The sequence below is a fragment of the Rhododendron vialii genome, chromosome 3a (genome assembly GCF_030253575.1).
Source record: "Rhododendron vialii isolate Sample 1 chromosome 3a, ASM3025357v1".
Taxonomy (NCBI): domain Eukaryota; kingdom Viridiplantae; phylum Streptophyta; class Magnoliopsida; order Ericales; family Ericaceae; genus Rhododendron; species Rhododendron vialii.
Genome location: NC_080559.1, coordinates 6,978,107 through 7,050,047, shown reverse-complemented (window position 1 = coordinate 7,050,047; position 71,941 = coordinate 6,978,107). Strand labels below are relative to the sequence as shown.

At 38.3% G+C, this 71,941-nt stretch overlaps 5 protein-coding genes across 6 annotated transcripts in view; all 5 read right to left on the bottom strand.

The window, feature by feature from the left end:
- The window catches only part of LOC131318508 (uncharacterized), a 7,889-nt gene extending 6,963 nt beyond the window's left edge, over positions 1–926 (bottom strand). The window contains exons 1-2 of the mRNA XM_058348332.1: positions 832–926; positions 1–138 (exon numbers count right to left, since the gene is read on the bottom strand). The exon at positions 1–138 is cut by the window's left edge and continues 115 nt beyond it. Coding sequence (XP_058204315.1) covers positions 1–111 — 111 coding nt within the window. The 5' untranslated portion in view covers positions 112–138; positions 832–926. The remainder of the gene's footprint in view (positions 139–831) is intronic.
- A 5,238-nt stretch (positions 927–6,164) lies between these two features.
- Positions 6,165–15,416, bottom strand: LOC131318503 (multiple C2 domain and transmembrane region protein 16). The gene is made up of 4 exons (XM_058348324.1): positions 14,601–15,416; positions 11,770–12,055; positions 7,706–9,463; positions 6,165–7,611 (listed from the first exon to the last, which is right to left on the bottom strand). Exons 2-4 carry the CDS (start codon positions 11,807–11,809, stop codon positions 6,248–6,250), a joined length of 3,162 nt encoding a protein of 1,053 aa, XP_058204307.1. The 5' UTR covers positions 11,810–12,055; positions 14,601–15,416; the 3' UTR covers positions 6,165–6,247.
- An 8,347-nt stretch (positions 15,417–23,763) lies between these two features.
- LOC131318502 (uncharacterized) lies at positions 23,764–33,543 on the bottom strand. The gene is made up of 11 exons (XM_058348323.1): positions 33,329–33,543; positions 31,280–31,963; positions 30,465–30,642; positions 29,975–30,203; positions 29,648–29,787; positions 29,068–29,357; positions 28,731–28,943; positions 28,142–28,633; positions 25,702–26,358; positions 24,750–25,283; positions 23,764–24,218 (listed from the first exon to the last, which is right to left on the bottom strand). Exons 2-11 carry the CDS (start codon positions 31,553–31,555, stop codon positions 23,991–23,993), a joined length of 3,237 nt encoding a protein of 1,078 aa, XP_058204306.1. The 5' UTR covers positions 31,556–31,963; positions 33,329–33,543; the 3' UTR covers positions 23,764–23,990.
- A 3,981-nt stretch (positions 33,544–37,524) lies between these two features.
- Positions 37,525–45,125, bottom strand: LOC131318505 (binding partner of ACD11 1). 2 transcript variants are annotated; one of them, XM_058348328.1, is made up of 8 exons: positions 44,922–45,125; positions 44,662–44,765; positions 44,113–44,188; positions 42,923–42,994; positions 42,786–42,848; positions 40,649–40,989; positions 38,361–38,484; positions 37,525–37,827 (listed from the first exon to the last, which is right to left on the bottom strand). In XM_058348328.1, the coding sequence occupies exons 1-8, from the start codon at positions 44,925–44,927 to the stop codon at positions 37,807–37,809; spliced, it is 807 nt and encodes a 268-aa protein (XP_058204311.1). In that variant the 5' UTR covers positions 44,928–45,125; the 3' UTR covers positions 37,525–37,806. The 2 variants fall into 2 exon arrangements, with proteins under 2 accessions (XP_058204311.1, XP_058204310.1); XM_058348327.1 differs by lacking the exon at positions 37,525–37,827 and having other exon boundaries at positions 38,236–38,484; positions 44,922–45,113.
- A 4,418-nt stretch (positions 45,126–49,543) lies between these two features.
- Positions 49,544–52,455, bottom strand: LOC131318504 (uncharacterized). Its single transcript, XM_058348326.1, has 3 exons — positions 52,294–52,455; positions 51,475–51,867; positions 49,544–50,456 (listed from the first exon to the last, which is right to left on the bottom strand). The coding sequence occupies exons 2-3, from the start codon at positions 51,815–51,817 to the stop codon at positions 49,693–49,695; spliced, it is 1,107 nt and encodes a 368-aa protein (XP_058204309.1). The 5' UTR covers positions 51,818–51,867; positions 52,294–52,455; the 3' UTR covers positions 49,544–49,692.
- Between the last annotated feature and the right edge of the window lie 19,486 nt (positions 52,456–71,941).

Here is a 71,941-nt window from a genome sequence, read left to right as displayed (position 1 = left end):
TATGGTCTGGTTCGGATCCTGGTATTTCGTGTACGCTGCTTCGGCAGCCATGGCTGCCCAGCACAAACATATGACCAGAATGCCCCGAAAAGGAGTCGAGATTCTCGCCATTTGGCCTTCCCAAATTGCCCTTCAAGTCTGAAAATCAGTTAATACCGTTGTTGAGTTAGAAATAGAATGTGGGTTATCTTGGAGAAATTCTTTTGCCATTGTAGGGAGAAGAACTATGGTACAGTTCATAGTACTATATTGCATTTAAGGCATGCATGCTATGTCAACTTGAAGCAGATGGCAGGTCAGGGAAAAGGATTCTAATAATCGGCTAGGAAATTGGGTACCACGTAGCGGTACTCTGCGCGCATTCGAACCGTCTAAACGTGTTTTGTACGTCCCAAACCCAAACACTCTCTCTCCTACTTAGATGAGCACTCTCTCTTCTCTTTCTCAGCCTCTAAATCCTGACCGTTTAAAATGTGTTTGGACGGTTCGGATGCGCGCTTATGTACCACGTGAATATACTCTATTTGCACCCAAAAATTTCTCCTACAAACGATTTCAAAAGAGCAAGCTTTGACTTAACTGTTTGATCATTTGACTTTTTTTGAATAACTTGTTTGTTTTAAGTGTAGTTTTGTATGGGGCTTTAGAGATATATATATTTTTAAACTTTCTAGATAGAGCTACGGTATTTGTATAAAAAAAAGTAATTAAAATGTGCATTACAATTTCATAAAAAAAAAAATAACTGCAAACGAAAAAACACGAATAACAGATCAATACAAAAATTTAGAGAAGTTTTTGGAAGAGAGACAATTCAGAGAAGAAAATTACCGGCCGAGAGGGGCTCAGAAAATGAGAAGCCTTTTGTAGACTGTACTTGTAGAGAGAGAAAGAGAGAGAGAGATGGCAATTGAGAGAGAGGGAGAGGGAGAGGGAGAGGGAGAGGGAGTGAGAGAGAAGCGGGGAGACTACTGCCTGTAATGGGTTTTGATGAAAGTGAATGCTCTGCTATTTATAGAACACATTGGTCTAGTAATACTATTTTAATACTAGTACTATTTTTCAAATATTCAATATTGATATATACACACGTATTCATATATATATATATATATCACGTTAGGATCGTCACACACACATGCACGATATATTAGTACAAACAGTAAAGAAATCAACACGGAGATATACGTGGTTTCCCAAAATCGGGTACGTCCACGAGAGCGAGAGCGGCTGCTGTTTTTTTATTATCACAATATGGAATAGGGTTTACAACAAAGAACATTTAAACCTACTCTATTCTAATCCTAACTAGATTTGGCCTGTATCCCAAAAATATCCTTGTATGATACCGTACCATAATTAACATATGAGGCACAGTTCTAACATATCAGCATGTGACGGGCTAGATGCCGTCGCTCCAGTCCACTTGTTGCGCTTCGCTCCACTCGTTTTGCTCCGCTCCAGCATCTAGCTTTCTTTTTAGAACTTCTTAGTATCTCTTCATACTTAACATATGAGCCACAGTTCTAACATGTCAGCATGTGATTGAAACTTGAAAGTACCCATACACTACGAGAATAACTTATTCACGGAGATCGTGCAATCACATCCGTCTGTTTCGGCAATCAATAGTTGAGATATGTTTTTAAACTTTGATCGGAAATAAATATTTTTGACCAGTAACAATTTGTTTTTAATCCAGACCATCTAAAATATTTTTAGACGCGGCTCCTCCGTGAATAACTTTTTTCTCATACATTACATGCCATTCTTCATTTTCCCGGCAATTTGTCTGGGCATAGCTCCCAGCTATTTTGTTTGTACGCCATAATATAATGTACCAAAAGAGCCGTTATCGTCTCCAGCCAGGCGCAGGAGTGATTATTCGGGGTTAGGCTCAACTGAACGGTATTGTTTTGAATCTTTTAGAAATATATATCTATGGATTCGGTTCTTGAAGGATGGACCTCAAGTCAAGCAGGACCATTAAAAAAATTGTGGACATACATAGTATGTTTGGATCTCCCTGGCCTTCTTGTCTTCTTTTAAGAAATATTGTTATATAGATATAGATTTTCTTTATGACCAGATGTTTGGGATCATCTTACGCACGTCTCGACTAAGTCTGAGGTGCTAAAGTTAATGACTAAGAAATCCGTCCAGTCACCCGAAGGTTTGAACAATTCAAACATGCGATCTCGTGGAGGATAATCACTTATTATTAGCTTTCTCATGTCCATGTATCCAAACACGTTGGTACACACACACATAGACATATGTATATATTCTCGATTTTTGAAGGATGGACCTTAATTAATTAGGCCCCGATTAGATGGTGGATGAAGGAGGGGATGAAGTAATGAGGGGGGATTAGGGGTTCATGTGACATTTTTGACTTGGTTTGGCAACAAAATTGACATTCCGAAACTTATCCCGCATCCAATCGAGCTCTTGGGCAATAGTCCGGACCATTAAAAAAGTGGTAGACAAATACAATGATTGGATCTCCCCTTCTTGTTTTCCATTTTTCCTGGAGGTTTTATTTGTTGATGTAACCCCTTGCATGGAGGGCATCATCGTCCGGTTTTCCGTCCATGAATTCATGCAAGCAACTGACCAAGGTCTCATCATGTCTTATTGCGTTACCAATAAAAATAAAAAATAAAATACCAACTTAGTTATTATGAACAAATAATATGAGTATTGTGTAGTGAATCTAATTTATTAAAGAAATCCCATTCAAATGTTCATTTAATTCATGAATCTCAGTGAAAAAATGTAGCTTTTGTTCATTTAATATATATATTGTTCAGGAAATCGACACCGATCAACTTTTTTTTTAAATCGTAGTTTTGTGAATTGTGTCAGCTAAAATATTAAATTACCAGTAATTCCATCGCAAGAATAAATTGTACTTTTGCTTTAGTGATCCTTTTCGGCTGATCCGTCCGTGTCGGATTCGTTATCCGCCCTGAACGGATCTGTCATTATTTTGCTCTAGGATTGAAGCTGTTGAGTACAGTTTGCAAAGATTATTTGCGTTTTGCATAATCATTTCCTAATTTGCCATTCTTTACGTTTTTTGTTTTTGGCATGCCAAGCAAGTACTAATTAAGTAATTAGAATAATCTATGTTGACCTTTCTTGAAATAAAGAACATAAAAATGTAGACATTTATTGGTCCCACATGCATGAACGGTAACCCTGGTACATCTTTGTCTTTCATCCCTTGGTTTTTTTCTAACATAAATAATAAATTCGATTTGCATTTCCCGCTATCTATTCATGTTCCCTATGTTTTGGACCTGTCGTTGAACGTTACAGTCAAATCAGATCCATTTGGAATAAGTTATTCGCGGAAACGCTCAATTTCGATCGTTCAAAAATATTTTAAACGATTCGGATTAAAAACAATATGTTACTGCTAATAAGATAAATTATTACCGTAATAGATTATATTTTTTAATTCAAATTGTCCAAAATGCTTTTGGACGACCTATATCGAGCTCGATAATAACTTATCCATGGAACTCAGTGAATAAGTTATTCTCATATTTGAAACGGGAGCCTCTTTTTTTTTGTTGTTTTCCTGAAAAGTGAATACTACCTCTCCCTTCATCCCAAAATATTTGTCTGGTGTGCCAAACCGAGAACGTAGAAATATACTCCCTCCGTCCCTTTTTAAGTGTCCTGCTTCGTAACTCCAACTTATTAAAAAGACATAATCATTACGCCTTTCACATCAATTTTTTCCTCCACTTTCCCTACTTACCCATTATTATTACACTTTTATTCACTAACTTTTCAAAATAAAATCTACTTTTAGGGACAAAATAGACAATACACCAACTTTTACCCCCCTAACTTTACAAAATGGACACTTATTAAGGGACAGCCCAAAATGGTATACTGGACACAAAAAAAGGGACGGAGGGAGTATATAACACGGGAAAAAATTTAAGAAAAATTCAACAATATTTTACTTGAGACCAATGATTTCTTTTAATTTATGAAAAAACTTTTAAAGTTTCTCTGGGAAGAATGTAGAGTATTATTTTAAGTCAATCATCTCGCGAACCACGTAAATATTTTGGAATTGAGGTAGTAGCTAGATACTCCATTATATACGGCTGAGTTTAAAGCAAGCTCTGGATGCATTCGCGTTTTCGTCTCTCGTAGACATAATAAACAAGACAAAGGATGCTTCGCTGCCAGTGGGGAAAAATTTAAAGAACATCTCGCACATAATTTCTTAATTATGCGAAATATTTTCATTTTTCAGGAACTTTCATAGTGTGCATTTTACAAGCCATCAATGGCCTCCCCTCGCATGGAGGTGGCATGGAATGGTATAGTAGGGTATTGGTAGCACTACGTGCTTCCATGCATGATAGTATGTACTTGTGTTTAATCCTGGCCTCGCTGACTATACTAATAATAAACACTTTTTGCCCTTTATGAAGAAAAAAAAAAGGCCTCTCTCATTCCATTTCTCATTGATAACACGGCTACAATATCAGCAACAGTGGAAACTAACGTCAATAGTAGACCGTATATTGATAGACACTATGTACTCGCATGCATGATACTTGGGATCAATGCATGGTTCAAATTAAAGGTATAGGGAACACTAACACCAATACTAGCTAGGGCATATGTTAGATTTTTTATGTACAAGGTTTTATTTTGCATATCTGCTCTGTCGTTTGTGTTTATTTATATGGTATACACTACGTGAAATATGCATGCAAGTTGACCCGAATTACTTTTTTCGAGTAGAGAGCAAGAGGATAATTTCACTTAACCTACTCAACTAGGTGCCCGAAACACCCTCCATTACCAAGGAAAAAAAACACTTTCTGTCGGGCCTGGTTAGTGGTTTATTACGGGAAAATGACGGCCAAGGACGTGTTTGATAATTAATACTCTCCAAGGACATTTTCAGCATTAACAAATGTTCTCAGCATATCCTTGGCGGATATTAATTATCAAAACACGTCCTGGGCCGTCATTTTCCCGTTTATTACAAGTGCCGAAGTTAGACTTGGCCCACTTGATTCACTTTAGAGCTAAGAGGGCCCCCATGTTTTTATGGGCTGGAAAACACGACCCAAATACCAACACCGCAAGGGATATAAAATTAATCGATAAGAATATGCGTTTAATTTCTTTTTCTTTTTCTTTTTGTAGTGTTTTAGTGGCTTATTACGAACTTTTTTCGTCACAGAAAATAAAAATAAAATGAAAGAAGAGAAAAATCCCACTTTCAAGGGAGGAAGACCTCCAGTTGGCTCAAATTAAAGAAAACCGGACCTCGATACTTCATGATAGAAGACTTTGATTAATATTCAACTTTCCTTTTAGTGTTACACCATGCTGTTTATACATATTCTAATCTAATATGTAAAGGGAGAACCCCGGCCAGTTTGGTCTCATCATTTATTGAAGCCGCATGGATTTTTCAGTGGACACAAAAGCCCTCCAACACTAATTGCATTTACAGAAAAGATTTAACTATTAACCTCAACCGTAAGGGCAAACTAAAAAAAACCCATCACTTAACGTTCGATAACTGCTCTCTTGGATCAGTTAACCCATTCTATCCATTTTCATTTATAATTGACCTAATTATCTCCTTCTTCCTCTGTAATGGAAAGAACCAGACAAAATTGCAACCCCATAATGCATATGTTTGCAATTTCTAGTTAGTAATCAATTCTACAATTCAAGTCCTTTACTGCAACTTTTATTTTAATTTTTTTTTTTGTCTTTCGTTTTTATGCGATTGAATTGTCCAATCATGAAAGACGGCTCAACCGCGGATTTTTTCCGCTCACTTGCACACGTATCGCATGCCCAAACGTTTATAGAAACATTAATGCAAATGCATAACATGTTAGATATCACAACCGAATTGTGAAAGGATCTCAATCAGGATCATAAAACTGGAATTTCCGGAACACCGTTAGATTTCTGCGAAAAAGGCAGCATACGTCCGAAAATTCGGAGAGGAAATTTCGAAAAACTGTTTCATGATTAATTGCTAGTAAAACTATGATCTCAAAAAAACTCGATAAGCTGACCATATGAGCAATTTTGTGAAAGTAGTCATACTCATGAAACTAGCTTGATTTAAAATAAAAAAAAAAAAAAAAAAACAGTGATGGAAGGAGGAGAAAAGCTGGAATTAAGTAATGTATGAATCTGCTTATCACTCATTTCATACTTCATTTTGCTGGAAACCAGATTACATAACTCGATCAGAGAGAGAAGGCAATCTTCGAAAGAAGTTCAAAGCGGGCGATGGCATCCGGTCTCTGAAGATCGGATGACGTAGATAGTAGAACCCGCACGCCATCGCGACCATTTTCGACGGTACCAGGTACAAAATCAAGGCCACGACGAAGCAAAGTGCCACGAATATGCCGGTCGCACGCGGGTCCTGCCAAGTAACTAGCGATTGCATACGCTCCCCTTGTGTGGCGAAATCGCCCAATACCTTCTGCGCACGTGCCCCAATCATTCTTAGCTTATCGTACCTTGCTCGCACCAATTCGTTTGGTCTACCAGTCGGCATAGTGTCGAACTCTTCGTCGAGCTCATCGCGATCGATCGACTCGGCCAACGAGATTTTCGGATCGAAATGGGGTATCGGTTTCTTCGATCGAAAACGATAGTTCCACGCCCCGGTGACAAACACGTAGAAAGCCAGCGTGGGAACGATCAGATCAGGGTACCACACCAGCATCACCAGCAATGCATGCACCAGTAACGTAGCGGTCGGGTTCTTCCACGCTCGCGTGTCGTTCACCCATTTGACCACGTCAAAAAGCCCGGCCACAACATTGATGATCCTGAACCAATTTGCGCGCACTTTCCGCATGCTGAATACGTGCGAATCAGCATCGAGCAAGTACGTCACCACCTCACGCCGGAGTGGCGGTTCGGATCGTGCCAAGTGCGCGGCCACGATCTTCACGGTAGCTGTCCTCAACATCTCCTGTTGCACCTCGCCGAGCGGCTTGATATGGTGCATCAACGGCAGCAAAGGTTGCGAGTACACGTGTAGGAAATCAAGGGTCGCGGTTTCACGGACGAATCGAACGGCCAATTCAATCTCACCCATCTTCTTCAACCCACCGGGAGTCATCAAGATCAACGGGTAAGAATTTCGGTACACTTTACTTGCCTGCAGCGTGGACACACGAATCCTTACCTTTCCCATACGAAAATCCGGTCTCACGGACTCTTTGCTGCCGTCCATTTCGAATACTTCCCAGCTATCAAACACCCCAATAGTCAACACGGTGGACGGTTCGTAGACCCTCCACGTGTACTGCTCATTCCATTTGGGGTCCAAACTATCTGAGATTGATCGAGTACGTATCCATTTGTTACCGTATTTCGCCACAGCATAGGCGTCTGTGGACCCTTTACCGTCGATTGTCTTCATGGGTAGCAAGTTTTTGCATCCCACGATCCCTAGCTCGATGGTCCCGACCGGGGGCTTCCATAGTTGCCTCGCCGTTGGACGGTAGTCGCTGCAAAGGTGGGCCGCCTCATCCATCACGTGATATCCACCATCGAAGCATACACGTAGATGGATCCTACCTTTTTTTTTTTATTAGCAAAAAAAATTTATTAATTTTAAATAAATAAACAAGTTACAAGTATTTAAAGGAACAAGGGTATAGACAGACCCTACCTTTGTAGATCCTCTTTTCCTCGTTCGGGTCTTCTAAATTGAACCACCTGGCTGCGATCTGGCGGTCATCAACCCGGCGCTCTATGGACGTTAGTGGCACGGAAGTAACGCCCAGCCTGACCGATTCCTTCGGTTGCCGGAGTTCCAGAAAAATTATTAGGGTGTTGTCCGTGAACGGCTCCGCGGCTACAAACATCAAGTCCTCGTTCCATGACGGAGTCCCGTTACGCGTGGCGGAGGTTTTGGTTTTCAAGACTTGAAAACCCAACTGAGCTTTGATTTGGAGAGAAGTTTCCTTCGACGGAAGTAACGGAAATATATCTTGGGCCTCCAACACCGTTAGTCTCAAGTACCATAGTTTAGGCGATTGATATATTTTTGACCTGGAACTGGGGTTACCGGCTGTATCGGTCTTCCACGCGTCGGAAAATGATTCGTCGGCCTGCGTGCCGACCCACGTGGCGATCATTAGATCGCCGACGTGGGCTCCACCTCCTTCCAATCTATACCACTGTGGGGCCAGAGGGCTATCGGGTGGGTCCCGGAGAGGAATTTCTGTTACATCGAATAGAATTCCACCCAAGAAATTGTGCCCTGCCTCGTCCCAGACCGAGATTTCCAGTATGGAGGAGGAATCGGGTGTATCGCGGCCGAAAGCGAACGTCTGGTCCCACTCGAAAAATTGGGTTTTCCGGGCGGGTCTGGACTGAACTTGACAGCCCGAGACAGCAATCTTGACGACTGGATTACGACTGGTGGGAAGGGATCGGGCTTTCACGGCCCGAACAAAGAGGTAGTGCATTTTGTTGACCAGATCAAACGTAGACCGTTCGATTTGGCTTGTTTCTGATAGATCCGATGCGAAACTACCCACTGAAGAAAGTCTAGGGATGGGTTTAGGACCTGGACCATTAAAACCAGAAATATTGACTCTAGGAATTGATCTTGTGGATGTAAACGCATTTACTTCCGCCGATGCATCTGGTTGCGGTGGTTCCAACTCCACTGGATTCCTACCTTGCTCTTCCAGTGTTGGGTCCGATGCTGGCGGTTTTTCCCCTCCCGGTGCATCATTTTCTTGCTGCACCGGAAGTGATTGTTCCTCATTTGCTTTCTCACCACCTTCGGACAATGGCGGTGGCGGCGACCCTGATACATTTCCACCTTCGGACAGTGGCAGCGGCGCCGGCTCTGATGCATTTCCCGGTGCTGCCTCCACTGGTGGGTCGGACTTCCCAGCATCAGCCACTGCTTCTTTCGAACAAGCAGAGGCTGGTGCTTGTTCTGGCACTTGTTCCACTGCTGGCGGTGGCGAGGGAGGAGGAGGAGGCGGCGGCGGCGGAACAACCTTGTTGACACAGTAAATCTTAAGCCCAAGCTCACCTTGGACCCAACTAAACAAGTGCTTTTTCCCCAACGGGTAATAAATCAAGGCCTCCTCCCCTTTCTCTACAAACAGCCTTGAACTCAGCCTGACCCGACCCAGAAAATTGCTGCGTCGCGTCGGGCCGAGCGTCTTGTCGTGGTAAACATTCATCTCGAGCACATCTTCGAACACATCGGACGATTTTTTCCCGACGTTGAACTCGAGCGCCTCGTTCCACGTCGGATTCAGATCGCGGGTAGCGGTCTGGGTCCGCTTCCGCTGCCCGTAGTAGTCGAGAATCACGTACGGGCTCGACTTCCCGTGCCCGTCTATCGGGAGGAGGTCACGTGCGTCCACCACTTCCACTATTAGTTTCCGAACAGTCGACATGGCTGCAATAAATTGGCAAAGATTAGAGAGAAATTACTAGCACTTGTGCCATGCCTATCATGCACATTGAGAGAGAGAGAGAGGGAGAGAGAGAGAAGGTGTATGCTGATAGATATAGGATATAGATATATATGGGGAATCTAAACGCGGAGAGAATGATGGAGTTCTTGGCTTGACGATAAAAAGAGATAAAAAGGTGGACAGAGGGGGGGTGGAGAAAAGGTGCTTAACTTCATGTGGAAGAAGACTTTAGACCATTATTTAGCTAAACCGACTTCTCTTTTTGCTGCTTTTCTTTTCCTTTGCTTCTTAGCTAGGAGTAATTTTCCCTTTTTGTAAGATTCTTTTTACTTTTTTTCCCTCGCTTTAGCCATACCAAAATCTTTTTGATAATCAAATGGAAGGGACGACTAGTGTAGCAACTCCCTGGGCATAACTATAAGAGTTAACGATCTGTCTAGTGGAATGTCAAATTCAAATCATAACTACTGCTCGTGAGAGCAAACCGTTACCACGGACACCACTTAGGTACTAGATGGAAAAGGGGCCTCCACATAGCCTACCAAAGTCTTGCAAGGCAAGGAACAAATCCTTGCAGGGGGACTAGGGGGACTCGAACCGCAGACACGAAGAGGGGAGCTTAAACCCACTCACCTTTGCCATCTAAGCTACCACAATCGGTGGTTAGCCATACCAATTGACATTTGGTTTTGATCAGCTGGACAAGGAATTATTCAATCGTTCATTACACATTTTTGTGTGATTCATATACTTAGTAGTTGACTCCACATTAATGTATGATTTTGAACGGACATAAATGTATGATGGATAGGAGCGTTGTGACACCACATGGCCCCATGGGTCCCAAGATCACCCAATATATTCAGATTCATACACAAATCTATTGATGCGCCGTTTAGAATCTCTAATGCTGCCTTGGATCATACTGTAAACAATTTGTAGGGGATCAGTTATGGTGTTTGCATATATAACAGATCCTGAATCTACATTTCATACAATCTTGACAAACGAGAGAGAGAGAGAGAGGAACATTTTACAAAGTTCGAGACGACAGGGGCAGTAAGATATGGGGAACTTTTGACAAAGAAAACGTATCTTTAGGTGTCGATTACAACCCAGTTTTCGTCAGCCGAATATACTTTTCTGTCATTTGCGCAAATTGGGAGATTAAAGTTTGGTAAAGTAGTCAATCAAAAATGACAACCACTCGCTCACTTTTTTATCCCGTTCCCATGAATCAACATATATCCACTTGGAGTTGGACCCAGCTCCCAAGCCCAACTCGTGGCAGGGCAAGGGTAAGATGGGCCTGATCATAGCTTTTAGGCTAAACTGTAAATCGTAAGCCCATCCCGTTTGGACTCTTCTGATCATGAAATCGGAGCCGCTCAGCATTTTTTTTGTTGTTGATCAAAATGAGAAATTATATTGATGTAAGCCTAATTAACGGAACTTACAATACGGAATTTGTTACAAATATATCGACAAAGCCTTGCATCGACTTCAAATATAAGGGATTTCTTTATACATAATAATAGAGATGGACAGCATGGGCTTAACATAACAATTGGGCCCAAGAACAACACAAAACAAACTAAGGCCCCGTTCTCGAAAGGGAAATTAGTACTTAAATTTTAAGAAGGCAATTTCAAACTCAAAAATATTATACTTATGCAAATAATTTTCTTATTAATGTAGATCTTATTTGATAGATCTCATTGAGATCTTTTATACGGTGCAAAAAAAAAAATTTCATTTACATTATTTTTGAGTTTGAAAATGTGAAATAAGTACTTATTTTTTAAGAAGGTGCTCTGGAACAGGGCATAAGTCCTATAATAATTATCCCAATTACAAAATAGAACAAGTTGGACTAACTAGTAACTTTAACAAACCATTCACCCCGAATAGCAAAAGGCCGAAGGGAATGTAGTTGCCCAAGAACTTGACCTCGTAGAGGAAAAGAGTGATTCAGCTAATTAAAATCCGCGGAGTTTGACTAGGAACTTTGGCCAAGGTATTCAAGTCTAATGACTTGGTCCTAAGGAGTAAGGAAGCTTAATTAGGAAGGTGGTGAACAACAAGAAGAACCCGATCGACATAAAGCATGGTTCAAGTTAGAAAGACTATCAAGACTTGTTCGTTTTGGGTTTTAAAAGAGGTTTGAGTGGAAAAAGATAGATGGAGAAAACGTATTGTGGATCGTGCACAGGAATTTTAATTTAAAGGCCCAAACGAACAAGCTCTTAATTATATGATGAGTAGGGCAGTAGGAAATGGGGCTTACCGACGGGAGAACGTGGATGGTAAGGCGATTGCATGGCCATGATTCCATGAAACGCGTCCAATCTTAGAAATATTTACCACATGATATTGGAAAGAGGCTGATTGATCCATGTTTTACTCTTGGTCTTGACCATGTAGAAAAGTGTTTGATCCTCATTGATAGTTGTCTCATGTCTGTGTGTTTTCTGGATAGTATGAGCCTTGAGTTGTTACTCTTTGCTCTTGGCTTTGTTTATCCTATATGGCTTAGTTTGAATTTCCTTGTTCTGGGGTATGCCCCTTTGCACCTGTAAGTGGGGTTGCTTCAGTATAATCGTAAATTATCCACACACAAAATATCAAGAGCAAGAATTAAGCTTTTACAAATCCCATGCATATTCAATGAAAGGAAAAAGTCCAAAATAAAATTTTCTTCATTAAAATTAAGAAAAATAGGAATCGATCCCGTAAAAAAGTTTCTTAGCTAAAATTTAGAAAAATAAAAATCCCGTAATGAAGAAGGCAGCTACACTTGTTCGATGGTAGTTGCTGGAGGATCAATCTGGCCCGATGGAGCTTGTTGGACTGGGAAGGCTAGAGGTTGGCAAAGAAAATTGAGGAGAATCTACTACGTACAACTTTGGTCAAAATTAACACATGAACTGATGAACCCATTAGTTCTAGTCGATATCGCTTCTTTCGCCGCCTTCATCTGATCCACTTGCCCCGGTGGACGCCTCGCCCTAGTAACCATCTTGCCGGGCTTTGTAAGCATTTGCTTGCTTCTAGACCTAACTCACGACCATCTTGCCGGGCTTTGTAAGCATTTGCTTAATTGCTTCTAGACCTAACTCATGATTAATTAGTCAAAGTAGCTATATATAATAGACTCATAATTAATCGCCCTAGTTTTTCAGTCCTCGTAGTCATAAGATTGCAAATAATAGACTCATATTGTAGCTGACTGGAAAATGCTTGTATGGCACACTAGTGTGAAAATGACTAAGAGTAGTAGAAAGTCAGAAAAGAAAAAGAATTGAAAAGGACATCGAGAAGATGTAAAGCCCTCCACTGCATTTATACATGTAATAAGAACAATGATTTGAATCTGAAAACTAATTGTTGCGTACAAGAACAAAACTGTGAAAAAATAAAATAAAATAAATAAATAAGAACAGTACTGTGCTAAATGCGAATATCTATGTGGTGAAGTGCGGTAGAATCATCGCTCAAATACGTAGCAAGCCAAGCAAAAGGTTGGGAGGGGAGACCACAGTTGCAACCCTCGGAAGAGAGGTTCCCAACAGTCATATATAGCATGTTTATCCAGTGAGACACTAAAGAGCCGGGCATCCTTTTGGTGTGTCCCCTACCTACCCTCCCAGTTAGGGCTGTAAGCGAACCGAATCGAGCCGAACCCTGTTAAGTTCGGCTCGGGTTCGTAAAGGTATGAGTTCGGCTCAGGTTCGGCTCGAGTTCGATTCGAGCCTGAACAATTTGGCTCGAGTTCGGCTCGTTAAAATTTTTCAAGGCTCGGGTTCGGCTCGATTGGGTTTGTTAAGATATTAATTTGGCTCGAGTTCGGCTTGGATTCGGCTCGGGTTCGATTCAAACTTGAACATCTTGGCTCGAGTTTGGCTCGTTAAACTCAAATGAATCGTCGAGCCGAGCCGAATCTAAGCTCGAATTGAACTCGTCAAAACTCAAGTTTGATTCGGCTCAGCTCATTAAATTCAAGCGAACCCAAACTTTCTCATTGATCGTATAGAATTTTGGAGAAAAAAAAGTATTGAAATATATATACAAGCTTAAAATTTTTTACATTTACAAATAGACCCCTATTGAATTATTAATTAAATTTAAGTATAGGTTCGCGAACCTAACCGAGCCGAATACCGTTAGGTTCAAGTTCGGCTCATTTACGGAACGAACCTAGAATTGAGGTTCAAGTTCAGTTTGTTTAGCAAACGAATCGAATTCGAACGAGCTCTTACCGAACCGAGCCTCGAACAGTTCGCGAATGGCTCAGTTCATTTACAGCTTTACTCCCAGTCACCACAACCCCCCCCCCCCCCCCCCCCCCCCCCCCAAAGGTGCACGCTGGACAGATGGTGTCAAAGACATAACATTTGGTTCATAAGGACTAGCTACCCACAAGCAAGATTCGAACTCACGACCATGTGCTTGGGGGAATTTCACCGTCACATTGTTGCTTGCCATCTTAGCAACCACCTCCGGTGGTAAGATTGTCCCGATCTAAAATGTTGTTTTTTCAATCTCATTCAACTGTGCAATTTCCCTAAAACATTTCTTTGGAAAGTTGTGTTACGTGATAACAATATAGAACAATGCTAGGTACCCATAAAAAGTATCCCGAAAATACCCAATATGGAGAAATCAACGGCACAGTGAATCTGAACCGTTGAGATATTTTCAGGGTATCTCATAGGTACACAGAATTATTGCATGAAATAATACTTACACAAATAAAGGATTGAAGAAATAGTAACACATTCTACACATAGACCGCAATAAGCAAGCAACAAGAAGACTAAATCGACTTGATAATTACGTAATAGTACAAGAACAAAAGTCGATGCTAGGGTTATCTTGGATACCCCCATATGAGAGAGAGAGAGAGAGAGAGAGAGAGAGAGAGATTCATTCTTGGAAGATTCACATGCATGTGCTAGCTAGGAGGGAGGAAAACCCTAGTTGGATAGACAGAATAGTTTATTAAGTAACTTGCATAATTGCAAACGATGCCGCTAGCTAATTCTTCAACCTGCAAAAGAAGAACAAAAACACAGTAACTGCAGCTGAGTTTCCTTCATCCCTAGATTGTTCTCTAACCTGTATTTTTGTTTGTCGTAGCTTTCGATTTCGAAGTGACTGAACTTGATTTACAAGGTGGGAACTCAGTACACTCGGTACTTACCTTGACTATGGGTACGTAGTTTTTTCAAGAAAAGGGTTGTGTGAGGAATGAAGCCTGGTCCGAGATCCATCCAAGAGTTCATCGATTACCGAACGAGAAGGCCGAAGGAATTTTTGAAACAAAATTATTATACATCTAAGTTTAAATTCACGTATAGCTATTAGATCGTTCTCGAGATCATTTTCGCATCTCGTGATCTAATAGCTAATAGTGTATTGAAACATGTGTACAAAGTAATAGGTAAGGAAGGTACTTGCTCAAAGGAGGACAGTAGATGAAGGGGGATAGAAACCATGGAACAAAATGGAAACAAGGATCTTGGATCAAACTTCATTCCAGACACCCCTTTTCTTTCTTCGACTCTCTCTCTCTCATGGAAACAAGGATCTTGGATCAAACTTCATTCCAGACACCCCTTTTCTCACTTTCTCTTTTTCTCTCTCTCTCTCATGGAAACAAGGATCTTGGATCAAACTTCATTCCAGACACCCCTTTTCTTTCTTCGACTCTCTCTCATGATTAAGCAATCAAAATACCCACAAGGCACAGAAATTGATTTCAAACAGAGAGAGGTAGGGGAGAAAGGATTAGGAACAAAGAAAAAATGTGGAACTGCACATGATAGACAGGTCATGATGGCCAAAAAGTAAGAAAAGCTGGTGGGTTTTGGAGTCAGTGTTTGTCTTGTTCCAAGGCTTTTAGGAGGAGGGAATTGAGAGTGCAGAAACTTTTACAGGAAAAGTTGAAAAAATTACTCCATTCGTCTCATAATATTTGTCCGATCCGTAAAACGGAGATGTAAAAATAATACTTTTTTTGTAAGAAAAGTTGAAAAAAAATTCAACAATTTACTAGATCTCGACGAGTTCTTTTAACTTATGAAAAAAATTAAATTTATTTCTCGAAAGAAATGTATTATTTTGTAGTCTTCGTTTCGCGGACCGGACAAATATTATGGGACGGAGGGAGTATCCAATATGCCCACAAGCCCCTCCACCACCATCACACGTCAGCGTGCGGTTTTCACACCGATGCATGATTGGGGATAGATCTGGAGCACCACGCGACTATGTCTCGGGACAGTGAATAATCTCTCGAAAAGTGGACCGGAAACAAATGGAATGGCCAATTAATGGAGCCCATGAGAGGGGACATGGGCCTGATTTGCCTGTTTAATGCAAGTATATTAGCTAAAGTTGGCTCAGTTCAAAATACATAGCTATGCCTATAAGCTAAAGTTGAATTATTAAGAAGAAAAATGCATGACAACGAGGAGGATATCGCTATCATGAAGGAAATGTATCACCGCCCACATCAAAGCATGATCTCACCGCCACTGCTCACCTCTCTTCCAATTGAACCAAGAGGGGTTTTTTATTATTATAATCGGATGTCAGTCAGTTTGTGAGCTCAACTCTTTCTACTGGCGTGGCACTACTAGATGCTTCTGATCAATAGGACTATGAGGGGAAAAAAAAGCTTATGATGAGCACGACTAGTTTGAAAGGCTTGAAGTTAAAGGCCGAACAAACCTTTTCGCAAGTCAATGTGTTTCACGCTTTATGTATGCATTGTCAATTTTGAGTGAGCTTTTAATAAGTTGAACATGAGTTGATGTTCGGATTTGATATCCCGCAAGAGAGAAAAGATTATTCATTGTTCGTAGAAGACATTCTTCATCTTCTCACCATAACATGTGGGACCTACACAATTAGAGACAGGGTCTACACCTTCTCGTAAGATGTGAAGCAATGCTCTTAAAGAGCTGAATATATGTTTTTTGGGAGACAGTTTTCAATTCCGTAGATGGTAAAAAAAAATGGTGATCAGAGGGAGAGACCCATTGGAGAACACACATTTACTTCTATACATAAATAATTACGGAGCTACGTTGCTTCATATATCGGTTAAAAACATTGTCATGCAAACAGTGATGCTTCATATATCAACTGCATTATGATGTAGGGAAGCGTATGACTACGAAACTATTTGCAATGAAAGAAACACAAACTAATATGAATTAGAAGTATTTTTTCTACGAGCACGCAATATGAAATAAATCTTGTTTTTCTTTATTCTATAGCAATCAAGTTCTGCTGAAGGCTTTACAACGATACTTATAGGGCCAAATTAAAGAAACCCTATACCAACTAGGAAACAACTAAACTTGCAAATGAAGCCGAAATTAAAAAAAAAACTACAAAATTACCAAAAATGAAAGTTCAAAAATAAATTGCAGAATCAAAATTAGACGAGTATAGAAAATTTCAAAACAGACGGCAACTAAAACGGAGTTTCCTACTAAAAGTTATAAGCAAAACGGTTATCTCCTAAAACGACAAATTAGGTGAAAAATGGAGACCCAAATGATGGAATTAGGCCGAAAACCACTGGGGGCCTTGTTTATTATGCCGTTTAACTTCAACCATGGGGCTTCTCGGCCTTTTTGCCAACATTGAGTTGCACACCTGCTAATGTCCGCTTGGACCGCAAGCGATCCAGACGATCAAGAAACGTGGACGCAATCCACTCGACATCACATTATCAACTCAGAATAATGAGTAATTCCGAAGAGTCGTTGATCATCAGACATTAGGTGTACCAAATGTATGACAACCCACAAAGGTTTGTTAAGGAGCATGCCGAAAACCACCCAATAATTAGACCTAAATTATTGGTGGCTCCACTAAAATCTCCTGCTCTTCATGGGCATTTCCCATCGAAGTCAAGTCTCATTATTTGGGTACATGAAATGCAAGTATGCATCCCATTATCTCCGTATGGGAGTATTATCTACGGGGTTCTATCGCACTTATGTTGACACTGAAGTTAAACGTTAGGATCGAATAGGCCGGAAGCCATGAAAACTCGAACCTGAACCTTGTCCAACTATGTTCTGAGTTTCCACCACTGAAGCAACTCGGGTAAAGTTTCACCTTTTACTTTTCTGAACCTTCTTGATTTTCTTCCTTACTTTCATCACTCTCCGACATGCATCAGAGTCCCCCCTTGGTTTAATGAGAGAGAGAGTGCGTTGGAAATTTACGGAATTTCGGATGAATGAAATCGGGGCTATCGGAGGGTCTCCCGAGGCAACCGTGCATGTCCCGGTTTCATTGTATCTGAACGCACCACAGTCAATAGACGTATTGATGTGTCGATCCTGTAACTCCCGTAACCTCTCCCCATAATGGAGTATTCAATCTTGTAACCTCTCTATTCATTGGCAGAATTCATTCACCTGTTAATGGCAGCATTCATCTCCAAGAGTTTCATAGGCCACCCTCACTCTATAAAAGGGGGCTCACGTTTTTGGAGAAGACACAAGCAAATTCACAACATTCCAGCATACTTTGATATTCGTTCTTGAAAGAGAAAGGCAGGCGGTGGTCAATTCGCCAATGCGGTCGACGGTGGTGTTCCGACGGCTTGCAGTTTAGCCGAGTCAACCCTGGGAGGAAGACGCCGAATAAGATCCTACAACACCCACGGTAGGCGGCGAATCTTTCTTAAGGAGAGTGTGGTATCACACATGACTCGGTTTGGTTTCAGAGATTTCTGTTTGTATTTCGTTGTCTCCTGTTTACGTTTATGTAATCTGTAACTTGTTTCAATTATGTATTGTATTGTTATCAATGAAGTTGTTCTCTGAAATTATGCGTTATTGCCGAATTTTCCCGAGAGAGAGATCATTATTTCACATGATCTTTGACCAACCTCTCGTGAGCCCAGAGAAGGCTTTTCTCTGGACAGGTCATGTTACAAGTTACAACTCTAAGAGCAATTCCTAAGGTTCAAGTTCAACGAACCGTCCGGTCGCGGTCCAGTTTTTAAAACGTTGGTTACAACTCTAAGAGCAATCCTAGGGTCCTAGAGGCACAACTTTAAAACAAAACTAGGTGTAAGCCGATCAAGTAAGACCAATACACTTGTCCGAAAAAAGTAAAGTAGGGCCAATACGAAATGAGCCGATTTTTTTGAGAATCATTATGATATTGGTAAGGTCTAGAGGCTTATTTCATATTGGCCCTAATTTTTTTATTTATTTATATCACTTTCGATTCCCTAATTCATTTATCACTTTTGTTGTCTCAGCTATTTGTCCATTTTTTTTCAAAATATCTAAGAAAAATAACAAAAAACCGATAAAAGTCATAATTTTGTACTTTTTCATTTCCTCTTGTCGAAACGAATCAATAATTCATAAAAGTGTGGCGTGCAACTAACAAGTGTGAATTTTTTTTGAATAAGAGTGGAGAACACAATGGCTAGCTAACACAAGTTCTTTTGTAACACTGGTCACTGGTGGCTCTACATGAGGGGGAGGGATGGTCACAGGACCACCTCAAATTTTTTTTCCTTCATAATATACATGAAAAAAAAAATTAATTATTGTCGGTTAGTTCATCATTTGAACACCCAATCCAAATACGAATGAACACCCAATCCAAATTAAATGAACAGCCACCCAAAACATTAGCACACAAATCAATCCATTTGAACACTCAGCTAACCTTATATTATGAACAGCTATCAATTCAAGTAATTCATAATCAAACACCTAATACATTAGTGGATTAGCCCAAACAAGGTACAAATTATTATGAAAAAAATTATAAATTATTAAATGAAAGTTGAGAGAAAAACACTGACCTATTGGCATAGATATCATGCTCTAGCTTTTTTTTTTGAATAACACTCCACTCTACATCTCTTAATCGTGAAAGATTTGTGCCAACTAATTTGCCTCAATTTTCCCTAAAAAAATATTAGTAGATTTATGCACCAATTCAATCTTGCTCGGCTCAAATAGGAAATTTCGTCAAGAAAAATTGTAAAATCTTATGTATATCTATATTTTCTAATTTCAATACTATACTTCCTCTATCTCAAAATAGTAGTCCCCTCTGAAAAGATGAACAATTTTTGGATAAGAAAATAAAATACTTTTGTACTATGAGTTTCAAATTTCTTTGCATCCTATTGAAAATTTCGATTAGTTCTTCAATTTGATGCCGAAAAATTTGAGAAATTATGAATGCAACTATTTATTTTTTATTCAAAAATTTCAAGTTCTTTCGTTGGGGACAATGATTTTGGAACATAGGGAGTACAAAATTTTGTGTCTATTTTACTTCTTATAGATAAAATAGAGTTAAAGTAATTCTTGAACATCCTCTTAAAAAATCTTGAAGCTACCACTAACACCACTCTTTTGCTCTTTTAGAAATTGATAAATCGATGGCCCATATCATTAATTGGGACCAGAAAATGAAGCCCAATAACTGAGGCCCAATGGTTCTTAACCAAACCATATCAGAAACGATAAACCGACTCGCCACTATGCCCTTCTGCTGAAACGAACCGGTCGGACCGGGTCCAATAACCTTCCCAAACCTATAAATAAGACCTTCCACCTAAAATTTAGTACTCCCTCTGTCCCAATTTATTTTTGTTCAATTATTGAAATTCGTGTCTTTCAAAAAAATATATTTATATATTACATTTTATAATGTTTTTTATGATTGTGAAGATTTTGTATAATAAAACTACTTAAGATCTATCAAACAATGTCCATATTGCATATTAAAAACATTACGAATTGAAAATTATAGACAAATCTTTGAGAGGTCTAACACTCTCAAAAAGTCAAAAAGGCAGAGGGAGTAACAGAATTCACTGCCACACAGGCCTCCTCATAGAGATGCCTGAAGAGAGAATGGAAAACCCTAATCCGTGGTCGCGGAAACGCCCTGGATATCAGGGTAAGTGAAGAGATTGGTTCCGTAGATTTTTGGGCCGTAGCGTTGCTTTCGTTGTTCGGTTTCAGTTATGTTCTTTGTTTGCACATTCAACCGTTGTTGGATTCCCATTCCTCTTCCCTCGACTTGATGTACCCATTGTCAAGTTTTTTAATAACCTTATTGCTTTTTCAAAAAAAAGGGTATCAATTTTGCATACATTGAATTTTTAATAAATGGAGATGGATCTCCTTTTCATGGAGGAGTCTCCATATATGGAGAATAAAAAGAGTGTTTCCATTTTGGAGATCCAAAATGGAGATGGGTTGGTGTGGCTTGATTCTCCAAAATGGAGATATGGAGATGGGTTGGAGATGCTCTTATGCATTTATTTAAGAGCCTTGTTGCGACCCCCCATATCTAAGAGCTTTTTTTGTCAGTAGTAGTATATTTATTTGGGAAGCCGGAAGTTGTTCCCCTTCTCTCGATCAATTTCTTGATTGGGTTGATCTTTTTTGATAGTGTATACTAGGGCCATGTTGTTTTTTAAAGTTGTTCTTTGTCACTTGTCAGTTTCAAAGATATTTATACTGTGTAGTGGACGAATTTTCTGGGTAGCATTCATTGATCTTGAGTTGCCTAAATGAAGGCAGTTTGGCCAAGGCTCCAGACAATTCAAAACGCTTCCACTTCAATGCCTCGAAAACTTATTCCTGACCCTCATGAGTGGAGAAATTTCTCAATTTACACATTCGCTTTGTAGACATGTATTGGGGATAGGGACGGACAATTTTGTCCTTGCGTCAGTATAATAAGGGCAGTTTTGGTATGTCATATTGCAAAGATGCTGCAGCATATTTGTTAGAACATTCAACACGTAGGCTACGGAGGGGAGGTATGTGTATATTGTCGAAAGTAAGGAAGTTAGAGCAATTTAATAGACAACAATGAAAGTATTTGTCAATGTCAGAGACCTTAGCGAAGGTCAGTTTAATTTAGCCCTGTGTGTGTGTGCCTGTGTGTTTGTGCTTGCACATGACTTGAAACTCTGGCAGCTAAAATGGACTGGGTGCGATTCCAACTGAGGTAGGAAGGAGTACTCCTAGAGAAAGAACGAGTCAGAGATCGAACTTGTGTGGGACCCGGCGTGGGCTCCACATGCACTCATCTACACACTATCGGCACGCTATGGGTCATAGATTGATTGCATTTTCCCGTTCCCTTTCTGCTTATTTGTGTGTTTTTTTTTAACTTTTTGTGTTTTGTGATCACGTTTTGTATTTATTCAGTTCATCTCGGTGAGAGAAACTGGATATTGCAAATGTTCTTACCCAGGATGTTTGCACTTTCCCATGGGGAAGGGCTTCACCGTATGTTGGTTTTACGTACCCTGGACGTTTGCGATGACTATGAATGAAAACAATACTATTTTTTATTACAGTTGAAGATTCTATTATAAGATAATAAAGTTTGGATTCCAACAGAAGATGAAAAAACTTATTTTCTCATAGTGTGAGATTTGATTGAAGTTAAGCTTTAAATTTAAGTTTAACTAAAGCTACTAGTATTTGCTGCAGAAGATTAAAACGCACCATGTTTGCCTAGCTATTGGGCTCTCCCATCATCACTAAGAATTGAAATAGCTATGCTAATTAAACCGAGGTTTAGAGGCCCGATGAACAGGGTGCATAATTATTTGTCAAAAAAATTTCATTATCGTAAGGAGACATATGAAATTACTACAATAGTGAAAATAAAAATAAAAATTTACATTGAAATGGGCATTTCCCATCGAAGTAAGTTTCTTTATTTGGGTACATGAAATGCAAGTGCGCATCTCATCATCTCCGTTAGAAAGTATTGTCCCAGCTTATCACATTATTATAAGTGGGAGTCTTATCGCACCTATGTTGGAACGAAAGTTACGTGTTACGAATAAGGAGCTATGGAAACTCGAACCTGAGTCTTGTCCAACTACGTCCTCAGTTTCCACCACTAAAGCAACTCCTCACCGGTAAAGTTTCACCTTTTACTTTTCTGGACCTTCTTGATTTTCTTATTTTCATCACTCTCCCACATGTCCCAGAGGTCCCCCTTGGTTTAATGAGAGAGAGAGAGAGAGAGAGAGAGAGAGAGAGAGAGAGAGAAAAGAGAGAAGAGAAGCAGATCATTGTTCACATGATCTTTGACCAACCTCACGTGAGCCCAGAGAAGGCTTTTCTGGACAGGTCATGTTACAACTATAAGAGCAATACTAGTGTCCTAGGGACACAATTTTAAAACAAAACTAAGCCCAAAGTCGTTCGATGTATGTTGTCCCACCTATATCAGACGGTTCCAATCAAACGTGTGTCCGGAGTTGCATCCGTCCAGAAATTGTGTCCCTAGATTTTTGCATCTTTAAATGGTTGCTCCGCTCATAAAATCATTATCCATTTCTTTTTACTAGAAATACTTACTAGACTTTGTAAAATTAAAAAATAAGGAGGATATAGCCAGTGCAGCTAACCCAATTAGCCAATTACTTAATAATCAAAAAAAGGAAAAAAAGAAAGAAAGTTCAAAGAACATCTAGTTTAAGGGATGTTAATTGTTAATCGGTTTTGCTATTGTCAGCCCAGTAGTCAGCCCACTGGACTGACAATAAGCATGCTAGAAAACAAGCAAAACATGTATTTTTGTGTACTTTTTACACCCTTTAATATACATTCACACACTTACTATTATCAGCCTATTGGGCTGATTTTAGAATTTTCCATTGTTAATAGGACGAGTTTGGGGCGGATTTCACTCACTTTGTTTCTGATCTCCAACCATGTAATCACTCTCCATTACCGTTCCATTCAGCGACAGCGGCACTGCGCTTTCTAGGGTTTCAAGCGAAACCCATGGGTTCAAACAAAAGGCTCCGTCGCCCATACCCCGTCTCACCATTCTAACTGTCTGATACTTAATTTTCGCTTTTCAGATAGCAAAAAGAAATGAAAAACTGATGCAACTTACAACTAAGAGAAATAATCGATCGATGTCGAAATCCAATTGTATTTCCTCTAATTTAACGCTACCGTATTTGATCAGCAATAACCTACAACAATTCCCAAACGTACATAAATGAGAAGTGAATAAAACTGGATCCAACTCTGGTGACCTCGCATGTATAGATCGCCGAAGTTGCGAACAGATTACACAAGGACTAAATGCAGGCAAACCAGAAAAAGAAAACCAAATAAAGCCCTAAACGCACTCAAACATTCAGATATTCGTTTCTGAACGACGCCCACGCACTTTTGCATGGCAAGATGGGCAGAAAAACTATGTTTCGGGAGACAGGGAAAAATGACCCATTCAAAAAAATTCCTCATTCAGAGATTAAAGCGCACCTACTCGGTAATCTCTCCTTTACAAAAAAAACAAAAAAATATCTACTTCATATAAACTAAAGAGGTGAATGTACATGAATCTACGGTCAATGTACAGAAAGACCCAGAAGGGGGAAAAAAATAGAAGTAAAGAAGGAAAAACCAAGTGCGTTAATTGGAACCAGACAGCAGCCCCATGGTTTTCTTAGGACTGGTTTTTCACAATCTTAACGCTGCTGTAAAAGCGCTTAAGATCCTTCATAGCCCTTTCCTCAATCTGAATCGAACGGATTGAAGAGGGTGTATCAACCTCCGGTTTAAACCAGCGGTTCAAACTAGCAGAATCCGAAGGTGAGCCCTGACCAGTAGTGATGGAGAATCCAGTTGTTCTTGCTTTGGGACTACTGGAGAGGCTCTGAAGTTGTTTTCCATGCTGATACGAAACAAAGACAAGAAACCGTGCGATTAAATAAGATCAGTACATAAATGACAAGTAAACACAAAATAAACGCTTGAAACTGCAAGATTGAAAAAAAGGCTGCTCCAATCTCCAGGAGAAAACGAGTTCTTTCTCGGATAACAAGAGCAAAAACTGGTCAAAACTGGATAGCATGTAATAAACAAGACAGATGTAATGAAATAAACGACGGACATGTAAAAGTGCTGTGGTGAGGGCAATGAAATGGGCCTGTTTGTTTGCCTGGATTTGAGCACCGGAGTGGACTATGAATCTACAGTGATCACATATCCCACGTTTGGTTGGAACTTTTGAAATTAAAATTAAATATCTGTTGGATACGAAATCCATATAATACCTCAGGGATCTGGTATTATTCCTGCAATTACTAGTAGTCTAATGTTACATATCATGTGGGACCAATATCCCATCCTTATTAGTTTAGTCAGGCAAATATGCCCTATGTGCATAAGGAAAAGGACAGAAAGGAAATGGCAGTTCATGCACCTGTTGCATTTGGATGTCCCTGAGAGATGGCCGAGAAACAAGAGGTGGGGTCCCCGAAGCAGCCCAAGGAGGGGTGCTTCTATCTCCATCCGACACCTGTGACGTATGAGCCGAGACGACGGGAATTGGATTGGAAGGCAAAAATGAACTCAAGTGAATTTTCCCAACACTTTTACGATCGGAAACATCTTCCACCTGGCCTTTGCTCTTAGTGGGTCGAATCTCCTTGGTTTTGTTCTGCTCATCTTGGATCTCACGGAGAGAGGTGGATCCTTTGGCAATTTTAGCGCCACCCCAAGCAGGGCCCTCGCTTTTAGGCACTGGTGATGGTGGTGGAGCATAATCTTTATTGGGAATGTCGTCTAGAGCCCCACTCAGGAACATAGAAAGCCCACCTTTCTTGTTCTTCTTCTTGGATTCTTTCGGTAATGAACTCCTATTCTTTGGAGTGTCTTCAACCCCTTTTTTAATGCAAAAGGAAGACTCTTTGGAAACTTGGTCGGCAACCATTCCTTTAACCTCTGCCTCTTCATCCTGTCAAATGGCACAATTCAGTAAACAGGAAATAGAATTTTTATAACGAATTTCAGCAATGTAACTAGATTGGATCTAGTACGCAAATGAATTCACAAAGACTGCAACTGGCCTTGTCCCGCCAATTGGGTGAACTTGACAAGTAGGGCCAACACGAAGTGGCCATGTTATGTCAGATTGTATAAATAAAAACAATGTACTCAACTCTCACTATCCAGTAACTCAAGAAATATGCTATATTGTTTCCCTGACCATGGGTTAAGGGGTCAAATGCCAAATCATTCAATTAGAACATGGCAAGTATCATGTATACAGGTTGGAACTAGAAAGGTGTCCCACACTAACTACAAACCACGGCCTCAAACGAATAATATGTTGAAATAAGAACTTGGTAAGACTTCAACTTTAGGAATCTAACCTTATCCTCGACTTGGGACATTTGCACATCTAAGAAGTCCTTCAAGCGATTCCGTTCTAGATCCACACCAGAACTAACAGATTCTGCTTCGACTTGTGCTCCCTTCTGTTTGCTCTTTCTCCTCTGTTTTTTGGATGCCTCAAACTTTCTACTCCCTTTTCCATCCAAAAGTACTGAAGAAGATACTTTCTCCTGAATTGCCTCAGTGGGAACACCAAGCTCAACAAGTGAACTCTCCAAAGCCGACTTTGTATTGAGCTTTGCAAGTTGCTGGTCGTCAAGAGTATGCCCCTTAGACTTCTTCTCTTCAAGCATCTCAATCTGCTGCAACTTTTTCATCAGAGCACGCACTTGTTTGTTCACATCGTTGTCTTGGGGTTGTAGAAAGCAATCCAACCTGTGGTTCCTCTCTTTTTTCAAAGTTAGTTTTTTCGTATGGTTGTCACGAGTCTGAAGTTCACTTTCACTATCCTCTCCCTCGCTGTTAATAATGACCGGAAAAGTAGCAGTTGGGGTTGGGAGCCGGCGGTAACTCCAGGGTTCCGATGACCGTGAATCCAGCAATTTCTCAAGATGGGCTAACACATCCACTGAAGCGCCGGCAATGGCGTGACCTGAAACTGTTAGGATATAATCGAGATTGCGAAGAGCAATATCCTGCAGCAAATTTTTTAAGACAGTCCATTAGTAAGGTACAGTCGGTCAGCTTAAAAAAAAAAAACAGTTTTTGCAAAAAATGGAACAAACTTGGGAAAGGATTAATTCCGATGACCTAACCAGGACCATTAGTAACACATCGCACCGACTCTACCCAGAGAGGGCATTGGACAAAAAGAAAAGATGTTGACCCAAAAGGTAGTACAAGTTCATATATTAGTGCAACTGTACAAACACAACTCTTGATATAATGTTAATAACTTGTAATGGATACTCTCTGTTGATGAGTCCGGATGCACCTCATGTAATCATTTAAGGGTACTTAGTAAGCAGCAATGGCAGCTTCAAGAGGTATCCAATCGAGTGCTGAGAACCTCACCCTCCGTATCTCAACCTCTTTTCATTCTTTCTTTTCCCTGACATCTAACAGTCACCACATCATGCATGTGAGCTGGAGAAATCACGCTTTCAAATCAAAATCTACAGGATTTTCTGCATTGTCTCATCCCACGCACCTAATATACTGGGCGATTACAATTCACATCACATGCATTTGAATAGTTACTGTACAATCAACACATTGCACAATCGAAACCATCTAATTCAAGTGTGCACAATAATGTATTGTAAAGATCTAGAGCACAGTAGTCGTACATTCTGTCTAAACATCACCTGAGCCTCATATCTGTCATTCCAAGACTTAAATGAGCCCTCATCAATTCCAAAACTTGGTCTTTCCCTCACTAATTCAACTGTTTGGTTAAATATTCACAGAAAAGCACAAGCAATAGTTTCACACTTACACACTACCTACATTGTACTTTGTGGACCAAAAACATGCACGCGTGTATTCACCATATAAGCTCATCCTAACGCTAAGTGTATAGTTAAAAGATTACCCTGTTGGTTTTCATGTCATGTGTCTTATTTTAATTTGTTTCTCACCGTTCCTATCCTCCAAAGGGGGAGTGGTGATTTCTGGTTTCATATATTTTTTGCATGTGCAGCATGGAAGCAAATCCGTGCAACGTACTTTGACAAAGTAACTGGCGGATGAAATAGACCCTCTCCCGTTGCCCTCAGAACCAAAATGTTGGAAGGAATAAGTGTACACCATCCTGAGTGGTTCAACTACAAACTACAGTTCTTTTTTAATTAAATTTTATTGAAAGGGCATCAAGGGGATGCCACCCATGTACAAAAGAAAGAGGAACAAAAACAAAAGGACAAATTATAAAAGGACCTATACACTCCTCTAAACTCCAAAAATATGTAACACGTCAAAGAATTGATTCAATGTAGGGCCTCCAATTACAAAGTCAAATATCTACAAACTACACAGTAAGGCCTCCATTCAACCAGCTTAGCCTGTTCTGACAACCATGTTCACATCTATAGCCACCTTTCCTTGCAGAGCTCAAAGAACATGTAAGTTACATTAATATATGATTATACAAATTTTTTTACTTTTGTTTACATTCCTATTTGTATAGTGGATAGGGGTAGTAATATGTAAGAAAGCAATTGCAAAGACTCAAACAGAGCATATACACATAAAACAAGAAGAATCAACCAGCTAAGCAAGTGGTAGTCAATTGCAAGGATATTTACTAGCAAAACGGAAAAAAAGCAAGGGAATACGAGATAATACAAAGCAAAATTAAGAATGCAGAAAGTTCATACATAACCAGGACATTGAGTAGTTATATCACAACTGAGTTGTACATGCACAAGTACAATGTTCCAAAACTTTTTACAGAAAGTAGACAGTTTGGGGAAATACCTCACAGTGCTTCCTTAAATCTTCTGCTCCCAGTGAATCTGCAATTTCAAGAAGCTGCATAGCATTTCGTGGCTCCACTAAAAAATCTGCTGCTACTTTCTCACACAGGCTTTTTAAGGTCGGGATGGACCCGCACCTAACATCATCCTTTTGCACAGTAGATAGTATTCTATCGGAATCCACGTCGTTAAACATAAAATCTTCCTCTAATTCATCCAATTCGCACGTAACTTTTTCGTTGAGCTTCTGAGGACTATGCACGACACTAGGAGGATAGACGGGATGGTAGAGAGAACCAATAATCAAAAGATGTGTTTCTCCAACTGCAACCCAAGTAGCCCTCTTGAAGCCATGTAAGCGAGCTGCAATTGGTGGCTCATCCTTTCCTTTCTTCCCATCCCACATATAAACGCTGCCTGTTGCTGTAACTGCAGCAGTCCAGTGCTTCCCAGAAGAAACGCTTACTATCGCGCTTCCACATAGCGAATATAGCTAGAAAACAAGAAGAAAAAATTATGAATACTCCGTAACATATTTCAAGTGGGTAGGCAAGACCTCAAGAAACCCTCCAAGTTAAGTAAAATGAAACCTGTCGGCATCGAAGGTCAGGATCTGATGACACCCAGTAAAACAAAGCCCCATCATCGGTCAGAGCCAAGCTATGTACCATTCCAGCAGCTATAGAAATCACATGAAGCCGTTTCTTACGATGAAACTTTAACTGAGTGTTCCCTATTTTTTTGATATTTCTAGCAATGACAACACGTCTTGGAGTAACAAGTCGATGACCCCATGTGAATACCTGTCAGTCAAGTCAACTTGTATAACGTTCTTGTTTCAATTTTTCGTTGTTATCAACTTAGTCGCAATAGCAATAGCACTACTAGTCCTAGTAGCGATACTCAAACTGTAATTCAGATACATACCTCTCCATCTGCTCCCAAGACAATTGTGTGATATTTTGCAGCAGCAACTCCAACGAAAACCTTGCCTTTCAAGTACTCAATCAGCCTTGGAGTGTAATTTGAAGCAGAATTAGATGTACCATAACCAAGCTGACCCTCTTTATTGCATCCCCATGTGAAAACCTCACCAGAATCGGACACAACAGCAGTGTGTTTGTTTGCTGCAGCAACAGCTACTATTTTTGACCTCAGCGAACTCACCCTTCGAGGTGTGGGTTGGGTATCCACAGACGTGTAGCCTAGTTGACCCTCTGTGCCATATCAAAGGAACAAGTAATGTTTCCTCCTCTCTAGCACTCATATATTCAAGAAATTAGTCGCGGCTTCTGGAATTATACATTCAGGAATAATAATGAGCTGCAGAAAAAGTTGTCATTCCCCTCTTCATTATATTCTTTACATTATACTAGAATGCAAAACTGTGTTTTTACCTTTCAATCAAGAAAATAAGAGTGACTTTAGAGTGTGCTTATGCAGCACAAAATAACATTGACAAAGTTAATATGCAAAGGAATCCAATGGCCAAATTAGAAAAAGTTACCCCTATTGGAACCCCAAGTGAAAACTTCCCCACCCTCCGTTGCAACAATAGTGTGATGTTTAGCTGCTGCAATTGCCTTAACCTTTCGAGCCCCTAAACCAGAAGTCACCGGTCGGGGAGTAATAACAGCAGCTTGACCGCTGCAGCAAAATGAGATGAAGAGCATTTGATTTATGATATGCAAGTTCACCCCGACCATGTTCATGACAAAACAATTTAAGACTGCTCAAATATTGCAAGCAAATGGATAGTAAATCTAGAACCACAATCGAGTTCAAATTTAAAAGTCAAACTTAAACTTCATAAGGTTTATGGAAAACCCCTCACCTGTGAATATCGAAGTCAGGGTGCCCAAGGCGGCCACCCCTTCCAAATCCCCAAGTGTAGACTTCTCCTTTACCAGTGACAGCTACGCTATGGAACTTTGCAGCAGAAATCATTTTGATAAATGAACCATGAAGGGCATCAACTTTACATGGTAGCTTCTGAATGTGAGCATTGCCAGTTCCAAGTTGATAGTTCACCCCACTTCCCCAGCTGAAAACTTCCGTTGCCACTAAAGAGACACCCAAAACAAATGCCACCAAGGTTAAGCTAAATACAATGTACTTTAGGGCCCTGTCTGCTTGGCCAGAGTACTAGTGAATGAATATAACATCACAGAGGATAACTAATTCCATCAGACAAAAGGTTAGGGAATTAACAATACAACCTCCCCATAGTATTTTATGTCCCATGTTTACAGTCCAATCCGATACTTCCATTCAGACAAAGAAACGGGGCCTAGAAGTTAATAAGTTAAGAAACTGCAGTATACCTGAATTATCTCCATTCCCCAAAGCTTGCGAGACAGGCCCTGAGAGTAGATCAACAGGAGTTCGGTATTTAGAATCTTCCACGGTGGTAGAAGCACCAGACTGAATTAGAATACTTGCCACCGCGAGATGACCAAAATGCAGAGCTCTGTGAAGGCTAGTCCATCCCGATTCTCCATCCTGAGATGGTCATTCAAAAAGAAATTTAAACCCATTTCAGCAATAGATAACGACTGTGACAGTCAAATGTCTGGAATGTAACTCAAATAATCAAGTGAAATGTAAGCCCTAAAGCTCACAGCAGGAAGTAACAACTAGAAATTTTTAACGGTAAACTGCATTGAAAGGAGCTCAGAATTCCAACAGCTGTCAGGTTTGCCAACACTGCCACAGGACTAATTTCCATTTCCAGCTCACCATGGATCCTATATAGTAGGAACATTTTCTTGCTGTATTTCTACTAAAACAAACGAAAACAAGTGTGTAAGTTTCATTCAGGAGTTTGGTAACAGAATAGAAGTCGTATGAGTCTTGGCAAACCATCAAATCCACTGTATAATCAACAAGAATCTATCAATCTTAATCAAATGCAAACACTCAACGGCTAATGCAAACTTCACAAAAATTGTGGTGCCAAGAACCATTTAAAAAAAAAGAAAGAAAAAACTGATAAAGGAAGGGGCAAAGGAACACTACAATAAAATACTTAATCAATACACAAAATAGACGATGTAAGTCGATGAAAAGCGACTTCAACAGCATGCATACATGTAAAAAAGACATTCAGAGGATCCAAAGGACCAAATACTTAACATACCCTGGCATTAGGGTCTGCACCAGCTGCGAGTAGCCTTTTCACAATAGGTATATGATTTCTCCATATAGCAACATGAAGAGGAGTGAGACCAAACATGTTCCTGGCATTGATATTCCCCCCACCCTTCTTCAGCAATGCCAAAGCCAAATCCACATTGGCCACAGAACCCTCTCGTACAACAAGCCACAGATCTTTCTTGGTCCCACAAAATGAATTCCTATGAACAGCTGGTTGCAAGTTCTGCTTTTGGCTGTGACTCGAAACAACTTCCTCCATAACAATAGTATTCCTCCCACTATGGAATTATAGAATCTCTACAACTTGAGACCCTACTAAAATTACTCCCAATGTTAACAATATTTACAATGTCAGTAGATGTCAAGAGTCAGATTCCTTAAGATCTTTTTGACAAGTCGATCTCAAGTAAAAATGCTAGTAGTCTGGCCCTTGAAAGGCTCAATTTAGTCTATTCCATGTTAGTAGACCTTCTCATTCAGGCATCAAAACATTACGAGAGATCCATCTGAAAGAAAACTCTTAGAGAAGTTCTAAGAACTCCTATTCCACCATCATCATCACCATCTTTATCACGAAGAGAAACCAGATGAAGTAGCCACTCACAAACCCCCCACCAAATATCATGAGCCGTGGAGAGATCCAATCATCACAGAAAAGTATCACACACTGCATTTGCAAGCCTTACATAGTGAGCTATATCTTTAAGAAGTAAAATTGAAAATATCAAGAAAAGAAAAGAAAAACATGAACAAATCGGATATTTCCTATCAAAACAGTGACATAGCAACATATGAAGAGTTTGTGAAACTTCAATCTAGTATGCAGTTGTTACGTTTTACGTTCCATTTTAACAGTTCTAAGTAATGAATTCAAGTAACACTTTCCCCATCGAGCATCCTGTAATGCAAATATGGGACATAGTAACTCTTTGCCACAGTTTACGCATACAAAGGCTATGGTTTAGTATCTCAACACTTGAAAGTGTCAGTGTAGTAGAGATTTTGGAATTAAATATCTAATTCCTGCCTACAATTTCCATAACTATTAACATTGTATGGAAGTTCAAATCACAACATTGTGGATGATATAAGAGAAAATGAAAAGGAACTTTCAATTGATTATATTGCAGAGTTTCCAGCCTCATGTCTCAACGTAAACGCGTGAATATTTAAACTTACAAGTACAGAGGAGGGGGAGGACCTACGGCCAGTTTCTTCTTGAACCGAAACGCAATCACTACACTATAGTTGAATCCAAGAGGATGTGGCAATGATTGCTTACTCTATATTGCTACCAAAAACTATGAATGTAACAACCCAATCATTAACCCGGTCTAATCAGGGATCTACTTTGACAATTAATACATTACCTAAAACTCATGCATTTGGCTCCACATCCACCCGCCCAATATGTCTCTAGTCTGTACACTTCAATAAATAAAGTAAGGAAAATGCTAACCACAGGCCTTAGGGCGGTGGACAATGAGTAAAAAGTTTATCGATATATGAGAAAATTGTTTTGATATCCGTGAGATTTGTATTGATGCAAGACTTGTAAAATAAAAGGGATGGAAACATTTCCCCATTTTCACCCAACAGGAAGCCTAAGTATTTAAGAACAATCGAGACTATTATCACCATATAAAATGAGGGTTATCACTATTTAATAAGATAGTTCAATCAACACATCTCAAAACCCAGATCCAAAAACCATAATGAATATTGTCACATCACATCAAATGGATCACACTACCATCCAAAACCATAAGTTTCACCTAAATCACATCCCGTTCAATTCACGAGTGTAGTTGTGTATATGCATGAGGGCAACAAGACACCTAATAACCACCTACCAGCAGCACTAGGAAAAACAAACACCAGCAAACTGAAAATCAAATTGTAACAGGCAAAAATCAACTGGAAACAGATAAAAATACATAAAAATCATAACTTTTGGTTAGCAAAGATCAAATGCAGAAGATTGAAGAAGACCCATTTAACTAATGCGAAGGAATTTTGCAAAATAAATTACCTGGGATTTTTTTGGGTTGCAAAGAAGTGAATAAATTAGACACTGTAGTTTTGTGGGTCTCTCTCTCTATCTCTATCTTTCTCTCTCTATGTGAGTAAATATTACGTGGTGAAGATCACTGTGTTGGTGAGAGAATCGAACCGAGGAATATACCGCCCAACCGCATCGGAAAGGCATAAACCAGAGGGGGGGAGAGAGATTTGGAAGACCCAAACCGAAATCCTCATGTTACAAGGGTAGAATTGGGAATGTGAATGTGAATGTTTATGTACGGAAATGCCCTTGGACTGTATGGAACCTGACGTATTCGGCCACGGTTTCTGTGGTATCTCTCTGACTCGAAAAATTATTCAATGCCCCTATCACACAGCCATATGGTGTTTCAGGCCTATTCTCAACCCTTGTCATTGAAAATTTATGGGGTGTTTGGGAACCTACTTTTTGGCTTTTCATTTTCAGCTTTTTGATTTTTTGGTTTTTTGGATTATGGCCAGAATGTATTTTTAATATGGTAGGAGTGTTTAGGAGATCTGTGCAAAATGTATTTTGAAATGTAGTAGTGTTTGGTAGATGATTGTTGAAAATGAATTATGGATTGGATTTTTACCATATTGCCCTTTGTCTTTATTACTTTGTCGAAAATGAAGGGAGGAAAGTGGGTATTTTGGTAATTGACCACAGAATCCGTAAATGCAAAAATGTGAAAAACACCTCTAGACCTACTTTTGGGTTTTTGCCTCTAAACCCAAAAACTGAAAATCCATTCTCCACAATCCATTCTCAAAATGGGATGCCAAACACCCAAAATGGGAAAATGAGAATCCGAAAATGCAAAAATTAAGTTTCCAAACACCCCCTATTCAATACTATTGAGGCATTGCTACGTGGTACCTTAAACTCTTTCTCCGATAACACTCCAAGTTCTGATAACAACCCAATTCATGTATGATATTTGAAATATATTTTTTCTAAATTTAAAAAGTGCATATAAAAGGAATTTTTATGGAGTATTAATTTTCACTCCATTTTAAACGTTTACTTATATCTGTATTTTATAAATCTCATTTTTTTCCTTCAAATAATCTGAATTTTATGGTCAAGATTTTATAAAAATATACACAATATTGATCTCATTTCAAAGATCTCGCATGAATATCTTCTTATTTTTACCGATTTAATAATTACTATATCTTAAAATGTGAAAGTTATTGTTGGTATAGTGAAAGACAAAATAAAAAGTGCAAGAAAGACTTATTTCTTTTCTAGAGTGATCAATATCTCTAAAACACATAGATCTTAAATTAAGTTTTCTATTTTAGGGATTTATTTTAGAGGTTGATTGGATTGTATTATCACCCTAGAAAACTATCTACACTGCAAAATGACATTAATTTTGTGGAAAAACATTGAGAGTGTCGAGTCGGATGAGTTAGTTGACTTTTTTTACAATTTTCAAGTGAAACGTGCATGTAACCAATCATAGCTGTTTCATAACTCTTTTTCAAGTTTACAATACATTACTTTGCGGTTCATACATGATAAACGACTTATATTACTACAATGAACACACGATAAAGATCATAATATGTGGCGAAAATCTTGGATTTTCAACTTGAGATGGAAAGAATTTAATATCACTTCTCTTTTTATTCAAATGTATTTTTTTTATCTTTATCAATAAAAAACATAAAAGTAGAACTGAACTGAACTGAATTAAATAAAAGCCGTGGGGTTGGGGGGTTGGCATGGTTGTTCATTGGCAGTTGGAACTGCCAAACCTCGAACGAATCGGACAATAACAACTAATGAATTTTGAAATTACTGGCATACCCCTACGGAATTTTTTTTTCTTGCCAATATTGTATACATCAGTGAGGAGTTTAGCAAGTTAGTCTACAATAGATTTCAAAGGCCATTTATAGTTTTGAATCTCAAACGCCTACGACGGAACTCAAACCTGTCCTTTCCCATGACGAGCACCCGGAGATTTGGTCAACGGGGATTTTGTAGGGACGAGGATAAACTTGTCTTTCCAAATTCAAACGGCGTATGTTAGCGGTGCAAACGCACACGTGTGGGATTCCCAATCAAGTGATCTTTTAGCAGAACACGTAAGCCAATATTCTGACGTGTTTACGTTTCATATCTAAAGGTACGTGTTTGGGCCAGTGGGAGCAGTACACGTAAGCAATAAAAAGGACAAAACGATTATATTTTGGGGATTGTTGTTCTGTTGTTTTAAGCTCCTCCTAAATGCACTTCTTCTTTTGTTTGTTTTCATCTAAAATTAGGGGCAGAAATGATTCGTGCACAGCAGCTGTGCACAGCGGCCTTTTTCTTCCGCCTCGAGTCGCGCAAAGATGATCGGAGCCGCTCATTTTGTTCAAAATATGTCGTTTAGGTCTTTGTAAAAAATGAGTTTAGTTCGATATCGTTAGAGACGTTAACAAAACACCCAAAATCACTTCAGAATTTAGGCAAAATGAGCGGCTCCGATCATCTTTGCGCGACCCGAGGCGGAAGAAAAAGGCCGCTGTGCACAGCTTGCTGTGCACGTAGCACAGCTCAATTAGGAGTGTGCACGGCTAAATTCTGAAGTGATTTTGGGTGTTTTGTTAACGTCTCTAACGATATCGAACGAAGCTCATTTTATACAAAGACCTTAAACGACATATTTTGAACAAAATCAGCGGCTCCGATCATCTTTGCGCGACCCGAGGCGGAAGAAAAAGGCCGCTGTGCACAGCTTGCTGTGCACGTAGCACAACTCAATTAGGGGTGTGCACGGGTCGGACGCGGTCAGGGTCAGCTCCGAACCCAACCCGACATGTCGGGTATCAATTTTTTTTTCCCCGAATCCGAACCGAACAAGTGGGAATAACCGTTCGCATGCCTGATTTTTTTGGTCGGGTTGGGTCCAACCAAAACCGAAATAAATCTATATGAATTGGTCGGTTTTGGTCGGGTAAGAAAAACAACATCCCAAGCCCCGAACCGAAAACTGATTTTTTACAAAAAAAAATGAACCCGTACCCGAGCCCGAACTACATGTTGTGCCTTCTTATTTTAATCTCTTGTTAGCTAGTGAGCTTTCATTCTCTCTTCTCCTCTAAGCGGGCATCATCTCTTAAGTTTGAAAATGTGATTCAAACTGTCCACTTTATAGATATTGACGCATAAAGCAAATGCCTAAAAAGTCAAATTAATCAGACATCTTAACCTAGTTTGCGAATCGCATTGTCTTTAATAATAATGGCACCTAGTAAGATTTTAAAGATATACAATACCAAGGTAATTTGGTTAGGTTAACTTGGTTTTCAACTGGTGTTTTAGGCTTTGAGGTCAACGAAGTGAGCAGTTCAAATCACATTAATGAACTCGGAATGATGCTTTATCTAGAGGGTATAGCAAGCCCGCCGATTCCTGTCTGTTCCCTACCCTCAACACCACCTTTTGTAGTTTACCTCCCTCTCAAGCAACTTGACATGTTCAATCATTTCTCTCTTCATGTCAACCTCCTTTATATTTTCGTAATCCCTTCAACAACCCACCTTAGGTTGCGCACCGCGGAACTACCTTGTATAACTATTTTTCGTTCCATAAATTTCCACTTGTGCACACAGTGGCCTGAAAAAAATGTTATTTAAGTAACTCCCCTAACCCCGCTCATGTATGCCGTTTGACAACCAAAAGGAAAAAAAAAAACCTCAAAAGCCATTCTAAGCAACCTAAAGAAAATTCAAATTGGCTTTCGGCCGAACAAAAGGAAAAGTCTATTCAAAGGTGAGAATGCTTCAAAGAGAGTCTGGTGTGGAAACTGTTCTTTAGAAATTAGAAATAATTTGACTTGGCGTGCAATAGATCCTGCTGGAGCTTTTTTAAATGAGGCAAGAAATTCTATTTAAGTTAGCGGTTTTGAAAAGACGAATGCTTGACCTAGACGAAAACTTCGCCAAACTACCAACCAACTAGGTTAGCTTGCAAGTTCATTACCTGCTGGAGAAACGACTGAAAGAACTCAACGGACACGGTCTGTAGCTTTCCCAAATTTCTTCAACCGGAAATTGAGTTCGAACAAACCCTTTCTGAAGCCTTCTTGTCTTAAACCAAACACGACATAGCCAACAGCGCTCTTTTTAAATGGGCGAGTAACCCAGGTTCCTTTCAAAACTAATACAGTAGTAGTAGGAGTACCATTTTTCATAGCATTTCATTTGATTACAATAAGAAAGCCAATGTTACACGAATATTGCAGAAAGAATGAAATGAACTGACAAATAAATTACATAGCTAACCACAAAAAGGAAAGAAAGAAAGAAAGAAAGATAAATTTCGACTTTCGAGGCAAAAGGGCACTCAGGTTTGCAGAATTTGTCCACTCGGACAGGAATGTTACAGCTTCAGATTACAAATATCATAGTTTCAATCGAAGAAACAAGGTACACAATTATGTCGGTAGGAGAAAATTGCTCAATCTTTTATACAGCTATTGGAGGATCCTGCATCCATGAGAACAATAGTGTAAGCAACAAACACTGAGAGAGAGAGAGAGAGAGAGAGAGAGAGAGAGAGAGAGAGCAACAATAGCATTTACCAAGTAACGAGGCAAAGGACATTTGTCTCGCAAGCAAACACGATAACAGTTTTAATTTGTGTTACAGTACCCTTTTGGGTACTTGTTGGCAGAAATGCTACATGTAAAAAAATTGCCGCAGAGAACATATCAGCAGGATGTGGTGTAGAGGAGGCTTAATCAATTTCACGTTGGACGATCGAGGCACTGGGTATGATCAATGCCCAGGATTTTGAGCCACTAAAGAACACAAATGCAATTGCAGTTTACACAATTTGCCATATACATACCGAATTGGCCTCAACGTTATTTCTTCTTTATCATTTTCTTCCTGTTTCAGTATCCTTAGTATCCGTAAATTCCTAGCCTTCAGACTTTAGACACTAATAAGAGAAAAGCCTAAAACATATTCCGTATGGAAATGACATAAGAAACAAAAGAGAGTAGAGGGGAGATCACCTTTGCAGTCAAATTTGATTTGGCTAAATTCCATTTCTCTCTTGTTTTTGTGCCAGCAACCTGCCCAGCCCTGGCCACTTTACCAAAAGCACCATTCAACCAAGTTGTTCCTGCGGTCACATACCTGCCCAGCCCCAAGAATAGTTAACAATGTTAGTTTCTTGGATACAATTCATCAGAATGTCCTACGTAATTGCACATACAAGTACTATACGCAACAAAGCCGAGCTATGCTGTTATCAAAGTGGGGCATAAAAGTGGGACCCACAGTTGCAAACTGAAGTAAAAATCAAGGAACAAACCATAGAATTTGAGAGCTGAAGATGGAGGATGAGCTGCAACTCAATTAGGAATGCCATGGATTTTTACATTTGGTGCACTGCTTAAAAGAAAGATAAAGCAGTGAGGAACAGCTTTGCTGTTTCAAGGAGAGAATGCGGAGCCAAGGGGGAGCAGAATGGTCATACCGGCTCTTTTGTGTAGTCGCTTACATTGCGCTATGTAGTGTACTACTATTGTTATCCGCTGAACAACCAGACATCAATGTAACAGTTTTAGTGGGGTCCAGAGGGGATTGTTTTAATCTTGCATGAACCAAAAAGTAGAAATGCTGAAATCTAAGAACTTGATTCTCCTCCACTAGAAGATGATGTACAATGTTATCAAGGCCTAAAGGTCAATGCCAAATGACAGTAACTTATCAGGGTGCAGATAGAACATCTGCAGGGAGTTATTTTCATTAAAACTGCAGAAGCACTTAACAAAGTCCTTGGATCCTTCCCAAAGTCAATCGAATCCTATATATTGAGGAGAGGTGCAGAAGCTCTTCCTTTGACCAACCAATGTGGGAGCGTTTCCTCGTCGTGAAAGAAGTAATGAGAGGCAAACCCTGCGTCAAACCGTGTTGGTTGTTGCCTGTATAAATGTTCCACCTTTTTCTTTTGAAGGACAATGTCCCACAAAACACCATCCCAAAAAAAGACCACTAATAACATACAACCAAAATAAGTTCTCTGGAGGCTACGCCAATCTGATGAGGTTCCTCCTTACGAAGAACAAGGTTCCACAAACACAATCCAAGGTGTGGGACCAAAAGAGTCCCTAGATTCAGAGCCATATCATCATCAGATGTAATGAGAAATCAAACATCAATTGACCTTCTAAAACCAAGTTGGCCTCCTTGGACAAAACAAGTCATGCGACACTCAAAAATACCCATCTGACAATATTTTGATTTGACATTGAAACTCTTCGGACAAAGATAATACCTCAGTCTCATTGCTCACTAGACAGTTTCAATATATACTTCAGTCCAAATGGATAGTTTAAGTATTTCATACAGTAGTACATAAATTCTGCATCACATCATTACAAGGCATGTTGTCAAATGCAACAGAATGGTATAACCATTGATCTTTGGATAAGTCCTTCTTCAAACAATTTTATTCGGTGAAGATCCAAAAAAAGTTGGATCACGTCATGAATATAGCTAGAAGATACAGGATCTATATTCTACTATTCTCAGACAAACTAACTTTCTTTAACAATTTTATTTTCTGTTTAGGACGTTCATTATATGATTAACCATTTGCCTCAGAGAGAAGAATACACATCTACACCTAAGTCACAAGTTTGCCAAGCAGGTGCAAGTGTGGGACTGGGAGAGGAAGAGTGTTATTTTGAAAGGCTCAGATATGAGCGTAAATATTTAATACTACCATGTTATCTAGGATTACTAACTACTAAGTATATAAGAGTTTTACCAGGTTTGTTCAGTATTTTGTCACTATGTGTTCAGATTACATTCAGGTAAAAATAACAGTGTTAGCAATGCATAAAATGTACGAGTTGAGTTGGAGAAGTTGCTTGAGTCCTAATTTTTATACACTTTGTTGCAGGTTCAACCTCAGTCATCATTTGGAACTTAATCTTTGACTGCGTGCATTGTGTGCAGAGTGGTACTGATGTTGCACAGTTGCACTGGCAGTAATACAGCCGGTTCACCTGTTATTTTTCTATAGTCAGTGAGTCTTGGCTAGATTTAGCCCGTATAGCACAGTTGATGCATATACTTGAAATCTGTGGTCTACGGAAAATGAATTTGCACCCTAGCAAAACTGGATTCATGAATTTCACACAAATATTCCAGAAAAAGCTTGGCAGTTTGGGGTTCGAGTGCGCGTGTGATACCCCCTATAACCAGGAATAACGTGCCTAAGATGTAGAAATTACACAGTATACGGGTGCATACAGCAAACAAAGAGTCTTATATGGAAGATTTGTCGTACTTGCTCGATTTGACAGCTGATCCTGTGTTATTTAGTTTCCTCTCTGCCGCCATCAATGCTGCAATTGTTTTATCTGACACCTGAAGCTTTTGGTCCACAGTCTTCATTTTCTCATTCACAACTGAAATTCCAACTGTTAGTTTCTCCGTAAGCCCAACTCTCCTGTCGAGGGAAATGACTTTGGCAGATGCATTGGCTCTGAACTGGTGCTTCTCGTCAAATGCTTTAGCCTTGTTCACAGCATCTTGTTTGATAGCTGAACCTTTTGCCAGCATACTGGAAACAACAACTTGAGCTTTGTTTACATACACGCTTCCATTTCTGGGAGAACTAGCTTTTGCCTGCACAGATAGATCACCGTAAGGTCACAAGATTTCAGTGGCGAGTCTGGAAATTCTTTTCAGGGTAGTCATTATGAAAACTTGTCAATAAACCTCGGTGAGACAATCTTTATTCCATTAAAGCATTATACGCAATTCTCGCCTCACGTAAATTGGGAACTCTAACCTCCCATATGGTGGCCTTTATAACCTATCATGTTTAATGAACCTACAATTTGCAGCGACAGTATTTGGTAGCATTGCTTCTCAAGTTTATTTGACAAAAAAAAGGTTAGATTATCTTCAAAATAATAAAATCTAGTTTGAATTCTGTTTTCCTGTTATTTGGAGATATTCAATTTAGTGTAAAGTGTAGACAGAAGAGCCCATGCTCTTCTTTCTCAATAACTGGAACGCCGGCTAGACAAAATAAATGCTTTGAAAATTTATTGAACTAAACGAGTTTAACTTCATATATAACTAAAAGTTGCATGTAAATTTACAACCTGTTTGAATTCTTTTAAGCAAACAATCGACATTGTTAAATTCCTAAAGGTTGAGTTCAAAATCATACTGACCAAACTAGCTGTTAAACTAATCTTAGCTGTTAAACTAATCGTCATTGGTCAGTAAGCTTGCTAGTTGAAACTTACATGACAGCATTGAGTTGATAAGCCTTAATCTAGCAGAAAAATAATAAAAGTCGTGGATAAGCTCTCGTAGAAATTGAGAATGAGATGCCATTCAAAAAAAAGAAATTGAGAATGAAGGCAAAAGCTAGTATTTGGTGTTTAGCATGAAGGCTAAAGGTGTTCAAAGACAACACCATCCTAGAGAATATCAAATATCCAGTAACAATTTTATCAAGTTTAGGGTATTCCTGCGACCACCCAAATGACCATGTAGCGCTGCCTCAACAAGATTTTCTTATATTTAAGGTGGCAAACTGGCAATTGAAGTACCCATATTTAAGTAATGCTCCGTATGTTTCAAAACAAGTTTTTTTCCTTAGAAAATATTTGATGCAAGATTTTTATGACAAGAACTTTGTTACTCCTCTCATCTTTTGGTGTTTGGCGAAAACCTCACAAAAATTCTCAATCAAAACAAACAAACAGAAAAGCTCTTGGATAATTGAAACGACAAAAAGAGAACAACAAATAACTTTAAAGCCTTCCCCCCCCCCCCCCCCCCCCCCCCCCCCACCTCTTTCACCGTGTCAGAATGTTGGTGGATCTCTTCTTGTCCAAATGTTTGGTGAAAAAGAGAGTTGAAATGTCGCAGCTGTAAGTTGTTATATACCTATTTGATGTAAACCATACCTACTGTAAAATGTTCTTCTAACTGTGGAGTGTGGGAAATCCAAAGATTCCAAACACTGGGAAATATTTGACTGAAGTATTAAAAGTCGAAGCAAGCGGAGCCTAATTCACGGAAATTTTCAGCGCCGACACAGGTCATAGTCCAGGCTTGACTTCATGAATGGCAATGCCCCATATATCAGTAAAGGTCTCTTCTACATGAACAAACAATCACAATCTGCTCTTTTAGATCATTTAGACCCTTTCTACGGTATTTTGAGATTATTCCTATGATCCATTAATTTTTCTCAGAAAAGGAATGCGTTTCAAGATGTGGAATCCAAGAAATTGCACCCACAATTCCTTTCATGATTCCATCATTTAGGTTAGATGCTTTTTCTTACAAGATAATCCCTGAAGACTACCTAACTATAATCAGAGTACACAATATGCCTAAAAATAGATTGTACGACGTGCTAGCAAACATCGGGAATATGTGATGATGCATCCAATTACCTCAGTATTTGGTGAACTATTCTCAGAACCCAAGTTCGCGACATTGTCCACTATCATTACTTCCTGCATTAATTGAACAGAACATAAATAACTTAAAGAACTGCGATAAGGATTGAAGATATTGGGAATGAATTTACCCTAGTCTCGGCCTTCGGTACATAGTTCTCTGCAGCACTTACACCAACAATTTGGTCCACAATAGTTGCTCCCTGCAGAATGCCAAGATAATATATTTTAACCACAATCAGAAGGTTCCTTTTGTCTTCTGGAAGTGTATAAATGATTCTCAATAGCTTGTAAAATAGTTCCTCCTCAACAGTACCATGATAGAAACCAACATCAGAACGTCAAACTGATTTACTTTTCCTTTGGAAAAAATCCAAAGAATTTGACATTGGTAAAGGGTATTTTTCTATTATGCTGGTGTCCTAATGTATTGAGCGGAAAGAACCCTTTCTCCATAGATCAATAACAAGAATGCATTAGTTTAGAAAAGAAGTAAGGAGTTGTTTCTCCATACGCCAATAAGAAGCATGAATTGGTTTAGAAATGAAGAAGCATGCATTGGTTTAGAAACGAAGAAGGAAACCACCATAGGATTGGATTCTGGATGTGTACTTGGTTGGACTGTCTTGCAATGACCATGATTAGCCATAAGGAAGAAAAATTCCATAGCGTGCCTCACCAAAACTTCTACTTCCAGAACCTCTTTCATTTTCCTTTGTATTTCCGTATAACATGTTATTGAAGAAAATCATGAAATGCAATTAACGCATCCTAGGGTTTAAGCGGAAGAGTGGAATCAAGAATAGCACTTCATCCCTACAGCACTTAGGTACTCCACTGCCTCTCTCTCTTGTGGTTTGACGCCTTCCCTTTCTTAACCAGCGTACTTACATATCCTTCAATGACATATGCGTGTACCCCTCTAAGATGAACCCCCAAACACTAGGTTGACACCAGGTTAGAGCACATCAAATTTCTTGTGTAATTCAAATTACACTTTCATAGGGCAAAACCACTCCAACAAATGCTAAACGAAGGTTAATTTTCCAACTATTCATATCTATTTCATCCTAGTTTCTATCAGAGTCAATGGTTTGTTGCTATTCATGCCGTGCCCATCACGTGGCTATGCTACTGGTCCAATAAAATACAGATATACACACTCCAGTTAGGAGGATGAATTCTTTGTGTGAAACAATGTAGTATCTGAAAAACAAATAATGAAAACCCATTTGACAAAGTAACAAACCCATTTAACAAAGTAACAGCTGGGAAAGCAAGAAATGCATAAACAAGAAAAGGAGACAAATCAAGGTGATACCGATAACAACAATGCAATTTCAAGGGCTTTTGGATCTTTGAAAGTAACGAACGCAGTCCTCGGTTGCCCTGAATCACTGCAACCAAAATTTTGGCACAATATGTCAATTCACTCCTGAGACTTAACAAAGCCAAAACAGAACAAAATAAACAAAAACTAAAACATGAATAAACAAAAACCACAAATCAACATCAATCTACCAATGTGAGTTCATATAGGTCTACATACCACCTGGGGTGGTGCCCTGGTGGTCCACTGGTTATCGGAGGGATCAGAGGTCACGGGTTCAAGGCGTGCTATCGACGCCCCCTAGAACCCTGGGGCAGTGGCCTCACGACTCCGGTCTTTGGACCCCTCCGACTCCTCCTGCGGATCGCTCTGGCTCCAGGTGGGGCAGTTCTCACCTTTGGGTTTCGGTCTCCTCCGGGGACCAGCCACGGGTTTGGAGGCTCAGGTCGCCACCTCCATTCCCTTTTGAGTAGCAAAAAAGAGAACATACAGGGCTGTATGGATGGTACTTATGTGAATGAAAAGCAAAGAAAAACTAACCCACGGATCTCAATGTGTTCTATATCGCCAGAAAACGAGAAGAACTCGTGAATCTCTCTTTCACTGGCTAGATCTGAAAGGTTGCGAACTTGCACAGTTCTAATCTGGGCAAGAAACATAAAGAAAAGTTCAAATAATTTGATATTTCTTTTCACAAAAAAGAGTCTTTGAATAAGAAGAGCTGCAATGGCACATAGATCTCAGAAAAATAAAAAATAAAAAATTCAAGAAACCGGATGAATCATTGGATTGGAACTGACCTGCATTGTGAAACCCAGAACTAGCTGGTGCTTGAAATTCTCTCTCTATGTTTATGTGTTTGTTTTGTTTTTTTTTTGTGTGTGGAAAATTTGATTATATGGTATTACTATGTGATTTTTTTTTACTTTATGGAGGAATTGTTACAGGGGGTGGGGTGGGGAAGACATAGAAATGGGGAGGCAACTTGGATACAGAGTACTGTTGAATGTAACAAGAGATGTCCTTCCCATGTAATGTAGTATAATTTGACAAGAATTTCGAAAGTACCCCTGATTTTTCCTCGAGTTTCAGTTTTGACATTGTTCTTATTTTTAGTACTATAGCCTTTCCAAATGCAAACATTTGTTTTCCTCATTTTTAATAGGATTGTGATTTTGACACTCAAAAAATTAATAAAGAAATTTTAAAACTGAACTATTTTGATATACAAAATGATATTGTTTTATAGTCCCTCTATCAATTTTTGAAATGTTAAAATCAATTTCTTTTTTAATACTAAATACAGACTACAGAGGAGCATCTTTTTCCACAACACTGCTCCCATGCCCTATGACTAGTTCTTCTGTATTTGTGTGGAAGGGCAGCAGTCAGCTTTGACCAATCCCTCATAGGGCCGCCGGCCTCATGGTGGGCGGGTAGCCATTCCCAACTTTGACCCATTTTCTGTTTTTATCTTCAAGTAGTTCTTTGCACTGTTGAAGCCTGAAGGAACTTGCAATATACTGTAGTATATAAGATATAAGAGATTTGACAGTACATGATAATGGTCCATGAAATTCGACTGTCCAAATTCATTTAAAGAATCGTCCAATTTTCTTTTATGTACTATATAAGCTTGATGACCGTTTGACAAATGGAGGAAGGAAAGGGTGAGTGAGAAACCGGGATAATCTAATCCAGACCCACCCCACCTCCTGCGATAAGCTTATTCGAGGGTTAAAGAGAGTTTTAATGAAACTACCTTTCTTATGAGAGCAACTGAAACTATTTTTCTTATGAGATTAACTCCAACCAAGCTCTATAATGCTTCAAATCTCTGTATCGATGAGAAATTTTGTAATTTATCTATTTTTTCTTTAACTATTTATACTTTATATGAGAATCTTGGATGTACCCATCGTATTTTTTAGAGATTTTGATTACCAAATTTACTTTTGGGTCTCTATTTTTTGAAGAACCCACCTCCATTTTGGAGACCATATATCTAAAAAAAACTGAGTTCCTCCAAGATTCCCTATAAAATACAAAAAGTTGAAGATAATCTACCTCTTATCCACCTTATATAAGATAGTATCCATCTTTTATTGACCTTTCTCATTTATCTTTCAAAGCCTTATCCGTCCATTAATGAGCCGTAAGACTCAGAGTTTTTCTCCTTACTATCTTCTTCTAGTATTAATTATCATTTTTCCGTTTATACTTGGCATTTTATTTCAGTTATCTTATCATGGTTTACTTATGGAGTTAGTTTCTCTTTTTTTATATCTTATCAAGGTTCATATAGGGAGCCAAATCAGACCATATCAGATTCAGACTTAAAAAGAAAAAAAAGAAAAGAAAAAAAAAAGAGGCAAATCGAAGAATAACTCGATCTTGAATTATTAGTCGAAAGGAGCCACGACAATTTTTATAAATAATTTAGACTTAAAAACACTAAAACTGGATGGACCAATCTGAAAGAAAGTGATAAGAAAAAAAAAAACTACTGAAAGAGAGCAAAGGAGGAAAAGAGAGTTCATATTCTCTTTGAAAAAGTTTAGTCGATCCCATAAATCATGGAATGGGTTAAATAATCGATTTTTTTTTTGAAATATTCTTAAACCTTCGCGGATTAATTATGCGAAAGACCAAGGCTTAGAGTCATTATAATAAGAACACATGTATCTTATGCGTCAAATGTGATAGGTTCAATTACATCATATGTATGACTTTAAACTCCCGTCGCTACTTGTCGATTGTCGCTCTCAAAGTCTTTTGTGTAAAAGTCGCTCTCCCATATTATATAGTATCAAAATCAAACTTCACAAAACGGCAAAATCAAGGATTTATTCTAGTTTAAGTTCATTGGTTAAAAGGCGTAGCCTTAACAATTTAAGATTTGATTATGTATTTAAATAACTTATTCTTGGTTAAACTAGAGCTGGAGTACTAACCTCTACCGGAAGAGAGCAAAGAAGGGAAAGAGAGTTCACAGTACCTATCAAAAATAGATAGAGAATCGTTTGAAGTAGGAATTTTCAAAGGGAAGCACTTCAGTGTCTCCTTCCGTTTTTGAAACACCGTAAAAAATGGCATGACAAAACTAGTTGAAGCATAATAAAAATCATTAAATATATAACCATTAAAGTTTTTGGCCCACCCCTTTAACCACGGTTAACATTTTTATCCACTACATCTCATATCTACATCTCTTCCGTATTTGGAGGACCTTCTACGATGGGTTCAGTTTATGGAAAAAAATTTAAATAACGGTAATACCATATCATTCTGCTGATGTGGTGCAACAAATCAATCATTTTCGACCATGTATGAATTGGGGTCTGCGCAGCAGTGATGTGGTGGTCAGTGAGATCCATGTAACTACCCACCACATGTGCATAGTGGGGTCAGCGTGAACACGTGGTGTTCTGTCATCGGGTTGTGATACTTAATTGGATAATCGGACGTACAATATTGAATCTATGTTCCGATGAATAGACTTTCAAAATCTGTTAGACCCAAAAATTTATAAAAATTATAAGAACATCAAGACAACAAAATTAACGGTATCGATCGTTGTGATAGTGATGCGGTCGTGTGGCTATTATACATTAGACTACAGCACAAAACCTTAGTTCATAATCAAATAAGTTCAATGTATAGATTTTAAAGGCTGTAGGCAACTAATTTTTTCGAATGCTTGATCTCAACCAATGGGATTTAACATCTTGGTGATTTAATCATTGTCACCAAACTTGTGATAATCGGATGTCGGCAACCACATAATCGGAACACATTTGGTGCTTACAAAAGCGTTAAAGTCACATACTACCCCACTCTTGAGCCGCCTCGGCTATTTTTTTCCGAATTGGAACTGTCTATGTTATACATAACAAAGATTAGAATACTTCTGCTAAAAATGAATTACATAACAAAGATTAGAATGCTTCTGCTAAAAATGAATTACATAACAAAGATTAGAATACTTCTGCTAAAAATGAATTAAATCTCTTATCAATACATCCTTAATCAGATGTAAAATGTCATTCTAATAATGAATTTACGTCCCAATAAAAGGGCATTCTAAACACGATAGACCCAAAAAATCTAACACCAAGCAAAACAAAATGGACGGTATCGATCGTTGTGATTGTGTTGTGATCTTATGAGTATTGTACATTACACAAAAGCACAAGACTTCAGTTTAGAAACAATAAGGTTCAACGTATAGATTTTAAAGGAAGTTGTTCAATAATTTTTTTTGATGACCAATCTAAACCGTTAACATTGCACATCTTATCGATTCTATATTTGTCGCCAACTTCAGTGATAATCGGATGTCAGCAACCACATGATCAAAACACATTCGATGCTTACGTAGGTATTTAAAGTCCTATAGTTCACAACTCAATGACCGCTTTATCTATTTTTCAAAATTAGAACCTTCTATCTTTTGCGTAAGAGAGATTAGATCATTCCTGCCAAAACTAAAGTAAATTACTTATCATTACAAACTTTATCGGACATAAGTTATCATTCTTATGTTGAATTTTTGTACTAATCAAAGAGTTTCATAAACTGAAATAAACTGGATTGTGCCCAAAATTTCCAAAAACAACTAGATCAACAATAACAACCAAATCAACGGCCTTGATTGATTATTAAAATAAATGATTTATTGAGATTCGTTTCCACTTAACCACGGTTAAACATTTTAAAAGAAAAAAAAAGAAAAAGACAGGTGGGGTATTGTTATGGTTCTAGAAGTTATTGTTATGTCTTTTAGAAGTTATTGTTATGTTTTTATGTGGTATTGTTATGCTTCTTCTACTTTTGATTTTAGTTATGCCTTTTCTGGCTTTTGTTATGCCTATCATTGATTTTTTGTTATGTTTTTCAATGGTTTCCATTATGCTCATATTGTTATGACTCAACAGTTATGCCATTTAATGGTTTAGTTATGCCTACTTTGGGTTAATGTTATACCTGTTGAGGAAATTTTATACCCATGTTATGCCATTAAATTCACGTGTTATGTCTTTTTGGGTTTCTTGTTATGTCATTTAGTGATTTTGTTATACCAAATTCGTTGACCTGTTGGGGTAACCGGTTTGCATAACTGGTCAGTTTTAGTCAAAATTGCATGCGTGACAAAATCTCAACCATTGGATTGGAGTTACGGTGTCTCCAAAAGGGTAGGAGACACCGAAGTATTTCCCTAGAAGATCCCTTATTTCGCATGAAGGACAAAAGGTTACATTGATAATTAATTACAAAGCAGAAAGAATAATAATTAAGATCCAAGCAAAATAATAATAATAATAATAAGATCCAAGCAATAAATAGCACATCAAGGGATAAGGAAAACGAATCAGGATGAAATATTACAGAGATTACACATGAGGTAGTAATCTTGCATCTATTTGAGTAAAAAATTATTATAAAAAAATAATATCACATTGTATCTGACACATAATACATACCGCCAATTAATGAAATCATGAAATCATAAAAGCTGACAATTCAATGGTATCAATGCATAATTAGAAACCCTAGAAAGACCCTCGGGAGTCACCTTGGGATTAATTCCACAAGCATAGACAGGATCACAACGGTTGGATCCCCAAATAGAATACCAATTATTGCCCTCAGGAACATGCTTATTGTCTTTAGAAACCCACTACTCCCTCCCCCACCACTTTTAGCCACGAGCTTCAAATCCACTTTTTCCAGTGCCATAGAAGTAACATCATCGTCATTGTCATCATCCTTACGATCCAAATCCCCTCTTCTCCAAGCCTCGAGCACCATTTGAGATACGCAATACACATGACAATAAAACTTGTTACATTTTGAGACATAACACCAACCCTGGACGTTTTTTTTCACAAGCCAGCTAGGCTGTTTCTTTTGACACCAAAAGCAATTCTTTTTGGCCTTTTTGCGGAGCACAAATTCAGTGTCACCTATGCTCAATTTTCCGCTTAGGTTGCTACAACGCGGGTGCAAATCCAAGTGGTCCTCTTCGCAGTGATAGGAATAGCCGCAGATTTTCCTTCCACATGCATGGCAAATTTTTCCTGGTTCATGGTGAAATACGAACTTGGATCCTTGGAAAAGATCGTGGGTTATCATGGGTTTAGGGTACATGCACCCCTCGTGAAGGTCATAATTACATGGCTCACATCTGTATCTTGTTTTAATCCCTTCTTCCTTGCATCCATCACATTTGAAAGGTTTGTTGTAGCTTCTTAGCTCAAGCTCATGATCGTGCTTTGGGTAGCAATCGTGAATTCTTTTGGCCATTGGTTTGTCACTAGGTCTACCGATGACACCTGATAAAATTGGAACCATATATACAAATGAAAACAAGTTAAAATGAATATCATCGATGAATAAACTAAAATTTCGAAGAAAAATTGAAGTTTGGTTAATCTCGTTTACAGCGCGAAGAGAATGCATGTTCCCATGCATGCATATTTCGGAAAATTACTTGGGCAATTAATTAACAATGTAAACAAGAGTAGTTGAGGGCAATTTAAGCATGAAAATCGCATCACATATATAATTTCTAAAACAAGAGAACTACACCAAATAGTGGTGGAGCCAGAATTTTGGATAAGCGGGGTTGAAAATTTGAACTATGTATGATTCACTTTTTCTAGTTGCTAATTGTAAGGAACAATTAGATTAACAAGTTAATCAAAAAGTAGATATCCATTAATAACAATGTAGCTTCGATTCACAATTGACCTCGACGACTTTTCATACTTTGGAAACGATGGATGAAACTATTTTAATCACTAATATTTTGAAACAACAAAAGACAGAGTACTAATCCCAGAAACGAACGAAACCAGAGCAAAATTAGAGATTGATTTGGAATGAGAGAGAGGTGAAGAAGAGTTAGAGAAGTACCTGATTGGAAATGAAGAACAGATCTCTCCAAGAAACCTAGGTTTTTTTTAGCAAGAACGAATGAAACACAGTTCACGTTTTGGAGATTTTGTGGGTGGAAATTCTATTTTGACTCCTCTTTTTCCTAAGTACAAAACTCTTATGTATTGGTTGGGGCAAAAATGAATTTTAAAGTAAGGTCAAATAAGTAAAAATGGGATAAAATTTATACATGTCCCTAAGAAAATTTGGGAGGCAGTGGGGTCAGCTGCCTCCCCTCGACTCAGTGTGCCTCCGCCCCTGACACCAAAATAATTTTCTTCTTTTCTAGGAGTATATTAATATCGGTATATACAAGTGTATATACGTGGTATACACCCAAATACTTTTTGACGCACACGCATATATAAGCACATTCCTGTTTTTTCTTCGCGTAGAAAAATTGAGATATGTTACCTGGATGCTGTGGTGCCACCTTCCGTTGATCAGAGATTTTTCGAACAGAGATTTGCATCTCCTCTTCGTTGACTTGGGGTACTGGGCTTTCTTCTTCTTCTTCTTCTTCCCCCCAAAGCTCAGCACTGCGAATTTTCTCATGCTTTTCAAGCTCCTTTATGACTCTGTGTGGGTCAACGTTTCCGGAAATGGTTGCCTTCCCCTCTTCTTCTATCTTGATTGAATCCACCCCTTGAATTGTCTTCACCAGCTTCTTCACCTTACCCACACAACCTTCGCAATAGGCGCAGTGGAGCTTCAGCTTCAGAACAAAAGTCCTCCGCGAATTCTCTTGGCGCCCCATTCAAAATGCCACAAAAGCAAAAGCTTGTAGTAAAATTCCTTTAAATTCCCCTGTTAATTCAGAAAAAAAAAAAAAAAACATTCCCAGGTTAGATTTTAGGAGCTGCGTGCCTGCATTGAAATCCATTGGCAATAGGACACTCTTCAAAATACATAACCAAATTACAAATTCACAAGGAGAGTATAACACCGAAACAACAAATTTACAGTGTTAATTAAACATGAAATTCACCAGGTCTAAAACAACATATTCATATTAGATTTAACACATAAGAACAATAATAGTACTCACAGATAACTTAGGGTAGTGATAATGCCAGAACTGTTTTTGTTGGTGCCAAAATTTCAGAGCATAAAAGTCGTATACATTACACATGATATAAATCTTTTGTGCACTAAAATTTTGATCAAATAAAATAAAATAAAATTTTAGCATTATCATTTTTCATAAATTAACTAGTTATGAGTCTTACCTACCTAGCTAGCTAGCCGAGTAGACTTGAAATATGTGGAAGCTTTTGCCGGTTGCTTTTGTGGGTGGAGCTGCTGGAGCACAAGAATGGAAATAGATAGGACAGATGATTTTTATCAAAGAGAGGAAAGAAAGGAATTTATGCCACTTATGGAATAATGGAAAGAAATGAGGGCGTACTTCTGTATATATAGCCAACAAGTATCAATCAAGAGCGAGCTTATTGGCTATTGGGTACGCGTCTCGCAGTTGCTTTCATATGGAATGGAAGCTTCATATATGGAAACACAAACTACTACTATATGGAAGTTTCACTTGATTTTCTTTTTCACGACGATCAGAGGTATTCGGGTGAGCTTACGCATACCTCAATTAATCATCTCTCCGGTTCAGTTAAAAGCAGATTATTCACGTCAGAACTAAAAAATTCAAGAAATTACTTTTTTGCAGACCTCAAAAATCAAACACTAGCTAGTCAATTGTGTGGAGAGCAAAACCCAACCAATCCTAGTCAAGAAATTACTTCACTTGTGTTGGAGTGGCAATCAAGTCAAGCCACGTAATAACGTTGCAGTTTCTTAGTATTTTCTAAATAGGGAACCTTTATATATGTAGACAGGAGCTAGAAAATCAAAAAAGCCTCTAAGCTTTCCCATTGCACTTTCCCTAGAATATGTGTGGCAAGAGCTTCCGAGCTTCCGAGCCGGTGATGGTAGAGTATCCATGGACCAAGGAGAAATGGTAGGCTATCCACGGACCAAGGGGAAATGGAATGAGCTTCCGAGCTTTCGAGCTGGGGGCAATCAAGTCAAGCCACGTAATAACGTTGCAGTTTCTTAGTATTTTCTAGATAGGGAACCTTTATATATGTAGACAGGAGCTAGAAAATCATAAAGGCCTCTAAGCTTTCCCATTGCACTTTCCCTAGAATATGTGTGGCAAGAGCTTCCGAGCTTTCGAGCCGGTGATGGTAGGGTATCCATGGACCAAGGGGAAATGGTAGGGTATCCATGGACCAAGGGGAAATCAAATGAACTTTGTTAATGATTTATGAATCAGTACTTAATCATTTTACTTACATGAAAATACTGACAAAAATTTGTGGAATATTATCCATTCTAAAAGCAAAAATTCAATTCTAGTATATAACAAGCTGACACCAGTTCTGTGTACAATAGATGCATAGAACGATTAGTTCTTTAGTTTGGAAATTGGAAATAAACCATTAAAAGGAATGACTTGCACAAATAATGGGTCTATTTTCAAGCTTAGCTTAATTTATTTAAGCTATTTTCTGACAGAATTATTGATCATTAATTTATGTCTCGTTTCGTTAAGTTTTTTATTTTCCACTTTATGAGACAGACAACTTTAATTTAAAAAATAAGTACTTATTAATTTGAAAAATAATTCAAATAAGTACTTACTTTAGTTAGAGGTGTCAAATGGGCAGGACCAACCCGTTTAGCTTCGTGCCTACCGTGCTTCGTGACAGCCCGTTTACTTTATTGTGTCGTGCCATTTTTTAATCACGTTGTGCCGGCCTGTTTACTAAATCATGTCATGCCCATGTCAACACATCTCCAACCGAGTTTCACCGGAAAGAAAAAAAACTCCGAAAAGTGTAAAATATTTATCAACACAAAAAGTGTAAAATGATACTCCCTCCGTCCCAAATTGCTTGTCCCTTTTCACTATTTGGGACCTCCCAAAAAAATTATCTATATCTTTTAATTTATAATACTTTTTATGTTTAATATGGATCTTATTTGATAGATCTTAATTAGTTATATAATATGATGTTTTTGAAATTATATAAAATATTATAAATTATAAGATATACACAATTTTTTGAGTGGCACGACTGTCCAAATGGGACCAGCAATTTGGGACATAGGGAGTAGTATGTTACAGTATTCAACATAAATTAGTATGTAATTTTTTGGGTGTTAAAATTAGTATTTGGTGTGCCATGCCCTGTCGTGCCGGTGTTTAGCCCATCTAGAACTATACGTGTCATGTCGTTCCAGGCCCACTTCTGTGTCGTGCCGTACCAACTCGGCCTGTTTGACACCTCTAATTATAGTTAGTGAAACACACCCTTGGTTTGGTAGCAAGTGTGAACAATGAACAACTTGGCCTTTCCAGTTTCCACCGACTAGGTCCAATAGAGACTTTTTCTTTTTTAATCCTACGCGTGTAATTAATATGTGTTTTTTTTTTTTTGTGAAGAAAAGCAAGAAATACATTGATTAAGATAAGTAAACAGTTTACAAGAGAAACTATCGAGATACCAGACAAACAACAACTATAATATAAATACATGACAAAAAGAAAGCTAGAACTAAAACAAAAAAAAAAAAAAAAAAAAGAGAGCCCGAAGATCTGCACCAGCTCCCGTCCAAAAAGGAGTCCCCCTTGCATCTGTACTAGAGGATGAAGACAACATGGCCCGCTTGGCAAGACAATGAGCTGGATGCGAATAACCTTATAAATTCTGCAAAAAACCAACTTCGAGATTGCGTGACGAAGGTTGCGCGATAAAAAGCTGTCTGCAGCAAAGTGTGGCTCAGAATGCCTTGGTAGCTGAGGGATTAATATGTGTTATAAATTAGAGTTGTTTGAACGATGCATAAAAAAATAAGTTCACGATGTTACTGGGAGCACTTTCAATTACAGTAGCGCCTCAACATAATTTCTGGACAAAAAATATGGACAAAAGATTGTCGTAAAAATATACTAATTTATAACACATATTTGGGTAATGTTAAACAACGTGACTTAGGATAATGCTATGGTGTCCCCGGTCATTTTGGGGACACCGTAATTTTTGGTATAACCGACCATTACAAGCATAACCAAAACCAGTGATATGTATAACCAATGCTTTACAAAGGCATAATCCTCAAAATCCCCAAAAATTACGGTATTCCCAAATGGCGGGTGGACACCGTAGCATTTCCCCGTGACTTATTTTGCTAAAAAAATGGTTATTTTCCAAAATATTTTGATAAAAGTAAAAAAAAAATTTACTTTTCCGATTTCTTTCGTCAAGAAAAATTAATAATTCTCAAAAATTTCGCGCAAAACTAACAAATACAAAAAAAAAATTTAAATAAAAATAAAACGAACTTATTTACTAATAAGTTTAGTAGGAGAACTCACCCTTAGCAACTTCTTTCCGAGTAAAAATGTAAATCTACACTTCAACTAATATGACATCACTGGCATGACATCAATTTCTACCCCTAAAACTAGATGCTTGACTGACTTCCTCGCCCAAAACGCGTACAGGTAAACAAGCATGTCTCGGGCCCTACTAGCCGACCAATGGGTCAACTTTCTGAGACCTGCTATTCCACCCCCACGACTAGGGGTGCAATCGAGCCGAGCCGAGCCGAGTTTCGGCATGTTCGGGCTCGGCTCGCCTCAAAAACAATGAGCTCGAGCTCGGCTCGAGCTCGTGACGAGCTGCAGAACTCGAGCTCGAGCTCGGCTCGATAGGTATTTTCGGAGCTCGAGCTCGGCTCGTTCGGCTCGTTTATGAAACAAATATATATAAATATATATATAAATAAATATAAATATGTAAAAATATATATATATAAATATATTATATAATCGAGCTCGCGAGCCAATTCGAGCCGAGTTTCGACTAGCTCGAGCTCGGCTCGTTTATGAAACGAGCTCAGGACTCGAGCTCGAGCTCGGCTCGTTTTTGTCTTGAACCGAGCCGAGCCGAGCCGTTATCGAGCCGAGCTCCGAGCCGCTCGCGAGCGGCTCGGATCGTTTGCAGCCCTACCCACGACACAACCCCCTGTCAGTGTGTGGGCCTTACACAGACTAGAGTGTCTAGTGAGTGTGGGGCCCACACATTTGTGTGTGTAGGTGTGCATATGGGTGTGTGTTTTTGGTGTGGAAGTAGAATTACTTTTTCCAAATCAATTATTCTAGAACCACACCCAAAACACACACCCATATACACACCCACACAAACAAGTGTGTGGCCTTACACACACTAGACACTCTAGTGTGTGTGGGGCCACACACTTGTTTGTGTGGGTGTGTGTTTTTGGTGTGGAAGTAGAATTACTCTTCCCCGATTACCCCTCCCCCCTCTCTCTCTCTCTCTCTCTCTCTCTCTTCCTTTTCTTTCTTTCTTTCTTTACGGTTTGTTCTTTTCTTTTCTTTTTTCCTTTTATTTCTGGTTTGATTTTTTTTTTTCATTTTATTTCCTTTTCTTTCTTTCCGGTTTGAATTTTTTTTTTCTCTTTAATAATAAGTTCAAGTCTAATTCTAGACTTTGTAAAGTAATTGAGAGAGAAAAAAAGTATTTCAATTGATTATGTTTATCCGACCGTTTTCTTTTTCTTTTTTTGTCCTTTATAGATTAAAAAATATAGTTACGAAATTAAGTGTTTCAATTTTCAATCCGTTTGAACCAGTGCAAAGATATTATTTTTCTGATCATTTTATCCTAAATGATCGTAATAAATTTTTTGCTTCAATGCATTTCAATGAACACCCTAAGGGAGTCTTGAAACTCAATAATGAGTCGTAGGGTGTTTGTTGAAAGACCTTAAACCAAAAAATTTATTATAACCATTTAAAATAAAATAATAATAAAAAAATAATTTTTGCTCTGATTTAACTGAATTAAAAATTAAAGAACTTAATTCTTGAATTATATTTTTAAATATACAAATGGTGTATTTATAGAAATTAAATTAATAAGATATACGTAATTAAATAAATAAAAAATTAAAAAGTAAGGGGGCCTGAGGGCTTTGGTGTCCTCATTGGCACAGTAGCCCCTATGAAGACCCTAAAACGTTTCCGTTTTAGTTTTAAAAAAAATAGAAACCAGTCATTTGCAATCATATAGAGTAGAAACGTGATTTGAAACAACATACTATTGAATCAGTTAAGAGGATCTATGCTAAATAATGATTAACAAATTTATTAAATTGTACTATAGTTAAAAAAAAGTAATCCTAAATATAACATTTGTTTCTGAATTAGTATGTCGTTTGCAAAATACATTTCGTAATTAGTTTCCGAACACTAATTGTAATCTTAATGATTTTTTTGCTTTACGGCCTTTCAACGAGCACCCTAAGACTCATTATTTAGTTTAAGGACTCTCTTAGGATGTTCATTGAAAGGCCTTGAAGCCAAAAATTTATTACGACCATTTAGGATGAAATGATCAGAAAAATAACATCTTTGCACTGGTTCAAACGGATTGAAAATTGAAACACTTATTTTCGTAACTATATTTTTTAATCTATAAAGGACAAAAAAAGAAAAATAAAACAGTCGGATAAACATAATCAATTGAAACACTTTTTTTTCTCTCAATTACTTTACAAAGTCTAGAATTAGACTTGAACCTATTATTATTAAAGAGAAAAAAAATTCAAACTGGAAAGAAAGAAAATGAAATAAAATGAAAAAAAAAACCAAATTGGAAATAAAAGGAAAAAGAAAAAGAAAAAGAAAAGAACAAACGGTAAAGAAAGAAAGAAAATGGAGGGAGTGAGAGAGAGAGAGAGGGGGGTAATCTGAGGGGGGGGGGGGGGAGATAGCAATTTACCAACTTTCTTTATCCATCCTCCTAAATAATAAGAATCGGATAGGGGGATGCCATTTTTCAATTGGGACAATTTTGCCCTTTGATTTCGACAATTTTACCAATTGCCCAGAAAGAGAGAGCGGGGTAATCTGAGAAAGGGAGGTGGGGCCGGGGGGGGAATAGCAATTTACCAACTTTCTTTATCCATCCTCCTAAATAATAAGAACCGGATAGGGGGATGCCATTTTTCAATTGGGACAATTTTGCCTTTCGATTTCGACAATTTTACCAATTACCCAGGGCATGCTATTTTCCAATAACACCCCTCCCCGCCTCCACCATCACCTCCGGCCCAAGACCACCCAAAACACCTGCCTCTCCTCTCCTTCTCCACGGCACCACCACCTTCCTCTCCCCATACCATCGAACTCCACCACCCGTCACCTCCTCCTCTCGACCTCACCACTGTCTCCTCCGTCCTTCGGCCCTCCACCAAACTACCACCACCACTTTCGGCCACCACCCCACCCGACGCCACCACTACCGCACTCAACTCGAAACCTCACCACCGCAACTCCTTGACTCCGTCAGCGTGTTCACCCGACGCCACCACTACCGCACCCACCTCGAAACCCCACCACCGCAACTCCCTCACTCCGTCAGCGTGTTTACCCTACGCCACCACTACCGCACCCACCTCGAAACCCCACCGCCGCAACTCCCTCACTCCATCAGCGTTTTAAAAAAAAAAAAAAAATAGCCGCATATAGAGGGTTTCACACCCACGCCGCCGCCACGGGCGCCGCCGGAGTGCCGCTGGACGCCGCCTCAAGATTTTGGAACCACCACAATGATCTACGGACACCGTGAAACACTTACCCGAGCTTAGAATCGCGTTTGAGGTAGTTTTCCGGAAGCCCAAAACCCTTTTTTTTTTTTTTGAACATGGAAACCCGAAACCTTAATCTGCATTTTAATGGAAATAGTACCAAAACTTTATTTTTGATGTAGATGGTGACCTGAATTTAATTTATTAATTAATGTTTAGTCATGTTTTCATTAACTTTTAATCCTATTTGTATTGAAAAGTTCTTGGCGGACCTTGCATTAAATTGGATGGTTTAGTTGTTGCGTAGATGAGAAGTTATGGTGGATTGTGGTATTGAAATTCATGTGCAGGTGAAGAATTGTGCGATTAATAAATTTATCGGAATAATCGTAGTTTATATAGTAATTATTTAATAATTAAATACATAAGGATTTGGATTTAAAATGTAAATGAGGAGATATTTATTGAAATAATCGTAGTTTTTGTTCATGCATTTTACGAGTAGGATTTGGCTACCATACAGAATTGCTTAAGATGATCTTATTTGGCAATATTTATTGCAGCAGAAAAATGGACTCAATGTTAGTCCACATGTGAAACACGCAACGAATTCAGGAAATATTTTTTCCAAGGGCTAATGTAAGGTATTACTTCTGATTTGGCCAACAAGAAAAAAAAACTTCACTTTCGAATTACTGCCTCGCAAATAAACATTTATGTCATCGCAATTGCAGTCCATCCATGGGTGAGCAGATTAGTTGGGGTATTGTATGCTACGTTGTTTGTCATGTTCTACTTCACTCCACCTCTTTCATTTACATGTTGAGTATTTCATATTTAAGAATAGGTCTGATGGGGAAAAGAATTAAGATAATTTTTGGTGATAAGGCTCCATTGGATAGTGCAAATGCTCGACATAATCATAGTCCTAGAGAGCTCCTTTAGTACTAACTCATTTAGGGCTCGGCTTTGGAATGTTAGCCAGGATAATTGCACGATAGTGCGGAATTGGACTTGCTTACAAGTTTAAGTATGTGAGTGCAATTGCTACTTACGTTAAAATTATTACCATTGTGCAAGGCATTAGTCCTAGATTGAAATTATTTTTTTAAAACTTAAACATGGTGGTTTAAGGCAGGAGGACAAGAAACGCATCCAGGTTAGATGATTGTATTGTTTTACTCATAAATAGAGCACATGAAAATGGATTCTTTTGGAGTTGCAGACGTATGCTTCTCAGGACAAAGAGCAGATAAAGAGCTTGCAGGAGAGGAATGAGTGGTTTAATATGACTACTGCTATTTATGACTACTACGAGCTTTACTGATGTTATGCTCCTTTAGCGTCTGCAAATAAACAACGCTCTATGTGGTCTGTATGTAAATCATCTAAGAGCATCTACAATGTAATAATCAAAATCAAAAGATTGTTTAAGTTAGCAATGTGTGCTTAAAAAATGCTCACATTGTAATAATCAAAATTAGCAACCTCTTAACCAATAATTAAATTTGGGCACTTGAATAATCAAAAGTAATAATGTGGGACTTCACATTACTAACTTTTCACATTGCTAACTTTAGCAACCCTCTAAATGAATAATTGAAAGCTGACGTAACAAATTTTGATTATTTACTTTTGATTATTACATTGCGGATGCTCTAATGCTTTTGCTACTTTGATCAATCTATGTAATATATCTTCCTGGCTATTTTCATACTCTTCTATTGCTTCCGGTTCTAAAATTACAAACAAGACATATCTAACTTATATCAAAACTTGTTCCCTTCGATGGGCATGCATTCGTGCTGTGCACGAAGGTGAACCTAGTGTTTATTAATGATCAAATTTTCTGCTATTACTATGTTAATGCAAAAAGATTACATACGTAGAATAGAATACGTTTTTTTGAACTTATGATCTTGCTTGGAAACTAATCAAAAGTAAAGTTAGTAAAAAGGCAGATGATCAGGTGTCTCCCTATATTTTGGAGACACCGTAAAAAATAGCACAACAAAACCAGTTGAAGCACAATTAAAATCATTAAATGTATAACTTAGGCATAACAAAAAAAAAACTTGTTACCGAAAGAACCGGTCATTGGTGGAGAAAAAAAAACCTTTACCCCCACCCACTTTAATCACGGTTAACAATTTTATTTTCTACATCATCTTTACAACTCCTTCAATATTTTTATCCTCTGCATTTCATCTATTTGACTGTTTCCAGCCGGCCACCACCGCCTCTGGCCATCTCTCTCCATTCCTCTCCCTGCAAACTCCTCTATAAAATACCACATCTTCCCTTACCTCTGAAACCATAGCAAACACACACCTCTCTCATCCTCAGCACGTCCAAACCCAGTAGAGGAATAGGTGAAACTGAGCTCCGCCCATAGAGGTTTAGTGAGAGAAACCATAGAGAGAGAAAAGTGAGTTTCCCACCTACACCATCCCAAATTCCGAATTACCACTTCCAAACTTCCTTCCCCACCAAAATCCTCCCAAAACCTCCACCAACTGCCTTGAACCGAGCCCAAACTCCCGTTCCCGTCAGCTCCCTAGGAAATCACAAACTTTGAAAAACCTGTTTTAAGCTTGTTTCGACCGAACCTGAGGTAGATAAATATTTTCCCACTCTCCATAAGCATAATATAGTATTTTTGACTAGTTAACAGGGCTTCGCGATCGGTGGAGTACTTAAAACATAATTACATCATTCCTCGTTTTCCATTGATCCGAATCAACTGGGCCATTTCGGTTGGACTGTGTAGGCATGTAAAATTTCTAGCCTATCACAAATCGCCACGTGTTGCTAGGGCATACAAATTGGCCAATCAAATGTCGCCAAGTGCCTATAAGTCAAAGTCAAAATTTCATGGACAGGCCAATCAAGTGATGCCAAGTGTCCGTGGTCAAAAGTCAGAGACATGTAAATGGACCAATCAAATGGTGCCACGTGTCAAAATGACACAGTTATTATTTTATCAAGTCCGGCCAATCAAATTAGGCTAATTGGTGAATAATAATATATCTCTTTATATATAATTACCTTTTCTAAAATAAAAAGAAAGGAAAGATAATTATCAAATTATTATTATTCCTTTTTCAATAAAGGAAATAATTAAAGAGATCAATATGGAAGGTTAGGGTTGGAGTCTCCACCCAAACCCTTATAAATAGAGGTGTTTCCTCTCATATTTTTCCATCGGCACATTGAAGCAAAAAGCTCCAGAGCTCTGAAGATCGAAGCCTTCAAATCCTTCAGAATTCTTCAAGTGTGCATCCAACAAGAAGGTTCTTCGAATCGAAGCCTCAAAGCCTCGAAGAACATTCAATCCAAGTTATCAACTTCTTCGCAAATCACGGAGAAGATTCCGCCGTTTGATTCGAGATCAAGCACAAAGCCCTCGTTTCAACAATCAAAGAGAAGAATCAGAAGACTTTATTTTCTTTGATTAGAAAATAGATCAGAGATTGTAAACCCTAATATCATACATCAATAAAATTGACTCTTGTTCAACATTTTTCCGTCTTTTTCGCAGACTCGAAATTTGTGTTCAACAGACTGTTTCGGCCATTTTGAAAACCAAACCAAATATTAATGGCTCAATTTAATCGGTTTATTCTGATTTTCAGTTTTATCATTCATGGCGTATTTAATAACAAGAAAAAGATTGGAATTTGGATCATATCCATGCATCTGTGAATAAACCTTCAGATGTTGCGGGCTTTGCCCCTTGGATGTATTATCCGACCATTAGTTGGGATTTCCCCCTTTTCCATTTTCTTTAATAAAATGTTACTTTTACGGATAAAAAAGAAGAAGACCTTTTCCCTTCTCACAAACATCAGAAATAAAATTGAAATAACCTCCCCTTGCAAATTTTATGAAGACCATTAGAAGATTTGGAAGGAGGAGTTGCTATTCAACTAACAGAAACATCACATAACATAGCAAATATTGCAAGATATGCTTCTTATTTAGGATATTATTAGAGACTGCTTCACCTTCTAGAGCTTTTTGAATTTATTAGACCCTGGAAATACAACAAAAAGAAAATGCAAGTCATTAAACAAACAGATGTTATTGAAAAATATTTTTCATGTAATGAGTGGTAATGAGTAGGGAGGGATAGATAGAGAAAGTTATTGAAAATCACGGAGAGAGAGGAAATGGAATTTTCAAAGATGGGAAGCAAACAAAGCAGTTGTTATTATCGCACGCTCTACTTTTAATATGTATTGGTATCCCACAAATACTGCTTCAATTATTGTTATCGTATAAGGTGTTATAGTTAAACTTCTTTCATCCATTAGGCATTTTCATTCAACGTGCTCAATTTTGATTTAATTTTCTGATCATGTGCAGCATTTTCGTTACGAAAATTAGATGATATAGTCACATATATATACACAAATTATAGAGTATGTATTTATGTCAGTGATCATCTCATATGCAACATATATATGGCAAATTTTCGTAGTCATGTCTCTAGTTTTACGGTTGTCTCAATTTCGTCATTCTAGTTTCAATTGTCTCAATTTCGTTCCTGTAGTTTGCTTTACGTTCCAAATTGGTAAAATCGTTAACACCGTTAATGAAACTAACGTAAAAATATGATTAAAAAATTAAGTGCTCCAATTTTCAATCCGGTTGAATCAATGCAAAGATCTTTTTTTTTTTTTTTCATTTTATCCTAGATGGTTGTAATGAATTTTTGGCTTCAAGGCCTTTCAACGAGCATCCAAATACTTTTCATTTAGTTTCAGGGCTCTCTTAGGGTACTCATTGAAAGGCCTTAGAGCCAAAAATCTATTATGACCATTTAAGATAAAATGATCAGAAAAATAAGATCTCCGCACCGGTTCAAACAGATTAAAAATTGGAATACTTAATTTTTTAACTATATTTTTCCGTTAGTTTCATTAACGGTGTTAACGACTTTACCAATTTAGAACGTAAAACAAACTACAAGGACGAAATTGAGACAGCCGTAAAACTAGAGGGACGACTATGAAAAAATTCATATTCCTTTAGTAAAGGTGTGGAGGGCTAATCGTTCGTGGAGAAACGACGACTCGGGAGATAGAGGAAAATCCGTGAACCAAATACTCCGAACACTTTGTAAATCTAACTATAGTTAAATTTGGGAATCAAACTTCTTTAAGTGAGAAGGGTGTAACACCCAGACTCCTAATTACCTTAATTTATTTAAATGGTATTTTATGAGCATAAGTGTTGGAATTAATTTAATTAAACTATTTTAATTAAAGTGGTTATTGAGAGTTGATTAGTTACATATTGTATATTAACAGAGTGACTTGATATGATTGGGCAAAGTTTTTGTCTGTGGAGGTGTGGTAAAGATGCCTAGTTATGCATTCTAGTATATGGTTAACCACATGGGATAATTTTTCTAAAAAAAAGTTCTACTTTTTTCATCGTTATTATCTCCACCGATATCTCCACCGCTTCCCGGTATAACGACAGAGAGGAGAGAGAGAGAGAGAGAGGAGGAGGAGGAGTAGGAGGAGGATTGGGGAAACTTGGAGTTAAACTGAGGCTCTTCTTGGTAAGTATAGCAATCCTCCATCTTAGGTTCCATATTTTACAAGTTTAACTCCTTTATTTAGTAGGTTAATTTCAGGATTTAGACCCGAGGGTTATGAAACCCTTATTTTGAGGTTTAGAGATGAGTTTTTGATACTTTCTCATGAAAATCTTGAAAACCTAGGCTTGATTTCCTTTGGATGTTCCAAAATCTAGTTGAACCAATAAGTTTTGATTGTTATTCTTACCTTTAGAGATCGATTGGTTTGTGAAGTTTGAGGCTGGTGTTAAGAGCTCTTGGTGAGTTCTAGGTTGAAAACGAGTTCTAGGTTCGAATATGCTGAAAAATCGCTGAATTGACAAGTTACAGTTCCAACTTCGGATGAGCATATCTTTGTCGTCCAGACTCCAATTCGGACAAATTTTATGCCATAATTAATGCTCCGAAAGTCTAATTTTCAATGGTGATAGTCCCGGCATCTAATTTTTATTCTATAAGTTTTTATAGCCAAAATACTAAAGGCTGGTTATAAGACTCCGTACAAATTTGGAGTTTTAGCTAGGTTCTGACTTTTTCACTAGATTGGACCATTAGTTGAGCAACTGGGGATATTAGAATGAAAATATTTAGAAGTTTAAATGTGCTCCATTGAATCTTGATTATAATTGTCTTATATGTTCAGGTAGGGAACGTGGTTTAGAAGCTCGAATTTGAGGTGAGTGGCTCTTACCTAAATTACATGAATTTTATAAATGGTTTCAGTTCAAGGCTTTATTGAGTGTGTTTGTACAATGATATGATCTCCATGGAAATCAATGAAAGGTAAAAATGTTTTCCTATCTAGCAAAGACATTCCTACAAAGTGACACAAAACGTTAGGGGTAATGCTAAGACGTCGAAGCTTATCCACTACTGGGGACGCTCGGTAGATCCACTAACAGTGGGAAATGTGCTTTATATATCAAGCTATATTTCTGTGATTTGTATCTCTATGAAATGTTTGTTTTATCATGTCCATGGAAAGCATGTAAATTATGTATTGGTCACTCATACGAGCATTAGCTTATGGGTTTTCTCCACCTTTCAGGATGTGAAGTGAAGAATAGATTGATATGGTTTCCTTTGTGTGGACTTGAAGCTTATGTGAGGAGCTGTACCAATGTTGTTTGTAGGGATGTTGTGTTTAAGATACTCCCTTTTGTCATTCTTGTCATAACTAGGGACATTTGTAAAGTTTTAGGTTATGCACAGCTCTGGGGTGTTATTGGGAGTTATAATTCTTTTGTAACATAAGTTGTCGCTACATTGGAATTTATAGGATATGCTTCTGTTGGTTCTATTATCGTCCTTTTCAGTTATATGATTATGACATTATGTATGTTTGAAATGGCGTTGGTGAAGGTTTCACCGGCGCTTTGTGGTGATTAAGACCTATAGGGATTGGTCAGAGTCGTTACAGAGTTTTTTTGGTATCAATTGGGACACTTAGTTAAGAAGAGGGTATAGAGAATATGGTTGCTGGTGTTTAATTTTATGGGCATCTCTATACAAATACTCACATGTATGGATTTATGTGTTGTATGCTAGGTTTGCCTAAAAAGAAAACACTATAGGGGTGTGAGCTATCAACATGCTCAGTGAATGTTCTTATTCACAATGAGAGAAGCAATATGATAAGTGCTTAAAAATGAAATAAGCGATAATATTCAGCTCAGCAAATAACTTCCAACTTCTTTTATCAACTCATACTAATTTATACGCCTTTGGCCATGGTTGTATCAACATCAACACCAATATAGTACTCGTTACGCCACTAAGGCAATATTCATAATCACGCCACTAAGGCAATATCAGTTGCGCCACTATATTACTCGCAACGCCACTAAGGCTATATTCATAATGCCACTAATGTTATATTCATAATGCCACTAATGTTATATTGCAATTAACTTCAAGCCAAACATGATTATCACCATTTACCATTTTTCACACGCTATACACATTACCATAATCTTTTGTAAAATTAGATAAGTAAACCCACCTTGAGGCCCAACAAAGAGGTACCAACACGAGCTCACCCCCTACGTAGAGTCGCGGTGCTCGTTGCCGCTTCCGAAGCTGGCATACAACACATAAATCCATACATGTGAGTATTTGGTTATGAATATTACCTTAGTGGCGTAACGAGTACTATGTTGGTGTTGATACAACCATGGCCAAAGGCCTATAAATTAGGGGCGTTGCTATTCGCAGCCTTTTATTTTCTCCCATAGCCCACTACATTTCAGTAAATGGTTGTTGAAAATCATACATAATATTTCGGTAAATAACCGTTGAAAACAAGATTATATTTCGGTAACTACATGTCGAAAATATGTTCAACTTCGGTAAACAATTGCCGAACATACATTTTCGGTAAATAGCTGTTGGAAAAAATATTATATTTCGGTAATTGGATGCTGAAAATATATCTCCATTTCGGTAACTAACTGTCGAGTATAATTGGAATTTTTTAATGGGCTATGAGAGAAAATAAAAGGCTGCGAATCGCAGCGCCCTAAATTAGTATGAGTTGATAAAAGAAGGAAGTTATTTGCTCAGCTGAATATTGTTGCTTAATTCTTTTTAAAGCATTTATCTTATTGTTTCTCTCATTATGGATAAGAGCATTCACTGAGCATATTGATAGCTCACACCCCCACAGTGCTTTCTTTTCAGATACTATTCAAGATATTCCAATCGTATCTCTAATGTCTTGATGTTCTAAGTATTACTAACCCAGACTCCATGGTCAAAATATAAAATTGGATAGCGAGTCTCCAGAGAACAATTACAAAATCTGCAGTTTTGACAACTCCAGACCAGAAACTTTAAAATTATTTGAGTATTTGTTTTATGATGGCCTTTAATGTAACTTCCTAGAACTATAGGGTTTTAGATGCAAAAAAGAAGAAGAGTTTCTTGGGTTTTTTTTTTTTTTTGGGTATATTCAATGTTGATTTTTTCAGCATTAGGCTCGGCAATCACAGAGAAAGCTTCTTGAGAAAGATCGATGGTCCCAGCGCAGCCTGATGGACAGTAGTCTACAATCTTGACCACAACACTTTGATCCTTGCAACGAACGCTTAAATCTTTCGTTTACCACTATTACATTGCTACCAAAACTTTCCAATCATAGCGAGCTTACTCATTTCTTACTGAGTGGCTGTAAACACTTAGAAAGATTCTCTTACTTCCTAGTGATCTCCAAGTTCTCGATCTTTTAGGAGCTATATAAACTTTAAAGAATTCCATGAGCTGTCACCAGGACTTCCAATCGGGCTTAAAATTCTGAATCTATCTGAGACTCGTTTACGGGATCTACCTTCTTCGATCAATCCTCGTCATCTCTTTCTAAAACGTTGCAAAACCCGGTATCTACCTTCTTCCAAATTGTATCCCAAATCTTTTTTTTTGCCAATTTCCTGCGGGTACTCTCACATTGAACGGCTCGGATCATTGAAATTCGATCGAAAAAAGAGAGTGTCCTTATAAGGGCGCTCTTATAAGAAGATTTATGTGTGTGTGTATATATATGCAATTTAGTAGTAAAATTTTCTACAAGTGGAGCACGTTTATATATGCTGTGAAATGATTACGTTAAATAGCTGATTAAAAAAAAGAAATGATTACGTACGTTCCATACGACGACACTTTAACGTTTTAATAAGAATCGAATGAAATCTTGCATGCACTTGTTGATCTCAGAGTTCTGCTCACGAAAACTCTCCTCACAATATTATACAATAGTGCTAGTAGGCCATCCTCAATATCCTTTCCATTCCAAAAAACCCCTCTTAAAAATAAACAGTTTATAATTTTTACATTTTTAAATTTAAAAATAATATAAATGAAAAATAATTTTTTGTAATTTTTTTTTGCACCATTTAAAGGATCTCAATAAGATTTATCAAATAAGATCCATGTTGCCAGAAAAATTATTTGCGTAAACACATGATTTTTGAGCTTGAAATTGCTTTCTTAAAAAATGAGTACTTATTCTCGTTTATGGAACAGGGACATTCTTTATTTATCTAAGAGCATCCACAGTGGAATAAGCAAAAACTATAGGGTTGCTAAATTTAGCATTGTTTTCTCAAAAAAATGCTCATAGTGGCATAACCAAACTTAACAATCTTTTAGCAATTCATCAAATTTTGGCCATTGAATAATCAAAACTATCAATCTTTTACCGATAACCAAAAACCTCTTCTCTCTCTCTACAATGTAATTACAGACCCCGAGACCCCAGGGCCCAGGCTATTTAACCACAAGGAATTGCTCGGGTGCTATTTAACTCAAATGAATTTGTTGGTTGGTTACGTTCTGTGAGTACTTAGGATGGATTTGCTTTTTCTAAAAGTCTAGTTTCGAAACTTTGCAGCCTTGAAGGGTCTATTGACTCTTATTGGGCTAGTGTCCAAGGGGCTTTGCTTCAGTTTTAATTTCCTTCATGATCGGTGGGATTTATCTCCTAGAATTAATGGAAGTGTGGGTAAATTGGCACATACCCTTAAATTATCAAAACAAAATAGCTTCGTACTATTTACGGATTTACCTATGGGAACAAAATTTAGTTGTTGGCAGTGATAATGACGAGTAATTATTCAATAAGCTCGGCATATACTCTCTCCCCTCACTAACATGTGGGACCTACATGTGGATCCCGCGTGAGCCCTACATGTTATGTGAAGGTAGGGAGTATACATATACACAAATTATAGCATATGTATTTATGTTGGTGATCATCTCATATGCAATACACACACACAAATCTGCAGTTTTGGCCATTAAGAAAAGTTCATATTCCTTTATTAAAGGTGTGGAGGGCTAATCATCGTGGAGAAACAACAACTCGGGAGATGGAGGAAAATCTGCGAACCAAATACTCCGATCTCTTTGTAAATCTAACTATAGTTAAGTTTGGGGACCAAAGTTCTTAAAGTGGGGAAGGGTGTAACACCCCAGACTCCTAATTACCTTAGTTTATTTAAATGATATTTTATGAGCATAAGTGTTGGAATTAATTTAATGAAACTATTTTAATTAAAGTGGTTATTGTGAGTTGATTGTGGGGCTCCATTCAAGATGATTCGCTCCTTTGGAATTGAGGTTTGAGATATGCTTTTAGCCTTCCCCTCGCCCTGCAAAACGAAGCACGACTACAGACCACACCGGAGGCTCCGCGGAATGGCCTTCCGGTGCAAAAATCAGTATACTTGCAGAGAGAAGGGAAGAACCAAGAATTAGGGTTTTAGGGTTGTCTCTAAACGTACCTTCCCAAGGAGGCATAATGGGGTATTTATAGTGAACTCCTAGCTTGGTCTAAAAGATTGCATATGTGCTTGCTGCGCATCGGCTGACGTCACCTGTGTGTCACATTAGGGTTTTATAACCGTTAGTAGGATGAGTTGGCACCTTCACGTGCCTCTGTCTCTATCTTGATAACTGCTCGGATGACGTCACTATCGTCACGATAGCCACGGTTGCTGTTTCCACGTGGGTGAGCTGGAGTGATGGCCCCCACGCTTGTTCGGGGCTGAACGTGATTTGCAACCATCGAGGGAACTCTAGATGAACATATTTCCCGACCGTAAGAGGGTCGGAAGCCGAGCCAGTTATACGAATTATTATTGACGGAACTTTGACTGTGAAGCTGTCGGCATACCGGATGTCAAGGATAGAACAACCTGGACTCAAAGTAGACCATTTTGCTCGGCCTACTACATTGATTAGTTACATGTATTAATATGGACTTAGCCACTTAAAGAACTTTGGTGAGTTCTAGGTTGAAAACGAGTTCTAGGTTCGAATTTGCTGGAAAATCGCTAAACTGACAGGTTACAGTCCCAACTTCGTATGAGCATATCTTTGTCGTTCAGACTCTGATGGACAAATTTTATGTCAAAATTGATGCTCCAAAAATCTACTTTTCAATGGTTGTAGTCCCGACATCTAATTCTTATCCTATAAGTTTTTAGAGCCAAAATACTAAAGGCTGGTTATAAGGCTCCATACAAATTTGGAGTTTTAGCTAGATCTGACTTTTTCACTAGATTGGACCATTAGTTGAGCTACTGGGGAGATTAGAATGAAAATATTTAGAAGTTCAAATGTGCTCCATTGAATCTTGATTATAATTGTCTTATATGTTCAGGTAGGGAATGTGCATGGTTTAGAAGCTCGGATTTGAGGTGAGTGGCTCTTACCTAAAGTACATGAATTTTATAAAAGGTTTCAGTTCAAGGCTTTATTGCGCATGTTTGTACAATGATATGATCTCCATGGAAATCACTGAAAGGTGGAAATGTTTTTCTATCTAGCAAAGACATTCCTACAAAGTGACACAAAACGCTAATGGTAATGTTAAGACATCGAAGGTTATCCACTACTGGGGACACCCAGTAGAGTCACTAACAATGGGGAATGTGTTTTATATATCAAGGCTATATTTCTGTGATTTGTATCTCTATGAAATGTTTGTTTTATCATGTCCATGGAGAGCAAGTAAATTATGTATTGGTCACTCATACGAGCGTTAGAATATGTGTTTTTTCCACCTTTCAGGATGTGAAGTGAAGAATAGATTGATATGGCTTCCTTTGTGTGGACTTGAAGCTTATGTGAGGAGCTGTACCAATGTTGTTTATAGGGATGTTGTGTTTAAGATATTCTCTTTTGTCATTCTTGTCCTAACTAGGGAAATTTCTAAAGTTTTAGGTTATGAACAGCTCCAGGGTGTTATTGGGAGTTATAATTATTTTGGAACATAAGTTGTCGCTACATTGGACTTGATACGATATGCTTTTGTTGGTTGTATTATTGTCCTCTCAGTTACTCCCTCCATCCCCTTTTTAAAGTTCAGTATTTCATTTTGGGCTGTCCCTTAATAAGTATCCATTTTGTAAAGTTAGTGAGTAAAAGTTGGTACTTTTTCCATTTTGCCCTTAAAAATAGATCATATTTTGAAAAAGTTAGTGAGTAAAAGTGTAATAATGATGTCTTCATAGAGGGTAAGTAGGAAAAGTGAAGATAAAAGTTGATGTGAAAGGTGTAATAATGATATTTTCTTAATAAGTTGGAGTTACGAAGTGGAACACTTAAAAATGGATGAAGGCAGTATATGATTATGAGATCATGTATGTTTGAAATGGCCATGGTGAAGGTTTCACCGGCGCTTTGTGGTGATAAGACCTATAGCGACGGGTAAGGGTCGTTACAAAGTTTTTTGGTATCAATTGGGACACTTAGTTAAAAAGAGAGTATAGAGAAAATGATTGCTGGTGTTTAATGCTATGGGCATCTCTATACAAATACTCACATGTATGGATTTATGTGTTGTATGCCCGGTTCACCTGAAAAGAAAACATGGTGGGGGTGTGAGCTATCAACATGTTCAGTGAATGCTCTTATCCATAATGAGAGAAGCAATATGATAAGTGCTTAAAAATGAATTAAGCGATAAAATTCAGCTCAACAAATAACTTCCAACTTCTTTTATCAACTCATACTAATTTATAGGCCTTTGGCCTTGTATCAACACCAATATAGTACTCGTTACGCCACTAAGGCAATATACTTTCCTCCACTAAAGCAATACTTGTCAAGCCACTAAGGCTATATTGCTCGCAACACCATCAAGGCCATATTCATAACGTC

Excerpts from the sequence above, each read along its gene's own strand:
- LOC131318503 (XM_058348324.1), bottom strand. The coding sequence starts at position 11,809 with ATGGCCATGCAATCGCCTTACCATCCACGTTCTCCCGTCG. Across the intron at positions 9,464-11,769 it reads CCATCCACGTTCTCCCGTCG|CCATGTCGACTGTTCGGAAA; the intron begins GTAAGCCCCATT and ends AATTTATTGCAG. Across the intron at positions 7,612-7,705 it reads GGAAAAGAGGATCTACAAAG|GTAGGATCCATCTACGTGTA; the intron begins GTAGGGTCTGTC and ends AAAAAAAAAAAG.
- LOC131318502 (XM_058348323.1), bottom strand. The coding sequence starts at position 31,555 with ATGGAGGAAGTTGTTTCGAGTCACAGCCAAAAGCAGAACTTGCAACCA. Across the intron at positions 29,788-29,974 it reads CCTGACTTCGATATTCACAG|CGGTCAAGCTGCTGTTATTA; the intron begins GTGAGGGGTTTT and ends ATTTTGCTGCAG. Across the intron at positions 28,944-29,067 it reads TCTTGGGAGCAGATGGAGAG|GTATTCACATGGGGTCATCG; the intron begins GTATGTATCTGA and ends CTTGACTGACAG.
- LOC131318505 (XM_058348327.1), bottom strand. Across the intron at positions 42,995-44,112 it reads AAATTGCATTGTTGTTATCG|GGAGCAACTATTGTGGACCA; the intron begins GTATCACCTTGA and ends GGCATTCTGCAG. Across the intron at positions 40,990-42,785 it reads ATAGTTCACCAAATACTGAG|GCAAAAGCTAGTTCTCCCAG; the intron begins GTAATTGGATGC and ends CTATCTGTGCAG.
- LOC131318504 (XM_058348326.1), bottom strand. The coding sequence starts at position 51,817 with ATGGGGCGCCAAGAGAATTCGCGGAGGACTTTTGTTCTGAAGCTGAAG. Across the intron at positions 50,457-51,474 it reads GGTGGCACCACAGCATCCAG|GTGTCATCGGTAGACCTAGT; the intron begins GTAACATATCTC and ends CAATTTTATCAG.